This window comes from Chenopodium album, chromosome 26 (assembly GCF_948465745.1).
Source record: "Chenopodium album chromosome 26, dcCheAlbu1.1, whole genome shotgun sequence".
Classification (NCBI taxonomy): domain Eukaryota; kingdom Viridiplantae; phylum Streptophyta; class Magnoliopsida; order Caryophyllales; family Amaranthaceae; genus Chenopodium; species Chenopodium album.
Genome location: NC_137859.1, coordinates 25,067,551 through 25,139,639, shown reverse-complemented (window position 1 = coordinate 25,139,639; position 72,089 = coordinate 25,067,551).

Below are 72,089 nucleotides of genomic sequence, written 5' to 3'. Positions count from 1 at the left end.
GAAAGTCAAATGCATTCAACAAATCTAATCGAGTCAAATGAAAGTCAAACACTTTCAACAAATATTTTAGAATCAATTGAAAGTCAAATACATTCAACAAAGCTTTTTGAATCAAATGAAAGTCAATTGCATTCCACAATGCTAATTGGGTCAAATGAAAGTCAAACACATTCAACAAAGCTAATTGAGTCAAATGAAAGTCAAACACATATAAACAAAGCTTTTTGAATCAAATGAAAGTCAAATGCATTTAACAAAGCTAATTGAATGAAATGAAAGTCAAACACTTTCGAACAAAGTTTTTTGAATCAAATAAAATTCAAATGCATTCCACAATGCTAATTGAGTCAAATAAAAGTCAAACACTTTCAACAAAACTAATTGAGACTAATGAAAGTCAAACACATTCAAACAAAGCTTTTTGAATCAAATGAAAGTCAAATGCATTCAACAAAGCTAATTGAGTATAATGAAAGTTAAACACTTTCAACAAAGCTTTTAAAATCAAATGAAAGTCAAATACATTCAAACAAAGCTTTTTGAATGAAATGAAAGTCAATTGTATTCCACAATTCTAATTGAGTCAAAAGAAAGTCAAACACATTAAACAAACCTAATTGAGTCAAATGAAAGTCAAACACATTCAAATAAAGCTTTGTGAATCAAATGAAAGTCAAATGCATACAAAAAAGCTAATTGAGTCAAAAAAGTCAAACACTTTCAACAAAGCTTTTAGAATCAAATGAAAGTCAAACTCATTCAAACAATGCTTTTTGAATCAAATGAAAGTCAATTGCATTCCACAATGCTAATTGAGTCAAATGAAAGTCAAACACATTCAACAAAGCTAATTGAGTCAAATGAAGTCAAACACATTCAAACAAAGCTTTTTGAATCAAATGAAAGTTAAATGCATTCAACAAAGCTAATTGAATCAAATGAAAGTAAAACACTTTCAAACAAAGTTTTATGAATCAAATTAAAGTCAAATACATTCAAACAAAGATTTTTGAATCAAATGAAAGTCAATTGTATTCCACAATGATAATTGAGTCAAATGAAAGTCAAACACATTCAACAAAGCTAATTAAGTGAAATGAAAGTCAAGTGCATTAAACAAAGTTAATTGAGTATAATGAAAGTTAAACACATTCAACAAAGCTTTTAAAATAAATTGAAAGTCAAATACATTCAAACAAAGCTTTTTGAAACAAATCAAAGTCAATTGCAATCCACAATGCTAATTAAGTCAAGTGAAAGTCAAACACATTCAACAAACCAAATTGAGTCAAATGAAAGTCAAACACTTTCAAACAAAGATTTTTGAATCATATGAAAGTCAAACACATTTAAACAAAGCTAATTGAGTATAATGAAAGTTTAACACTTTCAACAAAGCTTTTAAAATCAATTGAAAGTCAAATACATTCAAACAAATCTTTTTGAATCAAATGAAAGTCAATTGTATTCCACAATGCTATTTGAGTCAAATGAGAGTCAAACACATTCAACATACCTAATTGAGTCAAATGAAAGTTAAACACATTCAAACAAAGCTTTTTGAATCATATGAATGTCAAATGCATTCAACCAAGCGAATTGAGTCAAATGAAAGTCAAACACTTTCAACAAAGCTTTTAGAATCAAATGAAAGTCAAATACATTCAAACAAAGCTTTTTGAATCAAATGAAAGTCAAATGCATTTATATAAAGCTAATTGAGTCAAATAAAAGCCAAAAACATTCAAACTAAGCTTTTTGTATCAAGAGAAAGTGAAATGCATTCAACAAAGCTAATTGAGTCAAATGAAAGTCAAACACTTTTAACAAAGCTTTTAGAATCAAATGAAAGTCAAATGCATTCAACAAAGGTAATTGAATCAAATGAAAGTCAAACACTTTCAACAAAGCCTTTAAAATCAAATGAAAGTCAAATACATTCAAACAAAGCTTTTAGAATCAAATGAAAGTGAAATGCATTCAACAAAGCTAATTGAGTCAAATGAAAGTCAAACACATTGAACAAAGCTAATTGAGTCAAATGAAAGTCAAACAAAGCATTTTGAATCAAATTAAAGTCAAATGCATTCAACAAAGCTAATTGAGTCAAATGAAAGTCAAAAACATTCAAACAAAGCTTTTTGAATCAAATGAAAGTGAAATGCATTCAACAAAGCTAATTGAGTCAAATGAAAGTCAAACACATTTAAACAAAGCTTCTTGAATCAAATGAACGTTAAATGCATTCAACAAAGCTAATTGAGTCAAATGAAAGTCAAACACATTCAAACAAAGCATTTTGAATCAAATGAAATTCAAATGCATTCAACAAAGCTAATTGAGTCAAATAAAAGTCAAACACTTTCAACAAAACTAATTGAGACTAATGAAAGTCAAACACATTCAAACAAAGCTTTTTGAATCAAATGAAAGTCAAAGGCATTTAATAAAGCTAATTGAGTATAATGAAAGTTTAACACTTTCAACAATCCTAATTATGTCAAATGAAAGTCAAACAAAGCATTTTGAATCAAATGAAAGTCAAATGCATTCAACAAAGCTAATTGAGTCAAATGAAAGTCAAAAACATTCCAACGAAGCTTTTTGAATCAAATGAAAGTGAAATGCATTCAACAAAGCTAATTGAGTCAAATGAAAGTTAAACACACTTAAACAAAGCTTTATGAGTCAAATGAACGCCAAATGCATTCAACAAAGCTAATTGAGTCAAATGAAAGTCAAACACTTTCAACAAAGCTTTTGGATTTAAATGAAAGTCAAATACATTCAAACAAACCTTTTGGAATCAAATGAAAGCCAATTGCATTCCACAATGCTAATTGAGTCAAATGAATGTCAAACACATTCAACAAAGCTAATTGAGTCAAATGAAAGTCAAACACATTCTAACAAAGCTTTTTGAATCAAATGAAAGTCAAATGCATTCAACAAAGCTAATTGAGTTAAATAAAAGTCAAACACTTTCGACAAAGCTTTTAGAATCAAATGAAAGTGAAATGCATTCAACAAAGCTAATTGAGTCAAATGAAAGTTAAACACACTTAAACAAAGCTTTTTGAGTCAAATGAACGCCAAATGCATTCAACAAAGCTAATTGAGTCAAATGAAAGTCAAACACTTTCAACAAAGCTTTTAGAATCAAATGAAAGTCAAATTCATCCAAACAAAGCTTTTTGAATCAAATGAAAGTCAATTGCATTCCACAATGCTAATTGAGTCAAATGAAAGTCAAACACATTCAACAAAGCTAATTAAGTCAAATGAAAGTCAAACACATTCAAACAAAGCTTTTTGAATCAAATGAAAGTTAAATGCATTCAACAAAGCTAATTGAGTCAAATAAAAGACAAACACTTTCGACAAAGCTTTTAAAATCAAATGAAAGTCAAATTCATTCAAACAAAGCTTTTTGAATCAAATGAAAGTCAAACACATTCAACAAAGCTAATTGAGTCAAATGAAAGTCAAACACATTTAAACAAAGCTTTTAGAATCAAATGAAAGTCAAATGCATTCAACAAATCTAATCGAGTCAAATGAAAGTCAAACACTTTCAACAAATATTTTAGAATCAATTGAAAGTCAAATACATTCAACAAAGCTTTTTGAATCAAATGAAAGTCAATTGCATTCCACAATGCTAATTGGGTCAAATGAAAGTCAAACACATTCAACAAAGCTAATTGAGTCAAATGAAAGTCAAACACATATAAACAAAGCTTTTTGAATCAAATGAAAGTCAAATGCATTTAACAAAGCTAATTGAATGAAATGAAAGTCAAACACTTTCAAACAAAGTTTTTTGAATCAAATGAAATTCAAATGCATTCCACAATGCTAATTGAGTCAAATAAAAGTCAAACACTTTCAACAAAACTAATTGAGACTAATGAAAGTCAAACACATTCAAACAAAGCTTTTTGAATCAAATGAAAGTCAAATGCATTCAACAAAGCTAATTGAGTATAATGAAAGTTAAACACTTTCAACAAAGCTTTTAAAATCAAATGAAAGTCAAATACATTCAAACAAAGCTTTTTGAATGAAATGAAAGTCAATTGTATTCCACAATTCTAATTGAGTCAAAAGAAAGTCAAACACATTAAACAAACCTAATTGAGTCAAATGAAAGTCAAACACATTCAAATAAAGCTTTGTGAATCAAATGAAAGTCAAATGCATACAAAAAAGCTAATTGTGTCAAAAAAGTCAATCACTTTCAACAAAGCTTTTAGAATCAAATGAAAGTCAAACTCATTCAAACAAAGCTTTTTGAATCAAATGAAAGTCAATTGCATTCCACAATGCTAATTGAGTCAAATGAAAGTCAAACACATTCAACAAAGCTAATTGAGTCAAATGAAAGTCAAACACATTCAAACAAAGCTTTTTGAATCAAATAAAAGTTAAATGCATTCAACAAAGCTAATTGAATCAAATGAAAGTAAAACACTTTCAAACAAAGTTTTATGAATCAAATTAAAGTCAAATACATTCAAACAAAGATTTTTGAATCAAATGAAAGTCAATTGTATTCCACAATGATAATTGAGTCAAATGAAAGTCAAACACATTCAACAAAGCTAATTAAGTCAAATGAAAGTCAAGTGCATTAAACAAAGTTAATTGAGTATAATGAAAGTTAAACACATTCAACAAAGCTTTTAAAATAAATTGAAAGTCAAATACATTCAAACAAAGCTTTTTGAAACAAATCAAAGTCAATTGCAATCCACAATGCTAATTAAGTCAAGTGAAAGTCAAACACATTCAACAAACCAAATTGAGTCAAATGAAAGTCAAACACTTTCAAACAAAGATTTTTGAATCATATGAAAGTCAAACACATTTAAACAAAGCTAATTGAGTATAATGAAAGTTTAACACTTTCAACAAAGCTTTTAAAATCAATTGAAAGTCAAATACATTCAAACAAATCTTTTTGAATCAAATGAAAGTCAATTGTATTCCACAATGCTATTTGAGTCAAATGAAAGTCAAACACATTCAACATACCTAATTGAGTCAAATGAAAGTTAAACACATTCAAACAAAGCTTTTTGAATCATATGAATGTCAAATGCATTCAACCAAGCGAATTGAGTCAAATGAAAGACAAACACTTTCAACAAAGCTTTTAGAATCAAATGAAAGTCAAATACATTCAAACAAAGCTTTTTGAATCAAATGAAAGTCAAATGCATTTATATAAAGCTAATTGAGTCAAATAAAAGCCAAAAACATTCAAACTAAGCTTTTTGTATCAAGAGAAAGTGAAATGCATTCAACAAAGCTAATTGAGTCAAATGAAAGTCAAACACTTTTAACAAAGCTTTTAGAATCAAATGAAAGTCAAATGCATTCAACAAAGGTAATTGAATCAAATGAAAGTCAAACACTTTCAACAAAGCCTTTAAAATCAAATGAAAGTCAAATACATTCAAACAAAGCTTTTAGAATCAAATGAAAGTGAAATGCATTCAACAAAGCTAATTGAGTCAAATGAAAGTCAAACACATTGAACAAAGCTAATTGAGTCAAATGAAAGTCAAACAAAGCATTTTGAATCAAATTAAAGTCAAATGCATTCAACAAAGCTAATTGAGTCAAATGAAAGTCAAAAACATTCAAACAAAGCTTTTTGAATCAAATGAAAGTGAAATGCATTCAACAAAGCTAATTGAGTCAAATGAAAGTCAAACACATTTAAACAAAGCTTCTTGAATCAAATGAACGTTAAATGCATTCAACAAAGCTAATTGAGTCAAATGAAATTCAAACACTTTCAACAAAGCTTTTAGATTCAAATGAAAGTCAAATACATTCAAACAAACCTTTTTGAATCAAATGAAAGTCAATTCCATTCCATAATGCTAATTGAGTCAAATAAAAGTCAAGCACATTTAACAAAGCTAATTGAGTCAAATGAAAGTTAAACACATTTAACCAAAGCTTTTTGAATCAAATGAAAGTCAAATGCATTCAATAAAGCTAATTGAGTCAAATAAAAGTCAAACACTTTCAACAAAGCTTTTAGAATCAAATGAAAGTTAAATTCATTCAAACAAAGCTTTGTGAATCAAATAAAAGTCAAACACATTCAACAAAGCTAATTGAGTCAAATGAAAGTCAAACACATTTAAACAATGCCTTTTGAATCAAATGAACGTCAAATGCATTCAACAAAGCTAATAGAGTCAAATGAGAGTCAAACACTTTCACCAAAGCTTTTAGATTCAAATGAAAGTCAAATACATTCAAACAAACCTTTTTGAATCAATTGAAAGTCAATTGCATTCCACAATGCTAATTGAGTCAAATGAAAGTCAAACACATTCAACAAAGCTAATTGAGTCAAATGAAAGTCAACCACTTTCAACAAAGCTAATTGAGTCAAATAAAAGTCAAACACTTTCAACAAAGCTTTTAGAATCAAATGAAAGTCAAATTCATTCAAACAAAGCTTTTTGAATCAAATGAAAGTCAAACACATTCAACAAAGCTACTTGAGTCAAATGAAAGTCAAACACATTTAAACAAAGCTTTTTGAATAAAATGAAAGTCAAATGCATTCAACAAAGCTCATCGAGTCAAATGAAAGTCAAACACTTTCAACAAAGCTTTTAGAATCAAATGAAAGTCAAATACATTCAACAAAGCTTTTTGAATCAAATGAAAGTCAATTGCATTCCACAATGCTAATTGGGTCAAATGAAAGTCAAAACACATTCAACAAAGCTAATTGAGTTAAATGAAAGTCAAACACATATAAACAAAGCTTTTTGAATCAAATGAAAGGAAAATGCATTTAACAAAGCTAATTAAGTCAAATGAAAGTCAAAGATTTTCAACAAAGAGTTTATAATCAAATGAAAGTCAGTTGCATTGCACAATGCTAATTGAGTCAAATGAAAGTGAAACACATTCAACAAAGCTTTTAGAATCAAATGAAAGTGAAATACATTAAAACAAAGCTTTTTGAATCAAATGTAAGTCAATTGTATTCCACAAATCTAATTGAGTCAAATGAAAGTCAAACACTTTCAACAAAGCTTTGAGAATCAAACGAAAGTCAAATACATTCAAACAAATCTTTTTGAATCAAATGAAAGTCAATTGCATTCCACAATGCTAATTGAGTCAAATTAAAATCAAACACATTCAACAAAACTAATTGAGTCAAATGAAAGTCAAACACATTTAAACAAAGCTTTGTGAACCAAATGAAAGTCAAATACATTTAATAAAGCTAATTGAGTCAAATGAAAGTCAAACACTTTAAAACAAAGCTTTTTGAATCAAATGAATGTCAATTGCATTCCACAATGCTAATTGAGTCAAATGAGAGTCAAACACATTTAACAAAGCTAATTGAGTTAAATGAAAGTCAAACACATTTAACAAAGCTAATTGAGTCAAATGAAAGTCAAAACACATTCAAACAAAGCATTTTGAATCAAATTAAATTCAAATGCATACAACTAAGCTATTTGAGTTAAAAAAAAGTCAAACACTTTCAACAAAGCTTTTAGAATCAAATGAAAGTCAAATTCATTCAAACAAAGCTTTTTAAATCAAATGAAAGTCAATTGCATTGCACAATGCTAATTGAGTTAAATGAAAGTCAAACACGTTCAACAAACTTAATTGAGTCAAATAAAAGTCAAACACATTAAAACAAACCTTTGTGAATCAAATGAAAGTCAAATGCATACAACAAAGCTAATTGAGTTAAAAAAAAGTCAAACACTTTCAACAAAGCTTTTAGAATCAAATGAAAGTCAAATTCATTCAAACTAAGCTTTTTAAATCAAATGAAATTCAAATGCATTCAACAAAGCTAATTGAGTCAAGTGAAAGTCAAACACTTTCAACACAGCTTTTAGAATCAAATGAAAGTCAAATACATTCAAACAAAGCTTTTTGAATCAAATGAAAGTCAATTGCATTCCACAATGGTAATTGAGTCAAATGAAAGTCTAACACATTCAATAAAGCTAATTGAGTCAAATGAAAGTCAAACACATTCAAACAAAGCTTTTTGAATCAAATGAAAGTCAAATGCATTCCACAAAGCTAATTGAGTCAAATGAAAGTCAAACACATTCAACAAAGCTAATTGAGTCAAATGAAAGTTAACCACTTTCAACAAAGCTAATTGAGTCAAATAAAAGTCAAACACTTTCAACAAAGCTTTTAGAATCAAATGAAAGTAAAACACATTCAAACAAAGCTTTTTGAATCAAATGAAAGAGAATGCATTCAACAAAGCTAATTGAGTCAAATGAAAGTCAAAAACATTCCAACAAAACTTTTTGAATCAAATGAAAGTGAAATGCATTCAACAAAGCTAATTGAGTCAAATGAAAGTTAAACACACCTAAACAAAGCTTTTTGAGTCAAATGAACGCCAAATGCATTCAACAAAGCTAATTGAGTCAAATGAAAGTCAAACACTTTCAACAAAGCTTTTAGAATCAAATGAAAGTCAAATTCATCCAAACAAAGCTTTTTAAATCAAATGAAAGTCAATTGCATTCCACAATGCTAATTGAGTCAAATGAAAGTCAAACACATTCAACAAAGCTAATTGAGTCAAATGAAAGTCAAACACCTTCAAACAAAGATTTTTGAATCGAATGAAAGTCAAATGCATTCAACAAAGCTAATTGAGTCAAATAAAAGTCAAACACTTTCGACAAAGCTTTTAGAATCAAATGAAAGTCAAATTCATTCAAACAAAGCTTTTTGAATCAAATGAAAGTCAAACACATTCAACAAAGCTAATTGAGTCAAATGAAAGTCAAACACATTTAAACAAAGCTTTTAGAATCAAATGAAAGTCAAATGCATTCAACAAATCTAATCGAGTCAAATGAAAGTCAAACACTTTCAACAAATATTTTAGAATCAATTGAAAGTCAATACATTCAACAAAGCTTTTTGAATCAAATGAAAGTCAATTGCATTCCACAATGCTAATTGGGTCAAATGAAAGTCAAACACATTCAACAAAGCTAATTGAGTCAAATGAAAGTCAAACACATATAAACAAAGCTTTTTGAATCAAATGAAAGTCAAATGCATTTAACAAAGCTAATCAAATGAAATGAAAGTCAAACACTTTCAAACAAAGTTTTTTGAATCAAATGAAAGTCAAATGCATTCCACAATGCTAATTGAGTCAAATAAAAGTCAAACACTTTCAACAAAACTAATTGAGACTAATGAAAGTCAAACACATTCAAACAAAGCTTTTTGAATCAAACGAAAGTCAAATGCATTCAACAAAGCTAATTGAGTCAAATGAAAGTCAAAAACATTCAAACAAAGCTTTTTGAATCAAATGAAAGTGAAATGCATTCAACAAAGCTAATTGAGTCAAATGAAAGTCAAACACATTTAAACAAAACTTCTTGAATCAAATGAACGTTAAATTCATTCAACAAAGCTAATTGAGTCAAATGAAAGTCAAACACTTTCAACAAAGCTTTTAGATTCAAATGAAAGTCAAATTCATTCAAACAAACCTTTTTGAATCAAATGAAAGTCAATTGCATTCCATAATGCTAATTGAGTCAAATAAAAGTCAAGCACATTCAACAAAGCTAATTGAGTCAAATGAAAGTCAAACACATTTAAACAAAGCTTTTTGAATCAAATGAAAGTCAAATGCATTCAATAAAGCTAATTGAGTCAAATAAAAGTCAAACACTTTCAACAAAGCTTTTAGAATCAAATGAAAGTTAAATTCATTCAAACAAAGCTTTGTGAATCAAATAAAAGTCAAACACATTCAACAAAACTAATTGAGACTAATGAAAGTCAAACACATTCAAACAAAGCTTTTTGAATCAAACGAAAGTCAAATGCATTCAACAAAGCTAATTGAGTATAATGAAAGTTAAACACTTTCAACAAAGCTTTTAAAATCAAATGAAAGTCAAATACATTCAAACAAAGCTTTTTGAATGAAATGAAAGTCAATTGTATTCCACAATTCTAAATGAGTCAAAAGAAAGTCAAACACATTAAACAAACCTAATTGAGTCAAATGAAAGTCAAACACATTCAAATAAAGCTTTGTGAATCAAATGAAAGTCAAATGCATACAAAAAAGCTAATTGAGTCAAAAAAGTCAAACACTTTCAACAAAGCTTTTAGAATCAAATGAAAGTCAAACTCATTCAAACAAAGCTTTTTGAATCAAATGAAAGTCAATTGCATTCCACAATGCTAATTGAGTCAAATGAAAGTCAAACACATTCAACAAAGCTAATTGAGTCAAATGAAAGTCAAACTCATTCAAACAAAGCTTTTTGAATCAAATGAAAGTTAAATGCATTCAACAAAGCTAATTGAATCAAATGAAAGTCAAACACTTTCAAACAAAGTTTTATGAATCAAATAAAAGTCAAATACATTCAAACAAAGATTTTTGAATCAAATGAAAGTCCATTGTATTCCACAATGATAATTGAGTCAAATGAAAGTCAAACACATTCAACAAAGCTAATTAAGTCAAATGAAAGTCAAGTGCATTAAACAAAGTTAATTGAGTATAATGAAAGTTAAACACATTCAACAAAGCTTTTAAAATAAATTGAAAGTCAAATACATTCAAACAATGCTTTTTGAAACAAATCAAAGTCAATTGCATTCCACAATGCTAATTGAGTCAAGTGAAAGTCAAACACATTGAACAAACCTAATTGAGTCAAATGGAAGTCAAACACATTCAAACAAAGATTTTTGAATCATATGAAAGTCAAACACATTTAAACAAAGCTAATTGAGTATAATGAAAGTTTAACACTTTCAACAAAGCTTTTAAAATCAATTGAAAGTCAAATACATTCAAACAAATCTTTTTGAATCAAATGAAAGTCAATTGTATTCCACAATGCTATTTGAGTCAAATGAGAGTCAAACACATTCAACATACCTAATTGAGTCAAATGAAAGTTAAACACATTCAAACAAAGCTTTTTGAATCATATGAATGTCAAATGCATTCAACCAAGCGAATTGAGTCAAATGAAAGTCAAACACTTTCAACAAAGCTTTTAGAATCAAATGAAAGTCAAATACATTCAAACAAAGCTTTTTGAATCAAATGAAAGTCAAATGCATTTATATAAAGCTAATTGAGTCAAATAAAAGCCAAAAACATTCAAACTAAGCTTTTTGTATCAAGAGAAAGTGAAATGCATTCAACAAAGCTAATTGAGTCAAATGAAAGTCAAACACTTTTAACAAAGCTTTTAGAATCAAAAGAAAGTCAAATGCATTCAACAAAAGTAATTGAATCAAATGAAAGTCAAACACTTTCAACAAAGCCTTTAAAATCAAATGAAAGTCAAATACATTCAAACAAAGCTTTTAGAATTAAATGAAAGTGAAATGCATTCAACAAAGCTAATTGAGTCAAATGAAAGTCAAACACATTGAACAAAGCTAATTTAGTCAAATGAAAGTCAAACAAAGCATTTTGAATCAAATTAAAGTCAAATGCATTCAACAAAGCTAATTGAGTCAAATGAAAGTCAAAAACATTCAAACAAAGCTTTTTGAATCAAATGAAAGTGAAATGCATTCAACAAAGCTAATTGAGTCAAATGAAAGTCAAACACATTTAAACAAAGCTTCTTGAATCAAATGAACGTTAAATGTATTCAACAAAGCTAATTGAGTCAAATGAAAGTCAAACACTTTCAACAAAGCTTTTAGATTCAAATGAAAGTCAAATTCATTCAAACAAACCTTTTTGAATCAAATGAAAGTCAATTGCATTCCATAATGCTAATTGAGTCAAATAAAAGTCAAGCACATTCAACAAAGCTAATTGAGTCAAATGAAAGTCAAACACATTTAAACAAAGCTTTTTGAATCAAATAAAAGTCAAATGCATTCAATAAAGCTAATTGAGTCAAATAAAAGTCAAACACTTTCAACAAAGCTTTTAGAATCAAATGAAAGTTAAATTCATTCAAACAAAGCTTTGTGAATCAAATAAAAGTCAAACACATTCAACAAAGCTAATTGAGTCAAATGAAAGTCAAACACATTTAAACAATGCCTTTTGAATCAAATGAACGTCAAATGCATTCAACAAAGCTAATAGAGTCAAATGAGAGTCAAACACTTTCACCAAAGCTTTTAGATTCAAATGAAAGTCAAATACATTCAAACAAACCTTTTTGAATCAATTGAAAGTCAATTGCATTCCACAATGCTAATTGAGTCAAATGAAAGTCAAACACATTCAACAAAGCTAATTGAGTCAAATGAAAGTCAACCACTTTCAACAAAGCTAATTGAGTCAAATAAAAGTCAAACACTTTCAACAAAGCTTTTAGAATCAAATGAAAGTCAAATTCATTCAAACAAAGCTTTTTGAATCAAATGAAAGTCAAACACATTCAACAAAGCTAATTGAGTCAAATGAAAGTCAAACACATTTAAACAAAGCTTTTAGAATCAAATGAAAGTCAAATGCATTCAACAAATCTAATCGAGTCAAATGAAAGTCAAACACTTTCAACAAATATTTTAGAATCAATTGAAAGTCAAATACATTCAACAAAGCTTTTTGAATCAAATGAAAGTCAATTGCATTCCACAATGCTAATTGGGTCAAATGAAAGTCAAACACATTCAACAAAGCTAATTGAGTCAAATGAAAGTCAAACACATATAAACAAAGCTTTTTGAATCAAATGAAAGTCAAATGCATTTAACAAAGCTAATTAAATGAAATGAAAGTCAAACACTTTCAAACAAAGTTTTTTGAATCAAATGAAAGTCAAATGCATTCCACAATGCTAATTGAGTCAAATAAAAGTCAAACACTTTCAACAAAACTAATTGAGACTAATGAAAGTCAAACACATTCAAACAAAGCTTTTTGAATCAAACGAAAGTCAAATGCATTCAACAAAGCTAATTGAGTATAATGAAAGTTAAACACTTTCAACAAAGCTTTTAAAATCAAATGAAAGTCAAATACATTCAAACAAAGCTTTTTGAATGAAATGAAAGTCAATTGTATTCCACAATTCTAATTGAGTCAAAAGAAAGTCAAACACATTAAACAAACCTAATTGAGTCAAATGAAAGTCAAACACATTCAAATAAAGCTTTGTGAATCAAATGAAAGTCAAATGCATACAAAAAAGCTAATTGAGTCAAAAAAGTCAAACACTTTCAACAAAGCTTTTAGAATCAAATGAAAGTCAAACTCATTCAAACAAAGCTTTTTGAATCAAATGAAAGTCAATTGCATTCCACAATGCTAATTGAGTCAAATGAAAGTCAAACACATTCAACAAAGCTAATTGAGTCAAATGAAAGTCAAACTCATTCAAACAAAGCTTTTTGAATCAAATGAAAGTTAAATGCATTCAACAAAGCTAATTGAATCAAATGAAAGTCAAACACTTTCAAACAAAGTTTTATGAATCAAATGAAAGTCAAATACATTCAAACAAAGATTTTTGAATCAAATGAAAGTCCATTGTATTCCACAATGATAATTGAGTCAAATGAAAGTCAAACACATTCAACAAAGCTAATTAAGTCAAATGAAAGTCAAGTGCATTAAACAAAGTTAATTGAGTATAATGAAAGGTAAACACATTCAACAAAGCTTTTAAAATAATTTGAAAGTCAAATACATTCAAACAATGCTTTTTGAAACAAATCAAAGTCAATTGCATTCCACAATGCTAATTGAGTCAAGTGAAAGTCAAACACATTCAACAAACCTAATTGAGTCAAATGGAAGTCAAACACATTCAAACAAAGTTTTTTGAATCATATGAAAGTCAAACACATTTAAACAAAGCTAATTGAGTATAATGAAAGTTTAACACTTTCAACAAAGCTTTTAAAATCAATTGAAAGTCAAATACATTCAAACAAATCTTTTTGAATCAAATGAAAGTCAATTGTATTCCACAATGCTATTTGAGTCAAATGAGAGTCAAACACATTCAACATACCTAATTGAGTCAAATGAAAGTTAAACACATTCAAACAAAGCTTTTTGAATCATATGAATGTCAAATGCATTCAACCAAGCGAATTGAGTCAAATGAAAGTCAAACACTTTCAACAAAGCTTTTAGAATCAAATGAAAGTCAAATACATTCAAACAAAGCTTTTTGAATCAAATGAAACTCAAATGCATTTATATAAAGCTAATTGAGTCAAATAAAAGCCAAAAACATTCAAACTAAGCTTTTTGTATCAAGAGAAAGTGAAATGCATTCAACAAAGCTAATTGAGTCAAATGAAAGTCAAACACTTTTAACAAAGCTTTTAGAATCAAATGAAAGTCAAATGCATTCAACAAAAGTAATTGAATCAAATGAAAGTCAAACACTTTCAACAAAGCCTTTAAAATCAAATGAAAGTCAAATACATTCAAACAAAGCTTTTAGAATCAAATGAAAGTGAAATGCATTCAACAAAGCTAATTGAGTCAAATGAAAGTCAAACACATTGAACAAAGCTAATTGAGTCAAATGAAAGTCAAACAAAGCATTTTGAATCAAATTAAAGTCAAATGCATTCAACAAAGCTAATTGAGTCAAATGAAAGTCAAAAACATTCAAACAAAGCTTTTTGAATCAAATGAAAGTGAAATGCATTCAACAAAGCTAATTGAGTCAAATGAAAGTCAAACACATTTAAACAAAGCTTCTTGAATCAAATGAACGTTAAATGCATTCAACAAAGCTAATTGAGTCAAATGAAAGTCAAACACTTTCAACAAAGCTTTTAGATTCAAATGAAAGTCAAATTCATTCAAACAAACCTTTTTGAATCAAATGAAAGTCAATTGCATTCCATAATGCTAATTGAGTCAAATAAAAGTCAAGCACATTCAACAAAGCTAATTGAGTCAAATGAAAGTCAAACACATTTAAACAAAGCTTTTTGAATCAAATGAAAGTCAAATGCATTCAATAAAGCTAATTGAGTCAAATAAAAGTCAAACACTTTCAACAAAGCTTTTAGAATCAAATGAAAGTTAAATTCATTCAAACAAAGCTTTGTGAATCAAATAAAAGTCAAACACATTCAACAAAGCTAATTGAGTCAAATGAAAGTCAAACACATTTAAACAATGCCTTTTGAATCAAATGAACGTCAAATGCATTCAACAAAGCTAATAGAGTCAAATGAGAGTCAAACACTTTCACCAAAGCTTTTAGATTCAAATGAAAGTCAAATACATTCAAACAAACCTTTTTGAATCAATTGAAAGTCAATTGCATTCCACAATGCTAATTGAGTCAAATGAAAGTCAAACACATTCAACAAAGCTAATTGAGTCAAATGAAAGTCAACCACTTTCAACAAAGCTAATTGAGTCAAATAAAAGTCAAACACTTTCAACAAAGCTTTTAGAATCAAATGAAAGTCAAATTCATTCAAACAAAGCTTTTTGAATAAAATGAAAGTCAAACACATTCAACAAAGCTACTTGAGTCAAATGAAAGTCAAACACATTTAAACAAAGCTTTTTGAATAAAATGAAAGTCAAATGCATTCAACAAAGCTAATCGAGTCAAATGAAAGTCAAACACTTTCAACAAAGCTTTTAGAATCAAATGAAAGTCAAATACATTCAACTAAGCTTTTTGAATCAAATGAAAGTCAATTGCATTCCACAATGCTAATTGGGTCAAATGAAAGTCAAAACACATTCAACAAAGCTAATTGAGTCAAATGAAAGTCAAACACATATAAACAAAGCTTTTTGAATCAAATGAAAGTAAAATGCATTTAACAAAGCTAATTGAGTCAAATGAAAGTCAAAGATTTTCAACAAAGTGTTTATAATCAAATGAAAGTCAATTGCATTGCACAATGCTAATTGAGTCAAATGAAAGTGAAACACATTCAACAAAGCTTTTAGAATCAAATGAAAGTGAAATACATTAAAACAAAGCTTTTTGAATCAAATGTAAGTCAATTGTATTCCACAAATCTAATTGAGTCAAATGAAAGTCAAACACTTTCAACAAAGCTTTGAGAATCAAACGAAAGTCAAATACATTCAAACAAATCTTTTTGAATCAAATGAAAGTCAATTGCATTCCACAATGCTAATTGAGTCAAATTAAAATCAAACACATTCAACAAAACTAATTGAGTCAAATGAAAGTCAAACACATTTAAACAAAGCTTTGTGAACCAAATGAAAGTCAAATACATTTAATAAAGCTAATTGAGTCAAATGAAAGTCAAACACTTTAAAACAAAGCTTTTTGAATCAAATGAATGTCAATTGCATTCCACAATGCTAATTGAGTCAAATGAGAGTCAAACACATTTAACAAAGCTAATTGAGTTAAATGAAAGTCAAACACATTTAACAAAGCTAATTGAGTCAAATGAAAGTCAAACACATTCAAACAAAGCATTTTGAATCAAATTAAATTCAAATGCATATAACAAAGCTATTTGAGTTAAAAAAAAGTCAAACACTTTCAACAAAGCTTTTAGAATCAAATGAAAGTCAAATTCATTCAAACAAAGCTTTTTGAATCAAATGAAAGTCAATTGCATTCCACAATGCTAATTGAGTTAAATGAAAGTCAAACACGTTCAACAAACCTAATTGAGTCAAATAAAAGTCAAACACATTAAAACAAACCTTTGTGAATCAAATGAAAGTCAAATGCATACAACAAAGCTAATTGAGTTAAAAAAAAGTCAAACACTTTCAACAAAGCTTTTAGAATCAAATGAAAGTCAAATTCATTCAAACTAAGCTTTTTAAATCAAATGAAATTCAAATGCATTCAACAAAGCTAATTGAGTCAAGTGAAAGTCAAACACTTTCAACAAAGCTTTTAGAATCAAATGAAAGTCAAATACATTCAAACAAAGCTTTTTGAATCAAATGAAAGTCAATTGCATTCCACAATGGTAATTGAGTCAAATGAAAGTCTAACACATTCAATAAAGCTAATTGAGTCAAATGAAAGTCAAACACATTTAAACAAAGCCTTTTGAATCAAATGAAAGTCAAATGCATTCGACAAAGCTAATTGAGTCAAATGAAAGTCAAACACATTCAACAAAGCTAATTGAGTCAAATGAAAGTCAACCACTTTCAACAAAGCTAATTGAGTCAAATAGAAATCAAACACTTTCAACAAAGCTTTTAGAATCAAATGAAAGGCAAATTCATTCAAACAAAGCTTTTTGAATCAAATGAAAGTCAAACACATTGAACAAAGCTAATTGAGTCAAATGAAAGTCAAACACTTTCAACAAAGCTTTTAGAATCAAATGAAAGTCAAATGCGTTAAACAAAGCTAATTGAGTATAATGAAAGTTAAACACTTTCAACAAAGCTTTTTGAATCAAATGAAAGTCAATTGCATTCCACAATGCTAATTGAGTCAAATGAAAGTCAAACACATTCAACAAACCTAATTGAGTCAAATGAAAGTCATACACATTCAAACAAAGCTTTTAGAATCATACGAAAGTCAAATGCATTCAACCAAGCATTTAAAATTAAATGAAAGTCAAAGACTTTCAACAAAGCTTTTAGAATCAAATGAAAGTCAAAAAATTTCAAACAAAGTTTTTTTATTCAAATGCAACTCAATTTTCATCCACAATGCTAATTGAGTAAAATGTAAGTCAAACACATTCAACAATGCTTTTAGAATCAAATGAAAGTCAAATACATTAAAACTAAGCTTTTTGAATCAAATGAAAGTCAATTGCATTCCACGATGCTAATTGAGTCAAATGAAAGTCAAACACATTTAAACAAAGCTTTTTGAACCAAATGAAAGTCAAATGCATTTAATAAAGCTAATTGAGTCAAATGAAAGTCAAACACTTTAAAACAAAGCTTTTTGAATCAAATGAATGTCAATTGCATTCCACAATGTTAATTGAGTCAAATGAAAGTCAAAGACATTCAACAAAGCTAATTGATTTAAATGAAAGTCAAACACATTCAACAAAGCTAATTGAGTCAAATGAAAGTCAAACACATTCAAACAAAGCATTTTGAATCAAATAAAATTCAAATGCATACAACAAAGCTAATTGAGTTAAAAAAAAGTCAAACACTTTCAACAAAGCTTTTAGAATCAAATGAAAGTCAAATTCATTCAAACAAAGCTTTTTGAATCAAATGAAAGTCAATTCCATTCCACAATGCTAATTGAGTCAAATGAAAGTCAAACACGTTCAACAAACCTAATTGAGTCAAATAAAAGTCAAACACATTAAAACAAAGCTTTGTGAATCAAATGAAAGTCAAATGCATACAACAAAGCTAATTGAGTTAAAAAAAAAGTCAAAAACATTCAACAAAGCTTTTAGAATCAAAGGAAAGTCAAATTCATTCAAACAAAGCTTTTTGAATCAAATGAAATTCAAATGCATTCAACAAAGCTAATTGAGTCAAATGAAAGTCAAACACTTTCAACAAAGCTTTTAGAATCAAATGAAAGTCAAATACATTCAAACAAAGCTTTTTGAATCAAATGAAAGTCAATTGCATTCCACAATGGTAATTGAGTCAAATGAAAGTCAAACACATTCAAACAAAGCTTTTTGAATCAAATGAAAGTAAAATGCATTCAACAAAGCTAATTGAGTCAAATGATAGTCAAACACATTCAACAAAGCTAATTGAGTCAAATGAAAGTCAACCACTTTCAACAAAGCTAATTGAGTCAAATAAAAGTCAAACACTTTCAACAAAGCTTTTAGAATCAAATGAAAGTCAAACACATTTAACAAAGCTAATTGAGTCAAATGAAAGTCAAACACATTTAAACAAAGCTTTTGGAATCAAATGAAAGTCAAATGCATTCAACAAAGCTAATCGAGTCAAATGAAAGTCAAACACTTTTAACAAAGCCTTTAGAATCAAATGAAAGTCAAATTCATTCAAACAAAGCTTTTTGAATCAAATGAAATTCAAACACATTCAACAAAGCTAATTGAGTCAAATGAAAGTCAAACACATATAAACAAAGCTTTTTGAATCAAATGAAAGTCAAATACATTGAACAAAGCTAATTGAGTCAAATGAAAGTCAAAGACTTTCAACAAAGCGTTTATAATCAAATGAAAGTCAAATAAATTCAAACAAAGTTTTTTTAATCAAATGCAAGTCAATTGCATTGCACAATGCTAATTGAGTCAAATGATAGTGAAACACATTCAACAAGGCTTTGAGAATCAAACGAAAGTCAAATACATTCAAACAAATCTTTTTGAATCAAATGAAAGTCAATTGCATTCCACAATGCTAATTGAGTCAAATGAAAGTCAAACACATTTAAACAAAGCTTTTTGAACCAAATGAAAGTCAAATGCATTTAATAAAGCTAATTGAGTCAAATGAAAGTCAAACCCTTTCAAACAAAGCTTTTTGAATCAAATGAATGTCAATTGCATTCCACAATGCTAATTGAGTCAAATAAAGTCAAACACATTCAACAAAGCTAATTGAGACAAATGAAAGTCAAACACATTCAACAAAGCTAATTGAGACAAATGAAAGTCAAACACATTAAACAAAGCTAATTGAGTCAAATGAAAGTCAAACACATTCAAACAAATCATTTTGAATCAAATGAAAGTCAAATGCATTTAATAAAGCTAATTGAGTCAAATGAAAGTCGAACCCTTTCAAACAAAGCTTTTTGAATCAAATGAATGTCAATTGCATTCCACAATGCTAATTGAGTCAAATGAAAGTCAAACGCATTCAACAAACCTAATTGAGACAAATGAAAGTCAAACACATTCAACAAAGCTAATTGAGTCAAATGAAAGTCAAACACATTCAAACAAAGCATTTTGAATCAAATGAAAGTCAAATGCATTTAATAAAGCTAATTGAGTCAAATGAAAGTCAAATACATTCAAACAAAGCTTTTTGAATCAAATGAAAATGAATTGCATTTAAGAAAGCTAATTGAGTCAAATGAAAGTCAAACAAAGCATTTTGAATCAAATTAAAGCCAAATGCATTCAACAAAGCTAATTGAGTCAAATGAAAGTCAAACAAAGCATTTTGAATCAAATGAAAGTCAAATGCATTCAACAAAGCTAATTGAGTCAAATGAAAGTCAAACACTTTCAAACAAAGTTTTTTGAATCAAATGAAAGTCAAATGCATTCAACAAAGCTAATTAAGTCAAATGAAAGTCAAAAACATTAAACAAAGCTAATTGAGTCAAATGAAAGTCAACCACTTTCAACAAAGCTAATTGAGTCAAATAAAAGTCAAAAGCTTTCAACAAAGCTTTTAGAATCAAATGAAAGGCAAATTCATTCAAACAAAGCTTTTTGAATCAAATGAAAGTCAAACACATTGAACAAAGCGAATCGAGTCAAATGAAAGTCAAACACATTTAAACAAAGCTTTTTGAATCAAATGAAAGTCAAATACATTCAACAAAGCTAATCGAGTCAAATGAAAGTCAAACACTTTTAACAAAGCTTTTAGAATCAAATGAAAGTCAAATACATTCAAACAAATCTTTTTGAATCAAATGAAAGTCAATTGTATTCCACAATGCTATTTGAGTCAAATGAGAGTCAAACACATTCAACATACCTAATTGAGTCAAATGAAAGTTAAACACATTCAAACAAAGCTTTTTGAATCATATGAATGTCAAATGCATTCAACCAAGCGATTGAGTCAAATGAAAGTCAAACACTTTCAACAAAGCTTTTAGAATCAAATGAAAGTCAAATACATTCAAACAAAGCTTTTTGAATCAAATGAAAGTCAAATGCATTTATATAAAGCTAATTGAGTTAAATAAAAGCCAAAAACATTCAAACTAAGCTTTTTGTATGAAGAGAAAGTGAAATGCATTCAACAAAGCTAATTGAGTCAAATGAAAGTCAGACACTTTTAACAAAGCTTTTAGAATCAAATGAAAGTCAAATGCATTCAACAAAAGTAATTGAATCAAATGAAAGTCAAACACTTTCAACAAAGCCTTTAAAATCAAATGAAAGTCAAATACATTCAAACAAAGCTTTTAGAATCAAATGAAAGTGAAATGCATTCAACAAAGCTAAATGAGTCAAATGAAAGTCAAAAACATTGAACAAAGCTAATTGAGTCAAATGAAAGTCAAACAAAGCATTTTGAATCAAATTAAAGTTAAATGCATTCAACAAAGCTAATTGAGTCAAATGAAAGTCAAAAACATTCAAACAAAGCTTTTTGAATCAAATGAAAGTGAAATGCATTCAACAAAGCTAATTGAGTCAAATGAAAGTCAAACACATTTAAACAAAGCTTCTTGAATCAAATGAACGTTAAATGCATTCAACAAAGCTAATTGAGTCAAATGAAAGTCAAACACTTTCAACAAAGCTTTTAGATTCAAATGAAAGTCAAATTCATTCAAACAAACCTTTTTGAATCAAATGAAAGTCAATTGCATTCCATAATGCTAATTGAGTCAAATAAAAGTCAAGCACATTCAACAAAGCTAATTGAGTCAAATGAAAGTCAAACACATTTAAACAAAGCTTTTTGAATCAAATGAAAGTCAAATGCATTCAATAAAGCTAATTGAGTCAAATAAAAGTCAAACACTTTCAACAAAGCTTTTAGAATCAAATGAAAGTTAAATTCATTCAAACAAAGCTTTGTGAATCAAATAAAAGTCAAACACATTCAACAAAGCTAATTGAGTCAAATGAAAGTCAAACACATTTAAACAATGCCTTTTGAATCAAATGAACGTCAAATGCATTCAACAAAGCTAATCGAGTCAAATGAAAGTCAAACACTTTCAACAAAGCTTTTAGAATCAAATGAAAGTCAAATACATTCAACTAAGCTTTTTGAATCAAATGAAAGTCAATTGCATTCCACAATGCTAATTGGGTCAAATGAAAGTCAAAACACATTCAACAAAGCTAATTGAGTCAAAAGAAAGTCAAACACATATAAACAAAGCTTTTTGAATCAAATGAAAGTAAAATGCATTTAACAAAGCTAATTGAGTCAAATGAAAGTCAAAGATTTTCAACAAAGTGTTTATAATCAAATGAAAGTCAATTGCATTGCACAATGCTAATTGAGTCAAATGAAAGTGAAACAAATTCAACAAAGCTTTTAGAATCAAATGAAAGTGAAATACATTAAAACAAAGCTTTTTGAATCAAATGTAAGTCAATTGTATTCCACAAATCTAATTGACTCAAATGAAAGTCAAACACTTTCAACAAAGCTTTGAGAATCAAACGAAAGTCAAATACATTCAAACAAATCTTTTTGAATCAAATGAAAGTCAATTGCATTCCACAATGCTAGTTGAGTCAAATTAAAATCAAACACATTCAACAAAACTAATTGAGTCAAATGAAAGTCAAACACATTTAAACAAAGCTTTGTGAACCAAATGAAAGTCAAATACATTTAATAAAGTTAATTGAGTCAAATGAAAGTCAAACACTTTAAAACAAAGCTTTTTGAATCAAATGAATGTCAATTGCATTCCACAATGCTAATTGAGTCAAATGAGAGTCAAACACATTTAACAAAGCTAATTGAGTTAAATGAAAGTCAAACACATTTAACAAAGCTAATTGAGTCAAATGAAAGTCAAACACATTCAAACAAAGCATTTTGAATCAAATTAAATTCAAATGCATACAACAAAGCTATTTGAGTTAAAAAAAAGTCAAACACTTTCAACAAAGCTTTTAGAATCAAATGATAGTCAAATTCATTCAAACAAAGCTTTTTGAATCAAATGAAAGTCAATTGCATTCCACAATGCTAATTGAGTTAAATGAAAGTCAAACACGTTCAACAAACCTAATTGAGTCAAATAAAAGTCAAACACATTAAAACAAACATTTGTGAATCAAATGAAAGTCAAATGCATACAACAAAGCTAATTGAGTTAAAAAAAAGTCAAACACTTTCAACAAAGCTTTTAGAATCAAATGAAAGTCAAATTCATTCAAACTAAGCTTTTTAAATCAAATGAAATTCAAATGCATTCAACAAAGCTAATTGAGTCAAGTGAAAGTCAAACACTTTCAACAAAGCTTTTAGAATCAAATGAAAGTCAAATACATTCAAACAAAGCTTTTTGAATCAAATGAAAGTCAATTGCATTCCACAATGGTAATTGAGTCAAATGAAAGTCTAACACATTCAATAAAGCTAATTGAGTCAAATGAAAGTCAAACACATTCAAACAAAGCTTTTTGAATCAAATGAAAGTCAAATGCATTCGACTAAGCTAATTGAGTCAAATGAAAGTCAAACACATTCAACAAAGCTAATTGAGTCAAATGAAAGTCAACCACTTTCAACAAAGCTAATTGAGTCAAATAAAAGTCAAACACTTTCAACAAAGCTTTTAGAATCAAAAGAAAGGCAAATTCATTCAAACAAAGCTTTTTGAATCAAATGAAAGTCAAACACATTGAACAAAGCTAATTGAGTAAAATGAAAGTCAAACACTTTCAACAAAGCTTTTAGAATCAAATGAAAGTCAAATGCGTTAAACAAAGCTAATTGAGTATAATGAAAGTTAAACACTTTCAACAAAGCTTTTTGAATCAAATGAAAGTCAATTGCATTCCACAATGCTAATTGAGTCAAATGAAAGTCAAACACATTCAACAAACCTAATTGAGTCAAATGAAAGTCAAACACATTCAAACAAAGCTTTTTGAATCATATGAAAGTCAAATGCATTCAACCAAGCATTTAAAAACAAATGAAAGTCAAAGACTTTCAACAAAGCTTTTAGAATCAAATGAAAGTCAAAAAATTTCAAACAAAGTTTTTTTATTCAAATGCAACTCAATTTTCATCCACAATGCTAATTGAGTAAAATGTAAGTCAAACACATTCAACAATGCTTTTAGAATCAAATGAAAGTCAAATACATTAAAACTAAGCTTTTTGAATCAAATGAAAGTCAATTGCATTCCACGATGCTAATTGAGTCAAATGAAAGTCAAACACATTTAAACAAAGCTTTTTGAACCAAATGAAAGTCAAATGCATTTAATAAAGCTAAATGAGTCAAATGAAAGTCAAACACTTTAAAACAAAGCTTTTTGAATCAAATGAATGTCAATTGCATTCCACAATGTTAATTGAGTCAAATGAAAGTCAAAGACATTCAACAAAGCTAATTGATTTAAATGAAAGTCAAACACATTCAACAAAGCTAATTGAGTCAAATGAAAGTCAAACACATTCAAACAAAGCATTTTGAATCAAATAAAATTCAAATGCATACAACAAAGCTAATTGAGTTAAAAAAAAGTCAAACACTTTCAACAAAGCTTTTAGAATCAAATGAAAGTCAAATTCATTCAAACAAAGCTTTTTAAATCAAATAAAAGTCAATTCCATTCCACAATGCTAATTGAGTCAAATGAAAGTCAAACACGTTCAACAAACCTAATTGAGTCAAATAAAAGTCAAACACATTAAAACAAAGCTTTGTGAATCAAATGAAAGTCAAATGCATACAACAAAGCTAATTGAGTTAAAAAAAAGTCAAAAACATTCAACAAAGCTTTTAGAATCAAAGGAAAGTCAAATTCATTCAAACAAAGCTTTTTGAATCAAATGAAATTCAAATGCATTCAACAAAGCTAATTGAGTCAAATGAAAGTCAAACACTTTCAACAAAGCTTTTAGAATCAAATGAAAGTCAAATACATTCAAACAAAGCTTTTTGAATCAAATGAAAGTCAATTGCATTCCACAATGGTAATTGAGTCAAATGAAAGTCAAACACATTCAAACAAAGCTTTTTGAATCAAATGAAAGTAAAATGCATTCAACAAAGCTAATTGAGTCAAATGATAGTCAAACACATTCAACAAAGCTAATTGAGTCAAATGAAAGTCAACCACTTTCAACAAAGCTAATTGAGTCAAATAAAAGTCAAACACTTTCAACAAAGCTTTTAGAATCAAATGAAAGTCAAACACATTTAACAAAGCTTTTTGAATCAAATGAAAGTCAAATGCATTGAACAAAGCTAATTGAGTCAAATGAAAGTCAAAGACTTTCAACAAAGCGTTTATAATCAAATGAAAGTCAAATAAATTCAAACAAAGTTTTTTTAATCAAATGCAAGTCAATTGCATTGCACAATGCTAATTGAGTCAAATGATAGTGAAACACATTCAACAAAGCTTTGAGAATCAAACGAAAGTCAAATACATTCAAACAAATCTTTTTGAATCAAATGAAAGTCAATTGCATTCCACAACGCTAATTGAGTCAAATGAAAGTCAAACACATTTAAACAAAGCTTTTTGAACCAAATGAAAGTCAAATGCATTTAATAAAGCTAATTGAGTCAAATGAAAGTCAAACCCTTTCAAACAAAGCTTTTTGAATCAAATGAATGTCAATTGCATTCCACAATGCTAATTGAGTCAAATAAAGTCAAACACATTCAACAAAGCTAATTGAGACAAATGAAAGTCAAACACATTCAACAAAGCTAATTGAGACAAATGAAAGTCAAACACATTAAACAAAGCTAATTGAGTCAAATGAAAGTCAAACACATTCAAACAAAGCATTTTGAATCAAATGAAAGTCAAATGCATTTAATAAAGCTAATTGAGTCAAATGAAAGTCAAACCCTTTCAAACAAAGCTTTTTGAATCAAATGAATGTCAATAGCATTCCACAATGCTAATTGAGTCAAATGAAAGTCAAACACATTCAACAAACCTAATTGAGACAAATGAAAGTCAAACACATTCAACAAAGCTAATTGAGTCAAATGAAAGTCAAACACATTCAAACAAAGCATTTTGAATCAAATGAATGTCAAATGCATTTAATAAAGCTAATTGAGTCAAATGAAAGTCAAATACATTCAAACAAAGCTTTTTGAATCAAATGAAAACGAATTGCATTTAAGAAAGCTAATTGAGTCAAATGAAAGTCAAACAAAGCATTTTGAATCAAATTAAAGTCAAATGCATTCAACAAAGCTAATTGAGTCAAATGAAAGTCAAACAAAGCATTTTGAATCAAATGAAAATCAAATGCATTCAACAAAGCTAATTGAGTCAAATGAAAGTCAAACACTTTCAAACAAAGTTTTTTGAATCAAATGAAAGTCAAATGCATTCAACAAAGCTAATTAAGTCAAATGAAAGTCAAAAACATTAAACAAAGCTAATTGAGTCAAATGAAAGTCAACCACTTTCAACAAAGCTAATTGAGTCAAATAAAATTCAAAAGCTTTCAACAAAGCTTTTAGAATCAAATGAAAGGCAAATTCATTCAAACAAAGCTTTTTGAATCAAATGAAAGTCAAACACATTGAACAAAGCTAATCGAGTCAAATGAAAGTCAAACACATTTAAACAAAGCTTTTTGAATCAAATGAAAGTCAAATACATTCAACAAAGCTAATCGAGTCAAATGAAAGTCAAACACTTTTAACAAAGCTTTTAGAATCAAATGAAAGTCAAATACATTCAACAACGCTTTTTGAATCAAATGAAAGTCAATTGCATTCCACAATGCTAATTGGGTTAAATGAAAAACAAACACATTCAACAAAGCTAATTGAGTCAAATGAAAGTCAAACACTTTCAACAAAGCTTTTAGAATCAAATGAAAGTCAAATGCATTAAACAAAGCTAATTGAGTATAATGAAAGTTAAACACTTTTAACAAAGCTTTTAGAATCAAATGAAAGTCAAATTCATTCAAACCAAGCTTTTTGAATCAAATGAAATTCAAACACATTCAACAAAGCTAATTGAGTCAAATGAAAGTCAAACACATATAAACAAAGCTTTTTGAATCAAATGAAAGTCAAATGCATTCAACAAAGCTAATTGACTCAAATGAAAGTCAAAGACTTTCAACAAAGCGTTTATAATCAAATGAAAGTCAAATAAATTCAAACAATGTTTTTTTAATCAAATGCAAGTCAATTGCATTGCACAATGCTAATTGAGTCAAATGAAAGTGAAACACATTCAACAAAGCTTTTAGAATCAAATGAAAGTCAAATACATTAAAACAAAGCTTTTTGAATCAAATGAACGTCAATTGTATTCCACAATGCTAATTGAGTAAATTGAAAGTCAAACACATTCAACAAAGTTAATTGAGTCAAATGAAAGTCAAACACATTCAAACAAAGCTATTTTCATCTATAAAAGTCAAATACATTCAACAAAGCTAATTGAGTCAAATGAAAGTCACACACTTTCAACAAAGCTTTGAGAATCAAACGAAAGTCAAATACATTCAAACAAATCTTTTTGAATCAAATGAAAGTCAATTGCATTCCACAATGCTAATTGAGTCAAATGAAAGTCAAACACATTTAAACAAAGCTTTTTGAACCAAATGAAAGTCAAATGCATTTAATAAAGCTAATTGAGTCAAATGAAAGTCAAACCCTTTCAAACAAAGCTTTTTGAATAAAATGAATGTCAATTGCATTCCACAATGTTAATTGAGTCAAATGCAAGTCAAACACATTCAACAAAGCTAATTGAGACAAATGAAAGTCAAACACATTCAACAAAGCTAATTGAGACAAATGAAAGTCAAACACATTCAACAAAGCTAATTGAGTCAAATGAAAGTCAAACACATTCAAACAAAGCATTTTGAATCAAATGATAGTCAAATGCATTTAATAAAGCTAATTGAGTCAAATGAAAGTCAAACCCTTTCAAACAAAGCTTTTTGAATCAAATGAATGTCAATTGCATTCCACAATGCTAATTGAGTCAAATGAAAGTCAAACACATTCAACAAACCTAATTGAGACAAATGAAAGTCAAACACATTCAACAAAGCTAATTGAGTCAAATGAAAGTCAAACACATTCAAACAAAGCATTTGGAATCAAATGAAAGTCAAATGCATTTAATAAAGCTAATTGAGTCAAATGAAAGTCAAATACATTCAAACAAAGCTTTTTGAATTAAATGAAAATGAATTGCATTTAACAAAGCTAATTGAGTCAAATGAAAGTCAAACAAAGCATTTTGAATCAAATGAAAGTCAAATGCATTCAACAAAGCTAATTGAGTCAAATGAAAGTCAAACAAAGCATTTTGAATCAAATGAAAGTCAAATGCATTCAACAAAGCTAATTGAGTCAAATGAAAGTCAAACACTTTCAAACAAAGTTTTTTGAATCAAATGAAAGTCAAATGCATTCAACAAAGCTAATTGAGTCAAATGAAAGTAAAAAACATTCAACAAAGCTAATTGAGTCAAATGAAAGTCAAATACATTCAACAAAGCTAATCGAGTCAAATGAAAGTCAAACACTTTTAACAAAGCTTTTAGAATCAAATGAAAGTCAAATACATTCAACAACGCTTTTTGAATCAAATGAAAGTCAATTGCATTCCACAATGCTAATTGGGTTAAATGAAAAACAAACACATTCAACAAAGCTAATTGAGTCAAATGAAAGTCAAACACTTTCAACAAAGCTTTTAGAATCAAATGAAAGTCAAATGCATTAAACAAAGCTAATTGAGTATAATGAAAGTTAAACACTTTTAACAAAGCCTTTAGAATCAAATGAAAGTCAAATTCATTCAAACAAAGCTTTTTGAATCAAATGAAATTCAAACACATTCAACAAAGCTAATTGAGTCAAATGAAAGTCAAACACATATAAACAAAGCTTTTTGAATCAAATGAAAGTCAAATGCATTCAACAAAGCTAATTGACTCAAATGAAAGTCAAAGACTTTCAACAAAGCGTTTATAATCAAATGAAAGTCAAATAAATTCAAACAAAGTTTTTTTAATCAAATGCAAGTCAATTGCATTGCACAATGCTAATTGAGTCAAATGATAGTGAAACACATTCAACAAAGCTTTGAGAATCAAACGAAAGTCAAATACATTCAAACAAATCTTTTTGAATCAAATGAAAGTCAATTGCATTCCACAACGCTAATTGAGTCAAATGAAAGTCAAACACATTTAAACAAAGCTTTTTGAACCAAATGAAAGTCAAATGCATTTAATAAAGCTAATTGAGTCAAATGAAAGTCAAACCCTTTCAAACAAAGCTTTTTGAATCAAATGAATGTCAATTGCATTCCACAATGCTAATTGAGTCAAATGAAAGTCAAACACATTCAACAAACCTAATTGAGACAAATGAAAGTCAAACACATTCAACAAAGCTAATTGAATCAAATGAAAGTCAAACACATTCAAACAAAGCATTTTGAATCAAATGAAAGTCAAATGCATTTAATAAAGCTAATTGAGTCAAATGAAAGTCAAATACATTCAAACAAAGCTTTTTGAATTAAATGAAAATGAATTTCATTTAACAAAGCTAATTGAGTCAAATGAAAGTCAAACAAAGCATTTTGAATCAAATGAAAGTCAAATTCATTCAACAAAGCTAATTGAGTCAAATGAAAGTCAAACAAAGCATTTTGAATCAAATGAAAGTCAAATGCATTCAACAAAGCTAATTGAGTCAAATGAAAGTCAAACACTTTCAAACAAAGTTTTTTGAATCAAATGAAAGTCAAATGCATTCAACAAAGCTAATTGAGTCAAATGAAAGTCAAAAACATTCAACAAAGCTAATTGAGTCAAATGAAAGTCAACCACTTTCAACAAAGCTAATTGAGTCAAATAAAAGTCAAAAGCTTTCAACAAAGCTTTTAGAATCAAATGAAAGGCAAATTCATTCAAACAAAGCTTTTTGAATCAAATGAAAGTCAAACACATTGAACAAAGCTAATTGAGTCAAATGAAAGTCAACACATTTAAACAAAGCTTTTTGAATCAAATGAAAGTCAAATACATTCAACAAAGCTAATCGAGTCAAATGAAAGTCAAACACTTTTAACAAAGCTTTTAGAATCAAATGAAAGTCAAATACATTCAACAAAGCTTTTTGAATCAAATGAAAGTCAATTGCATTCCACAATGCTAATTGGGTTAAATGAAAAACAAACACATTCAACAAAGCTAATTGAGTCAAATGAAAGTCAAACACTTTCAACAAAGCTTTTAGAATCAAATGAAAGTCAAATGTATTAAACAAAGCTAATTGAGTATAATAAAAGTTAAACACTTTCAACAAAGCTTTTAGAATCAAATGAAAGTCAAATTCATTAAAACAAAGCTTTTTCAATCAAATGAAATTCAAACACATTCAACAAAGCTAATTAAGTCAAATGAAAGTCAAACACATATAAACAAAGCTTTTTGAATCAAATGAAAGTCAAATGTATTCAACAAAGCTAATTGAGTCAAATGAAAGTCAAAGACTTTCAACAAAGCGTTTATAATCAAATGAAAGTCAAATAAATTCAAACAAAGTTTTTTTAATCAAATGCAAGTCAATTGCATTGCAAAATGCTAATTGAGTCAAATGAAAGTGAAACACATTCAGCAAAGCTTTTAGAATCAAATGAAAGTCAAATACATTAAAACAAAGCTTTTTGAATCAAATAAACGTCAATTGTAATCCACAATGCTAATTGAGTCAAATGAAAGTCAAACACATTCAACAAAGTTAATTGAGTCAAATGAAAGTCAAACACATTCAAACAAAGCTATTTTCATCTAATGAAAGTCAAATACATTCAACAAAGCTAATTGAGTCAAATGAAAGTCACACACTTTCAACAAAGCTTTGAGAATCAAACAAAAGTTAAATACATTCAAACAAATCTTTTTGAATCAAATGAAAGTCAATTGCATTCCACAATGCTAATTGAGTCAAATGAAAGTCAAACACATTTAAACAAAGCTCTTTGAACCAAATGAAAGTCAAATGCATTTAATAAAGCTAATTGAGTCAAATGAAAGTCAAACCCTTTCAAACAAAGCTTTTTGAATCAAATGAATGTCAATTGCATTCCACAATGCTATTTGAGTCAAATGAAAGTCAATAACATTCAACAAAGCTAATTGAGACAAATGAAAGTCAAACACATTCAACAAAGCTAATTGAGTCAAATGAAAGTCAAACGCATTCAAACAAAGCATTTTGAATCAAATGAAAGTCAAATGCATTTAATAAAGTTAATTGAGTCAAATGAAAGTCAAACCCTTTCAAACAAAGCTTTTTGAATCAAATGAATGTCAATTGCATTCCACAATCCTAATTGAGTCAAATGAAAGTCAAACACATTCAACAAACCTAATTGAGACAAATGAAAGTCAAACACATTCAACAAAGCTAATTGAGTCAAATGAAAGTCAAACACATTCAAACAAAGCATTTTGAATCAAATGAAAGTCAAATGCATTTAATAAAGCTAATTGAGTCAAATGAAAGTCAAATACATTCAAACAAAGCTTTTTGAATTAAATGAAAATGAATTGCATTTAACAAAGCTAATTGAGTCAAATGAAAGTCAAACAAAGCATTTTGAATCAAATGAAAGTCAAATGCATTCAACAAAGCTAATTGAGTCAAATGAAAGTCAAACAAAGCATTTTGAATCAAATAAAAGTCAAATGCATTCAACAAAGCTAATTGAGTCAAATGAAAGTCAAACACTTTCAAACAAAGTTTTTTGAATCAAATGAAAGTCAAATGCATTCAATAAAGCTAATTGAGTCAAATGAAAGTCAAAAACATTCAACAAAGCTAATTGAGTCAAATGAAAGTCAACCACTTTCAACAAAGCTAATTGAGTCAAATAAAAGTCAAAAGCTTTCAACAAAGCTTTTAGTATCAAATGAAAGGCAAATTCATTCAAACAAAGCTTTTTGAATCAAATGAAAGTCAAACACATTGAACAAAGCTAATTGAGTCAAATGAAAGTCAAACACATTTAAACAAAGCTTTTTGAATCAAATGAAAGTCAAATGCATTCAACAAAGCTAATCGAGTCAAATGAAAGTCAAACACTTTTAACAAAGCTTTTAGAATCAAATGAAAGTCAAATACATTCAACAAAACTTTTTGAATCAAATGAAAGTCAACTGCATTCCACAATGCTAATTGGGTTAAATGAAAAACAAACACATTCAACAAAGCTAATTGAGTCAAATGAAAGTCAAACACTTTCAACAAAGCTTTTAGAATCAAATGAAAGTCAAATGCATTAAACAAAGCTAATTGAGTATAATGAAAGTTAAACACTTTCAACAAAGCTTTTAGAATCAAATGAAAGTCAAATTCATTCAAACAAAGCTTTTTGAATCAAAAGAAATTCAAACACATTCAACAAAGCTAATTGAGTCAAATGAAAGTCAAACACATATAAACAAAGCTTTTTGAATCAAATGAAAATCAAATGCATTCAACAAAGCTAATTGAGTCAAATGAAAGTCAAAGACGTTCAACAAAGCGTTTATAATCAAATGAAAGTCAAATAAATTCAAACAAAGTTTTTTTAATCAAATGCAAGTCAATTGCATTGCACAATGCTAATTGAGTCAAATGAAAGTGAAACACATTCAACAAAGCTTTTAGAATCAAATGAAAGTCAAATACATTAAAACAAAGCTTTTTGAATCAAATGAACGTCAATTGTATTCCACAATGCTAATTGAGTCAAATGAAAGTCAAACACATTCAACAAAGTTAATTGAGTCAAATGAAAGTCAAACACATTCAAACAAAGCTATTTTCATCTAATGAAAGTCAAATACATTCAATAAAGCTAATTGAGTCAAATGAAAGTCACACACTTTCAACAAAGCTTTGAGAATCAAACGAAAGTTAAATACATTCAAACAAATATTTTCGAATCAAATGAAAGTCAATTGCATTCCACAATGCTAATTGAGTCAAATGAAAGTCAAACACATTTAAACAAAGCTCTTTGAACCAAATGAAAGTCAAATGCATTTAATAAAGCTAATTGAGTCAAATGAAACTCAAACCCTTTCAAACAAAGCTTTTTGAATCAAATGAATGTCAATTGCATTTCACAATGCTAATTGAGTAAAATGAAAGTCAAACACATTCAACAAAGCTAATTGAGACAAATGAAAGTCAAACACATTCAACAAACCTAATTGAGACAAATGAAAGTCAAACACATTCAACAAAAGCTAATTGAGTCAAATGAAAGTCAAACGCATTCAAACAAAGCATTTTGAATCAAATGAAAGTCAAATGCATTTAATAAAGCTAATTGAGTCAAATGAAAGTCAAATACATTCAAACAAAGCTTTTTGAATCAAATGAAAATGAATTGCATTTAACAAAGCTAATTGAGTCAAATGAAAGTCAAACAAAGCATTTTGAATCAAATGAAAGTGAAATGCATTCAACAAAGCTAATTGAGTAAATGAAAGTCAAACAAAGAATTATGAATCAAATGAAAGTCAAATGCATTCAACAAAGCTAATTGAGTCAAATGAAAGTCAAAAACATAAAAACAAAGCTTTTTGAATCATATGAAAGTGAAATGCATTCAACAAAGCTAATTGAGTCAAATGAAAGTTAAACACTTTCAAACAAAGTTTTTTGAATCAAATGAAAGTCAAATGCATTCAACAAAGCTAATTGAGTCAAATGAAAGTCAAACACATTCAACAAAGCTAATTGAGTTAAATGAAAGTCAACCACTTTCAACAAAGCTAATTGAGTCAAATAAAAGTCAAAAGCTTTCAACAAAGCTTTTAGTATCAAATGAAAGGCAAATTCATTCAAACAAAGCTTTTTGAATCAAATGAAAGTCAAACACATTGAACAAAGCTAATTGAGTCAAATGAAAGTCAAACACATTTAAACAAAGCTTTTTGAATCAAATGAAAGTCAAATGCATTCAACAAAGCTAATCGAGTCAAATGAAAGTCAAACACTTTTAACAAAGCTTTTAGAATCAAATGAAAGTCAAATACATTCAACAAAACTTTTTGAATCAAATGAAAGTCAACTGCATTCCACAATGCTAATTGGGTTAAATGAAAAACAAACACATTCAACAAAGCTAATTGAGTCAAATGAAAGTCAAACACTTTCAACAAAGCTTTTAGAATCAAATGAAAGTCAAATGCATTAAACAAAGCTAATTGAGTATAATGAAAGTTAAACACTTTCAACAAAGCTTTTAGAATCAAATGAAAGTCAAATTCATTCAAACAAAGCTTTTTGAATCAAAAGAAATTCAAACACATTCAACAAAGCTAATTAAGTCAAATGAAAGTCAAACACATATAAACAAAGCTTTTTGAATCAAATGAAAGTCAAATGCATTCAACAAAGCTAATTGAGTCAAATGAAAGTCAAAGACTTTCAACAAAGCGTTTATAATCAAATGAAAGTCAAATAAATTCAAACAAAGTTTTTTTAATCAAATGCAAGTCAATTGCATTGCACAATGCTAATTGAGTCAAATGAAAGTGAAACACAATCAACAAAGCTTTTAGAATCAAATGAAAGTCAAATACATTAAAACAAAGCTTTTTGCATCAAATGAACGTCAATTGTATTCCACAATGCTAATTGAGTCAAATGAAAGTCAAACACATTCAACAAAGTTAATTGAGTCAAATGAAAGTCAAACACATTCAAACAAAGCTATTTTCATCTAATGAAAGTCAAATACATTCAACAAAGCTAATTGAGTCAAATGAAAGTCACACACTTTCAACAAAGCTTTGAGAATCAAATGAAAGTCAAATACATTCAAACAAATCTTTTTGAATCAAATGAAAGTCAATTGCATTTCACAATGCTAATTGAGTCAAATGAAAGTCAAACACATTTAAACAAAGCTTTTTGAACCAAATGAAAGTCAAATGCATTTAATAAAGCTAATTGAGTCAAATGAAAGTCAAACCCTTTCAAACAAAGCTTTTTGAATCAAATGAATGTCAATTGCATTCCACAATGCTAATTGAGTCAATTGAAAGTCAAACACATTCAACAAAGCTAATTGAGACAAATGAAAGTCAAACACATTCAACAAAGCTAATTGAGACAAATGAAAGTCAAACACATTCAACAAAGCTAATTGAGTCAAATGAAAGTCAAACACATTCAAACAAAGCATTTTGAATCAAATGAAAGTCAAATGCATTTAATAAAGCTAATTGAGTCAAATGAAAGTCAAACCTATTCAAACAAAGCTTTTTGAATCAAATGAATGTCAATTGCATTCCACAATGCTAATTGAGTCAAATGAAAGTCAAACACATTCAACAAACCTAATTGAGACAAATGAAAGTCAAACACATTCAACAAAGCTAATTGAGTCAAATGAAAGTCAAACACATTCAAACAAAGCATTTTGAATCAAATGAAAGTCAAATGCATTTAATAAAGCTAATTGAGTCAAATGAAAGTCAAATACATTCAAACAAAGCTTTTTGAATCAAATGAAAATGAATTGCATTTAACAAAGCTAATTGAGTCAAATGAAAGTCAAACAAAGCATTTTGAATCAAATGAAAGTCAAATGCATTCAACAAAGCTAATTGAGTCAAATGAAAGTCAAACAAAGCATTTTGAATCAAATGAAATTCAAATGCATTCAACAAAGCTAATTGAGTCAAATGAAAGTCAAAAACATTAAAACAAAGCTTTTTGAATCATATGAAAGTGAAATGCATTCAACAAAACTAATTGAGTCAAATGAAAGTCAAACACTTTCAAACAAAATTTTTTGAATCAAATGAAAGTCAAATTCATTCAACAAAGCTAATTGAGTCAAATGAAAGTCAAACACATTCAACTAAGCTAATTGAGTCAAATGAAAGTCAACCACTTTCAACAAAGATAATTGAGTCAAATAAAAGTCAAAAGCTTTCAACAAAGCTTTTAGAATCAAATGAAAGGCAAATGCATTCAAACAAAGCTTTTTGAATCAAATGAAAGTCAAACACATTGAACAAAGCTAATTGAGTCAAATGAAAGTCAAACACATTTAAACAAAGCTTTTTGAATGAAATGAAAGTCAAAAGCATTCAACAAAGCTAATCGAGTCAAATGAAAGTCAAACACTTTTAACAAAGCTTTTAGAATCAAATGAAAGTCAAATACATTCAACAAAGCTTTTTGAATCAAATGAAAGTCAATTGCATTCCACAATGCTAATTGGGTTAAATAAAAAACAAACACATTCAACAAAGCTAATTAAGTCAAATGAAAGTCAAACACTTTCAACAAAGCTTTTAGAATCAAATGAAAGTCAAATGCATTAAACAAAGCTAATTTAGTATAATGAAAGTTAAACACTTTCAACAAAGCTTTTAGAATCAAATGAAAGTCAAATTCATTCAAACAAAGCTTTTTGAATCAAATGAAATTCAAACACATTCAACAAAGCTAATTGAGTCAAATGAAAGTCAAACACATATAAACAATGCTTTTTGAATCAAATGAAAGTCAAATGCATTCAACAAAGCTAATTGAGTCAAATGAAAGTCAAAGACTTTCAACAAAGCGTTTATAATCAAATGAAAGTCAAATAAATTCAAACAAAGCTTTTTTAATTAAATGCAAGTCAATTGCATTGCACAATGCTAATTGAGGCAAATGAAAGTGAAACACATTCAACAAAGCTTTTAGAATCAAATGAAAGTCAAATACATGAAAACAAAGCTTTTTGAATCAAATGAACGTCAATTGTATTCCACAATGCTAATTGAGTCAAATGAAAGTCAAACACATTCAACAAAGCTAATTGAGACAAATGAAAGTCAAACACATTCAACAAAGCTAATTGAGACAAATGAAAGTCAAACACATTCAACAAAGCTAATTGAGTCAAATGAAAGTCAAACACATTCAAACAAAGCATTTTGAATCAAATGAAAGTCAAATGCATTTAATAAAGCTAATTAAGTCAAATGAAAGTCAAATACATTCAAACAAAGCTTTTTGAATCAAATGAAAATGAAATGCATTCAACAAAGCTAATTGAGTCAAATGAAAGTCAAACAAAGCATTTTGAATCAAATGAAAGTCAAATGCATAAAACAAAGCTAATTGTGTCAAATGAAAGTCAAAAACATTAAAACAAAGCTTTTTGAATCATATGAAAGTTAAATGCATTCAACAAAGCTAATTGAGTCAAATGAAAGTCAAACACATTTAAATCAAGCTTTTTGAATCAAATGAACGTCAAATGCATTCAAACAAAGCTTTTTGAATCAAATGAAAGTCAAATGCATTCAACAAAGCTAATTGAGTCAAATGAAAGTTAAAGACTTTAAACAAAGCGTTTATAATCAAAATCAAAGTCAAATAAATTTAAACAAAGTTTTTTTAATCAAATGCAAGTCAATTGCGTTGCACAATGCTAATTGAGTCAAATGAAAGTGAAACACATTCAACAAAGCTTTTAGAATCAAATGAAAGTCAAATACATTAAAACAAAGCTTTTTGAATCAAATGAAAGTCAATTGTATTCCACAATGCTAATTGAGTCAAATGAAAGTAAAACACATTCAACAAAACTAATTGAGTCAAATGAAAGTCAAACACATTTAAACAAAGCTTTGTGAACCAAATGAAAGTCAAATACATTTAATAATGCTAATTGAGTCAAATAAAAGTCAAATACATTTAATAAAGCTAATTGAGTCTAATGAAAGTCAAATACTTTAAAACAAAGCTTTTTGAATCAAATGAATGTCAATTGCATTCCACAATGCTAATTGAGTCAAATGAAAGTCAAACACATTCAACAAAGGTAATTGAGTTAAATGAAAGTCAAACACATTCAACAAAGCTAATTGAGTCAAATGAAAGTCAAACACATTCAAACAAAGCATTTTTAATCAAATGAAATTCAAATGCATACAACAAAGCTAATTGAGTTAAAAAAAAGTCAAACACTTTCAACAAAGCTTTTAGAATCAAATGAAAGTCAAATTCATTCAAACAAAGCTTTTTGAATCAAATGAAAGTCAATTGCATTCCACAATGCTAATTGAGTCAAATGAAAGTCAAACACATTCAACAAACCTAATTGAGTCAAATGAAAGTCAAACACATTCAAACAAAATTTTTTGACTCATATGAAAGTCAAATGCATTCAACCAAGCATTTAAAATCAAATGAAAGTCAAAGACTTTCAACAAAGCTTTTAGAATCAAATGAAAGTCAAAAAATTTCAAACAAAGTTTTTTTAATCAAATGCAAGTCAATTTTCATCCACAATCATATTGAGTAAAATGTAAGTCAAACACATTCAACAATGCTTTTAGAATCAAATGAAAGTCAAATACATTAAAACTAAGGTTTTTGAATCAAATGAAAGTCAATTGTATTCCACGATGCTAATTTAGTCAAATGAAAGTCAAACACATTCAACAAAGTTAATTGAGTCAAATGAAAGTCAAACACATTCAAACAAAGCTATTTTCATCTAATGAAAGTCAAATACATTCAACAAAGCTAATTGAGTCAAATGAAAGTCACACACTTTCAACAAAGCTTTGAGAATCAAACGAAAGTCAAATACATTCAAACAAATCTTTTTGAATCAAATGAAAGTCAATTGCATTCCACAATGCTAATTGAGTCAAATGAAAATCAAACACATTCAACAAAACTAATTGAGTCAAATGAAAGTCAAACACATTTAAACAAAGCTTTGTGAACCAAATGAAAGTCAAATACATTTAATAAAGCTAATTGAGTTTAATGAAAGTCAAACACTTTAAAACAAAGCTTTTTGAAACAAATGAATGTCAATTGCATTCCACAATGCTAATTGAGTCAAATGAAAGTCAAACACATTCAACAAACCTAATTGAGTCAAATGAAAGTCAAACACATTCAAACAAAGCTTTTTGAATCATATGAAAGTCAAATGCATTCAACCAAGCATTTAAAATCAAATGAAAGTCAAAGACTTTCAACAAAGCTTTTAGAATCAAATGAAAGTCAAAAAATTTCAAACAAAGTTTTTTTAATCAAATGCAAGTCAATTTTCATCCACAATGCTAATTGAGTAAAATGTAAGTCAAACACATTCAACAATGCTTTTAGAATCAAATGAAAGTCAAATACATTAAAACTAAGGTTTTTGAATCAAATGAAAGTCAATTGTATTCCACGATGCTAATTGAGTCAAATGAAAGTCAAACACATTCAACAAAGTTAATTGAGTCAAATGAAAGTCAAACACATTCAAACAAAGCTATTTTCATCTAATGAAAGTCAAATACATTCAACAAAGTTAATTGAGTCAAATGAAAGTCACACACTTTCAACAAAGCTTTGAGAGTCAAATGAAAGTCAATTGCATTCCACAATGCTAATTGAGTCAAATGAAAATCAAACACATTCAACAAAACTAATTGAGTCAAATGAAAGTCAAACACTTTCAACAAAGCTTTTAGAATCAAATGAAAGTCAAATGCATTAAACAAAGCTAATTGAGTATAATGAAAGTTAAACACTTTCAACAAAGCTTTTAGAATCAAATGAAAGTCAAATTCATTCAAACAAAGCTTTTTGAATCAAATGAAATTCAAACACATTCAACAAAGCTAATTGAGTCAAATGAAAGTCAAACACATATGAACAATGCTTTTTGAATTAAATGAAAGTCAAATGCATTCAACAAAGCTAATTGAGTCAAATGAAAGTCAAAGACTTTCAACAAAACGTTTATAATCAAATGAAAGTCAAATAAATTCAAACAAAGCTTTTTTAATCAAATGCAAGTCAATTGCATTGCACAATGCTAATTGAGTCAAATGAAAGTCAAATGCAATCAACAAAGCTAATTGAGTCAAATGAAAGTCAAACACATTCAACAAAGCTAATTGAGTCAAATGAAAGTCAACCACTTTCAACAAAGCTAATTGAGTCAAATAAAAGTCAAACACTTTCAACAAAGCTTTTAGAATCAAATGAAAGGCAAATTCATTCAAACAAAGCTTTTTGAATCAAATGAAAGTCAAACACATTTAACAAAGCTAATTGAGTTAAATGAAAGTGAAACACATTTAAACAAAGATTTTTGAATCAAATGAAAGTCAAATGCATTCAACAAAGCTATTCGAGTCAAATGAAAGTCAAACACTTTTAACAAAGCTTTTAGAATCAAATGAAAGTCAAATACATTCAACAAAGCTTTTTGAATGAAATGAAAGTCAATTGCATTCCACAATGCTAATTGGGTTAAATGAAAGTCAAACAAATTCAACAAAGCTAATTGAGTCAAATGAAAGTCAAACACTTTCAACAAAGCTTTTAGAATCAAATGAAAGTCAAATGCATTAAACAAAGCTAATTGAGTATAATGAAAGTTAAACACTTTCAACAAAGCTTTTAAAATAAATTAAAATTCAAATACATTCAAACAAAGCTTTTTGAATCAAATGAAAGTCAATTGCATTCAACAATGCTAATTGAGTCAAATGAAAGTCAAACACTTTCAACAAAGCTTTTAGAATAAAATGAAAGTCAAATACATTCAAACAAAGCTTTTTGAATCAAATGAAAGTCAATTGCATTCCACAATGGTAATTGAGTCAAATGAAAGTCTAACACATTCAATAAAGCTAATTGAGTCAAATGATAGTCAAACACATTCAAACAAAGCTTTTTGAATCAAATGAAAGTCAAATGCATTCAACAAAGCTAATTGAGTCAAATGAAAGTCAAACACATTCAACAAAGCTAATTGAGTCAAATGAAAGTCAACCACTTTCAACAAAGCTAATTGAGTCAAATAAAAGTCAAACACTTTCAACAAAGCTTTTAGAATCAAATGAAAGGCAAATTCATTCAAACAAAGCTTTTTGAATCAAATGAAAGTCAAACACATTTAACAAAGCTAATTGAGTTAAATGAAAGTCAAACACATTTAAACAAAGATTTTTGAATCAAATGAAAGTCAAATACATTCAACAAAGCTATTCGAGTCAAATGAAAGTCAAACACTTTTAGCAAAGCTTTTAGAATCAAATGAAAGTCAAATACATTCAACAAAGCTTTTTGAATGAAATGAAAGTCAATTGCATTCCACAATGCTAATTGGGTTAAATGAAAGTCAAACACATTCAACAAAGCTAATTGAGTCAAATGAAAGTCAAACACTTTCAACAAAGCTTTTAGAATCAAATGAAAGTTAAATGCATTAAACAAAGCTAATTGAGTATAATGAAAGTTAAACACTTTCAACAAAGCTTTTAAAATAAATTGAAATTCAAATACATTCAAACAAAGCTTTTTGAATCAAATGAAAGTCAATTGCATTCAACAATGCTAATTGAGTCAAATGAAAGTCAAACACTTTCAACAAAGCTTTTAGAATAAAATGAAAGTCAAATACATTCAAACAAAGCTTTTTGAATCAAATGAAAGTCAATTGCATTCCACAATGGTAATTGAGTCAAATGAAAGTCTAACACATTCAATAAAGCTAATTGAGTCAAATGATAGTCAAACACATTCAAACAAAGCTTTTTGAATCAAATGAAAGTCAAATGCATTCAACAAAGCTAATTGAGTCAAATGAAAGTCAAACACATTCAACAAAGCTAATTGAGTCAAATGAAAGTCAACCACTTTCAACAAAGCTAATTGAGTCAAATAAAAGTCAAACACATTCAACAAAGCTTTTAGAATCAAATGAAAGGCAAATTCATTCAAACAAAGCATTTTGAATCAAATGAAAGTCAAACACATTTAACAAAGCTAATTGAGTTAAATAAAAGTCAAACACATTTAAACAAAGATTTTTGAATCAAATGAAAGTCAAATGCATTCAACAAAGCTATTCGAGTCAAATAAAAGTCAAACACTTTTAGCAAAGCTTTTAGAATCAAATGAAAGTCAAATACATTCAAAAAAGCTTTTTGAATCAAATGAAAGTCAATTGCATTCCACAATGCTAATTGGGTTAAATGAAAGTCAAACACATTCAACAAAGCTAATTGAGTCAAATGAAAGTCAAACACTTTCAACAAAGCTTTTAGAATCAAATGAAAGTCAAATGCATTAAACAAAGCTAATTGAGTATAATGAAAGTTAAACACTTTCAATAAAGCTTTTAAAATAAATTGAAATTCAAATACATTCAAACAAAGCTTTTTGAATCAAATGAAAGTCAATTGCATTCAACAATGCTAATTGAGTCAAATGAAAGTCAAACACTTTCAACAAAGCTTTTAGAATCAAATGAAAGTCAAATACATTCAAACAAAGCTTTTTGAATCAAATGAAAGTCAATTGCATTCCACAATGGTAATTGAGTCAAATGAAAGTCTAACACATTCAATAAAGCTAATTGAGTCAAATGATAGTCAAACACATTCAAACAAAGCTTTTTGAATCAAATGAAAGTCAAATGCATTCAACAAAGCTAATTGAGTCAAATGAAAGTCAAACACATTCAACAAAGCTAATTGAGTCAAATGAATGTCAACCACTTTCAACAAAGCTAATTGAGTCAAATAAAAGTCAAACACTTTCAACAAAGCTTTTAGAATCAAATGAAAGGCAAATTCATTCAAACAAAGCTTTTTGAATCAAATGAAAGTCAAACACATTTAACAAAGCTAATTGAGTTAAATGAAAGTCAAACACATTTAAACAAAGATTTTTGAATCAAATGAAAGTCAAATGCATTCAACAAAGCTATTCGAGTCAAATGAAAGTCAAACACTTTTAACAAAGCTTTTAGAATCAAATGAAAGTCAAATACATTCAACAAAGCTTTTTGAATGAAATGAAAGTCAATTGCATTCCACAATGCTAATTGGGTTAAATGAACGTCAAACAAATTCAACAAAGCTAATTGAGTCAAATGAAAGTCAAACACTTTCAACAAAGCTTTTAGAATCAAATGAAAGTCAAATGCATTAAACAAAGCTAATTGAGTATAATGAAAGTTAAACACTTTCAACAAAGCTTTTAAAATAAATTGAAATTCAAATACATTCAAACAAAGCTTTTTGAATCAAATGAAAGTCAATTGCATTCAACAATGCTAATTGAGTCAAATGAAAGTCAAACACTTTCAACAAAGCTTTTAGAATAAAATGAAAGTCAAATACATTCAAACAGAGCTTTTTGAATCAAATGAAAGTCAATTGCATTCCACAATGGTAATTGAGTCAAATGAAAGTCTAACACATTCAATAAAGCTAATTGAGTCAAATGATAGTCAAACACATTCAAACAAAGCTTTTTGAATCAAATGAAAGTCAAATGCATTCAACAAAGCTAATTGAGTCAAATGAAAGTCAAACACATTCAACAAATCTAATTGAGTCAAATGAAAGTCAACCACTTTCAACAAAGCTAATTGAGTCAAATAAAAGTCAAACACTTTCAACAAAGCTTTTAGAATCAAATGAAAGGCAAATTCATTCAAACAAAGCTTTTTGAATCAAATGAAAGTCAAACACATTTAACAAAGCTAATTGAGTTAAATGAAAGTCAAACACATTTAAACAAAGATTTTTGAATCAAATGAAAGTCAAATGCATTCAACAAAGCTATTCGAGTCAAATGAAAGTCAAACACTTTTAACAAAGCTTTTAGAATCAAATGAAAGTCAAATACATTCAACAAAGCTTTTTGAATGAAATGAAAGTCAATTGCATTCCACAATGCTAATTGGGTTAAATGAAAGTCAAACAAATTCAACAAAGCTAATTGAGTCAAATGAAAGTCAAACACTTTCAACAAAGCTTTTAGAATCAAATGAAAGTCAAATGCATTAAACAAAGCTAATTGAGTATAATGAAAGTTAAACACTTTCAACAAAGCTTTTAAAATAAATTGAAATTCAAATACATTCAAACAAAGCTTTTTGAATCAAATGAAAGTCAATTGCATTCAACAATGCTAATTGAGTCAAATGAAAGTCAAACACTTTCAACAAAGCTTTTAGAATAAAATGAAAGTCAAATACATTCAAACAAAGCTTTTTGAATCAAATGAAAGTCAATTGCATTCCACAATGGTAATTGAGTCAAATGAAAGTCTAACACATTCAATAAAGCTAATTGAGTCAAATGATAGTCAAACACATTCAAACAAAGCTTTTTGAATCAAATGAAAGTCAAATGCATTCAACAAAGCTAATTGAGTCAAATGAAAGTCAAACACATTCAACAAAGCTAATTGAGTCAAATGAAAGTCAACCACTTTCAACAAAGCTAATTGAGTCAAATAAAAGTCAAACACTTTCAACAAAGCTTTTAGAATCAAATGAAAGGCAAATTCATTCAAACAAAGCTTTTTGAATCAAATGAAAGTCAAACACATTTAACAAAGCTAATTGAGTTAAATGAAAGTCAAACACATTTAAACAAAGATTTTTGAATCAAATGAAAGTCAAATGCATTCAACAAAGCTATTCGAGTCAAATGAAAGTCAAACACTTTTAGCAAAGCTTTTAGAATCAAATGAAAGTCAAATACATTCAACAAAGCTTTTTGAATCAAATGAAAGTCAATTGCATTCCACAATGCTAATTGGGTTAAATGAAAGTCAAACACATTCAACAAAGCTAATTGAGTCAAATGAAAGTCAAACACTTTTAACAAAGCTTTTAGAATCAAATGAAAGTCAAATGCATTCAACAAAGCTAATTGAGTATAATGAAAGTTAAACACTTTCAATAAAGCTTTTAAAATAAATTGAAATTCAAATACATTCAAACAAAGCTTTTTGAATCAAATGAAAGTCAATTGCATTCAACAATGCTAATTGAGTCAAATGAAAGTCAAACACTTTCAACAAAGCTTTTAGAATCAAATGAAAGTCAAATACATTCAAACAAAGCTTTTTGAATCAAATGAAAGTCAATTGCATTCCACAATGGTAATTGAGTCAAATGAAAGTCTAACACATTCAATAAAGCTAATTGAGTCAAATGATAGTCAAACACATTCAAACAAAGCTTTTTGAATCAAATGAAAGTCAAATGCATTCAACAAAGCTAATTGAGTCAAATGAAAGTCAAACACATTCAACAAAGCTAATTGAGTCAAATGAATGTCAACCACTTTCAACAAAGCTAATTGAGTCAAATAAAAGTCAAACACTTTCAACAAAGCTTTTAGAATCAAATGAAAGGCAAATTCATTCAAACAAAGCTTTTTGAATCAAATGAAAGTCAAACACATTTAACAAAGCTAATTGAGTTAAATGAAAGTCAAACACATTTAAACAAAGATTTTTGAATCAAATGAAAGTCAAATGCATTCAACAAAGCTATTCGAGTCAAATGAAAGTCAAACACTTTTAACAAAGCTTTTAGAATCAAATGAAAGTCAAATACATTCAACAAAGCTTTTTGAATGAAATGAAAGTCAATTGCATTCCACAATGCTAATTGGGTTAAATGAACGTCAAACAAATTCAACAAAGCTAATTGAGTCAAATGAAAGTCAAACACTTTCAACAAAGCTTTTAGAATCAAATGAAAGTCAAATGCATTAAACAAAGCTAATTGAGTATAATGAAAGTTAAACACTTTCAACAAAGCTTTTAAAATAAATTGAAATTCAAATACATTCAAACAAAGCTTTTTGAATCAAATGAAAGTCAATTGCATTCAACAATGCTAATTGAGTCAAATGAAAGTCAAACACTTTCAACAAAGCTTTTAGAATAAAATGAAAGTCAAATACATTCAAACAGAGCTTTTTGAATCAAATGAAAGTCAATTGCATTCCACAATGGTAATTGAGTCAAATGAAAGTCTAACACATTCAATAAAGCTAATTGAGTCAAATGATAGTCAAACACATTCAAACAAAGCTTTTTGAATCAAATGAAAGTCAAATGCATTCAACAAAGCTAATTGAGTCAAATGAAAGTCAAACACATTCAACAAATCTAATTGAGTCAAATGAAAGTCAACCACTTTCAACAAAGCTAATTGAGTCAAATAAAAGTCAAACACTTTCAACAAAGCTTTTAGAATCAAATGAAAGGCAAATTCATTCAAACAAAGCTTTTTGAATCAAATGAAAGTCAAACACATTTAACAAAGCTAATTGAGTTAAATGAAAGTCAAACACATTTAAACAAAGATTTTTGAATCAAATGAAAGTCAAATGCATTCAACAAAGCTATTCGAGTCAAATGAAAGTCAAACACTTTTAACAAAGCTTTTAGAATCAAATGAAAGTCAAATACATTCAACAAAGCTTTTTGAATGAAATGAAAGTCAATTGCATTCCACAATGCTAATTGGGTTAAATGAAAGTCAAACAAATTCAACAAAGCTAATTGAGTCAAATGAAAGTCAAACACTTTCAACAAAGCTTTTAGAATCAAATGAAAGTCAAATGCATTAAACAAAGCTAATTGAGTATAATGAAAGTTAAACACTTTCAACAAAGCTTTTAAAATAAATTGAAATTCAAATACATTCAAACAAAGCTTTTTGAATCAAATGAAAGTCAATTGCATTCAACAATGCTAATTGAGTCAAATGAAAGTCAAACACTTTCAACAAAGCTTTTAGAATAAAATGAAAGTCAAATACATTCAAACAAAGCTTTTTGAATCAAATGAAAGTCAATTGCATTCCACAATGGTAATTGAGTCAAATGAAAGTCTAACACATTCAATAAAGCTAATTGAGTCAAATGATAGTCAAACACATTCAAACAAAGCTTTTTGAATCAAATGAAAGTCAAATGCATTCAACAAAGCTAATTGAGTCAAATGAAAGTCAAACACATTCAACAAAGCTAATTGAGTCAAATGAAAGTCAACCACTTTCAACAAAGCTAATTGAGTCAAATAAAAGTCAAACACTTTCAACAAAGCTTTTAGAATCAAATGAAAGGCAAATTCATTCAAACAAAGCTTTTTGAATCAAATGAAAGTCAAACACATTTAACAAAGCTAATTGAGTTAAATAAAAGTCAAACACATTTAAACAAAGATTTTTGAATCAAATGAAAGTCAAATGCATTCAACAAAGCTATTCGAGTCAAATGAAAGTCAAACACTTTTAGCAAAGCTTTTAGAATCAAATGAAAGTCAAATACATTCAACAAAGCTTTTTGAATCAAATGAAAGTCAATTGCATTCCACAATGCTAATTGGGTTAAATGAAAGTCAAACACATTCAACAAAGCTAATTGAGTCAAATGAAAGTCAAACACTTTCAACAAAGCTTTTAGAATCAAATGAAAGTCAAATGCATTAAACAAAGCTAATTGAGTATAATGAAAGTTAAACACTTTCAACAAAGCTTTTAAAATAAATTGAAATTCAAATACATTCAAACAAAGCTTTTTGAATCAAATGAAAGTCAATTGCATTCAACAATGCTAATTGAGTCAAATGAAAGTCAAACACTTTCAACAAAGCTTTTAGAATCAAATGAAAGTCAAATACATTCAAACAAAGCTTTTTGAATCAAATGAAAGTCAATTGCATTCCACAATGGTAATTGAGTCAAATGAAAGTCTAACACATTCAATAAAGCTAATTGAGTCAAATGATAGTCAAACACATTCAAACAAAGCTTTTTGAATCAAATGAAAGTCAAATGCATTCAACAAAGCTAATTGAGTCAAATGAAAGTCAAACACATTCAACAAAGCTAATTGAGTCAAATGAAAGTCAACCACTTTCAACAAAGCTAATTGAGTCAAATAAAAGTCAAACACTTTCAACAAAGCTTTTAGAATCTAATGAAAGGCAAATTCATTCAAACAAAGCTTTTTGAATCAAATGAAAGTCAAACACATTTAACAAAGCTAATTGAGTTAAATGAAAGTCAAACACATTTAAACAAAGATTTTTGAATCAAATTGAAATTCAAATGCATTCAAACAAAGCTTTTTGAATCAAATGAAAGTCAATTGCATTCAACAATGCTAATTGAGTCAAATGAAAGTCAAACACTTTCAACAAAGCTTTTAGAATAAAATAAAAGTCAAATACATTCAAACAAAGCTTTTTGAATCAAATGAAAGTATATTGCATTCCACAATGGTAATTGAGTCAAATGAAAGTCTAACACATTCAATAAAGCTAATTGAGTCAAATGATAGTCAAACACATTCAAACAAAGCTTTTTGAATCAAATGAAAGTCAAATGCATTCAACAAAGCTAATTGAGTCAAATGAAAGTCAAATACATTCAACAAAGCTAATTGAGTCAAATGAAAGTCAACCACTTTCAACAAAGCTAATTGAGTCAAATAAAAGTCAAACACTTTCAACAAAGCTTTTAGAATCAAATGAAAGGCAAATTCATTCAAACAAAGCTTTTTGAATCAAATGAAAGTCAAACACATTTAACAAAGCTAATTGAGTTAAATGAAAGTCAAACACATTTAAACAAAGATTTTTGATTCAAATGAAAGTCAAATGCATTCAACAAAGCTATTCGAGTCAAATGAAAGTCAAACACTTTTAACAAAGCTTTTAGAATCAAATGAAAGTCAAATACATTCAACAAAGCTTTTTGAATCAAATGAAAGTCAATTGCATTCCACAATGCTAATTGGGTTAAATGAAAGTCAAACACATTCACCATAGCTAATTGAGTCAAATGAAAGTCAAACACTTTCAACAAAGCTTTTAGAATCAAATGAAAGTCAAATGCATTAAACAAAGCTAATTGAGTATAATGAAAGTTAAACACTTTCAACAAAGCTTTTAAAATAAATTGAAATTCAAATACATTCAAACAAAGCTTTTTGAATCAAATGAAAGTCAATTGCATTCAACAATGCTAATTGATTCAAATGAAAGTCAAACACTTTCAACAAAGCTTTTAGAATCAAATGAAAGTCAAATACATTCAAACAAAGCTTTTTGAATCAAATGAAAGTCAATTGCATTCCACAATGGTAATTGAGTCAAATGAAAGTCTAACACATTCAATAAAGCTAATTGAATCAAATGATAGTCAAACACATTCAAACAAAGCTTTTTGAATCAAATGAAAGTCAAATGCATTCAACAAAGCTAATTGAGTCAAATGAAAGTCAAACACATTCAACAAAGCTAATTGAGTCAAATGAATGTCAACCACTTTCAACAAAGCTAATTGAGTCAAATAAAAGTCAAACACTTTCAACAAAGCTTTTAGAATCAAATGAAAGGCAAATTCATTCAAACAAAGCTTTTTGAATCAAATGAAAGTCAAACACATTTAACAAAGCTAATTGAGTTAAATGAAAGTCAAACACATTTCAACAAAGATTTTTGAATCAAATGAAAGTCAAATGCATTCAACAAAGCTAATCGAGTCAAATGAAAGTCAAACACTTTTAACAAAGCTTTTAGAATCAAATGAAAGTCAAATACATTCAACAAAGCTTTTTGAATCAAATGAAAGTCAATTGCATTCCACAATGCTAATTGGGTTAAATGAAAGTCAAACACATTCAACAAAGCTAATTGAGTCAAATGAAAGTCAAACACTTTCAACAAAGCTTTTAGAATCAAATGAAAGTCAAATGCATTAAACAAAGCTAATTGAGTATAATGAAAGTTAAACACTTTCAACAAAGCTTTTAAAATAAATTGAAATTCAAATACATTCAAACAAAGCTTTTTGAATCAAATGAAAGTCAATTGCATTCCACAATGCTAATTGAGTCAAATGAAAGTCAAACACATTCAACAAACCTAATTGAGTCAAATGAAAGTCAAACACATTCAAACAAAGCTTTTTGAATCATATGAAAGTCAAATGCATTCAACCAAGCATTTAAAATCAATTGAAAGTCAAAGACTTTCAACAAAGCTTTTAGAATCAAATGAAAGTCAAAAAATTTCAAACAAAGTTTTTTTAATCAAATGCAAGTCAATTTTCATCCACAATGCTAATTGAGTAAAATGTAAGTCAAACACATTCAACAATGCTTTTAGAATCAAATGAAAGTCAAATACATTAAAACTAAGGTTTTTGAATCAAATGAAAGTCAATTGTATTCCACGATGCTAATTGAGTCAAATGAAAGTCAAACACATTCAACAAAGTTAATTGAGTCAAATGAAAGTCAAACACATTCAAACAAATCTATTTTCATCTAATGAAAGTCAAATACATTCAACAAAGCTAATTGAGTCAAATGAAAGTCACACACTTTCAACAAAGCTTTGAGAATCAAACGAAAGTCAAATACATTCAAACAAATCTTTTAGAATCAAATGAAAGTCAATTGCATTCCGCAATGCTAATTGAGTCAAATGAAAATCAAACACATTGAACAAAACTAATTGAGTCAAATGAAAGTCAAACACATTTAAACAAAGCTTTGTGAACCAAATGAAAGTCAAATACATTTAATAAAGCTAATTGAGTTTAATGAAAGTCAAACACTTTAAAACAAAGCTTTTTGAAACAAATGAATGTCAATTGCATTCCACAATGCTAATTGAGTCAAATGAAAGTCAAACACATTCAACAAAGCTAATTGAGTTAAATGAAAGTCAAACACATTCAACAAAGCTAATTGAGTCAAATGAAAGTCAAACACATTCAAGCATAGCATTTTGAATCAAATGAAATTCAAATGCATACAACAAAGCTAATTGAGTTAAAAAAAGTCAAACACTTTCAACAAAGCTTTAAGAATCAAATGAAAGTCAAATTCATTCAAACAAAGCTTTTTGAATCAAATGAAAGTTAATTGCATTCCACAATGCTAATTGAGTCAAATGAAAGTCAAACACGTTCAACAAACCTAATTGAGTCAAATAAAAGTCAAACACATTAAAACAAAGCTTTGTGAATCAAATGAAAGTCAAATGCATACAACAAAGCTAATTGAGTTAAAAAAAGTCAAACACATTCAACAAAGCTTTTAGAATCAAATGAAATTCAAATTCATTCAAACAAAGCTTTTTGAATCAAATGAAATTCAAATGTATTCAACAAAGCTAATTGAGTCAAATGAAAGTCAAACACTTTCAACAAAGCTTTTTGAATCAAATGAAAGTCAAATACATTCAAACAAAGCTTTTGAATCAAATGAAAGTCAATTGCATTCCACAATGGTAATTGAGTCAAATGAAAGTCTAACACATTCAACAAAGCTAATTGAGTCAAATGAAAGTCAACCACTTTCAACAAAGCTAATTGAGTCAAATAAAAGTCAAACACTTTCTACAAAGCTTTTAGAATCAAATGAAAGGCAAATTCATTCAAACAAAGCTTTTTGAATCAAATGAAAGTCAAACACATTTAACAAAGCTAATTGAGTTAAATGAAAGTCAAACACATTTAAACAAAGATTTTTGAATCAAATGAAAGTCAAATGCATTCAACAAAGCTATTCAAGTCAAATGAAAGTCAAACACTTTTAACAAAGCTTTTAGAATCAAATGAAAGTCAAATACATTCAACAAAGCTTTTTGAATCAAATGAAAGTCAATTGCATTCAACAATGCTAATTGGGTTATATGAAAGTCAAACACTTTCAACAAAGCTTTTAGAATCATATAAAAGTCAAATACATTCAAACAAAGCTTTTTGAATCAAATGAAAGTCAATTGCATTCCACAATGGTAACTGAGTCAAATGAAAGTCTAACACATTCAATAAAGCTAATTGAGTCAAATGATAGTCAATCACATTCAAACAAAGCTTTTTGAATCAAATGAAAGTCAAATGCATTCAACAAAGCTAATTGAGTCAAATGAAAGTCAAACACATTCAACAAAGCTAATTGAGTCAAATAAAAGTCAAACACTTTCAACAAAGCTTTTAGAATCAAATGAAAGGCAAATTCATTCAAACAAAGCTTTTTGAATCAAATGAAAGTCAAACACATTTAACAAAGCTAATTGAGTTAAATGAAAGTCAAACACATTTAAACAAAGATTTTTGAATCAAATGAAAGTCAAATGCATTCAACAAAGCTATTCGAGTCAAATGAAAGTCAAACACTTTTAACAAAGCTTTTAGAATCAAAAGAAAGTCAAATACATTCAACAAAGCTTTTTGAATCAAATGAAAGTCAATTGCATTCCACAATGCTAATTGGGTTAAATGAAAGTCAAACACATTCAACAAAGCTAATTGAGTCAAATGAAAGTCAAACACTTTCAACAAAGCTTTTAGAATCAAATGAAAGTCAAATGCATTAAACAAAGCTAATTGAGTATAATGAAAGTTAAACACTTTCAACAAAGCTTTTAAAATAAATTGAAATTCAAATACATTCAAACAAAGCTTTTTGAATCAAATGAAAGTCAATTGCATTCAACAATGCTAATTGAGTCAAATGAAAGTCAAACACTTTCAACAAAGCTTTTAGAATAAAATGAAAGTCAAATACATTCAAACAAAGCTTTTTGAATCAAATGAAAGTCAATTGCATTCCACAATGGTAATTGAGTCAAATGAAAGTCTAACACATTCAATAAAGCTAATTGAGTCAAATGATAGTCAAACACATTCAAACAAAGCTTTTTGAATCAAATGAAAGTCAAATGCATTCAACAAAGCTAATTAAGTCAAATGAAATTCAAACACATTCAACAAAGGTAATTGAGTCAAATGAAAGTCAACCACTTTCAACAAAGCTAATTGAGTCAAATAAAAGTCAAACAGTTTCAACAAAGCTTTTAGAATCAAATGAAAGGCAAATTCATTCAAACAAAGCTTTTTGAATCAAATGAAAGTCAAACACATTTAACAAAGCTAATTGAGTTAAATGAAAGTCAAACACATTTAAACAAAGATTTTTGAATCAAATGAAAGTCAAATGCATTCAACAAAGCTTTTCGAGTCAAATGAAAGTCAAACACTTTTAACAAAGCTTTTAGAATCAAATGAAAGTCAAATACATTCAACAAAGCTTTTTGAATCAAATGAAAGTCAATTGCATTCCACAATGCTAATTGGGTTAAATGAAAGTCAAACACATTCAACAAAGCTAATTGAGTCAAATGAAAGTCAAACACTTTCAACAAAGCTTTTAGAATCAAATGAAAGTCAAATGCATTAAACAAAGCTAATTGAGTATAATGAAAGTTAAACACTTTCAACAAAGCTTTTAAAATAAATTGAAATTCAAATACATTCAAACAAAGCTTTTTGAATCAAATGAAAGTCAATTGCATTCAACAATGCTAATTGAGTCAAATGAAAGTCAAACACTTTCAACAAAGCTTTTAGAATCAAATGAAACTCAAATACATTCAAACAAAGCTTTTTGAATCAAATGAAAGTCAATTGCATTCCACAATTGTAATTGAGTCAAATGAAAGTCTAACACATTCAATAAAGCTAATTGAGTCAAATGATAGACAAACACATTCAAACAAAGCTTTTTGAATCAAATGAAAGTCAAATGCATTCAACAAAGCTAATTGAGTCAAATGAAAGTCAAACACATTCAACAAAGCTAATTGAGTCAAATGAATGTCAACCACTTTCAACAAAGCTAATTGAGTCAAATAAAAGTCAAACACTTTCAAAAAAGCTTTTAGAATCAAATGACAGGCAAATTCATTCAAACAAAGCTTTTTGAATCAAATGAAAGTCAAACATATTTAACAAAGCTAATTGAGTTAAATGAAAGTCAAACACATTTAAACAAAGATTTTTGAATCAAATGAAAGTCAAATGCATTCAACAAAGCTAATCGAGTCAAATGAAAGTCAAACACTTTTAACAAAGCTTTTAGAATCAAATGAAAGTCAAATACATTCACCAAAGCTTTTTGAATCAAATGAAAGTCAATTGCATTCCACAATGCTAATTGGGTTAAATGAAAGTCAAACAAATTCAACAAAGCTAATTGAGTCAAATGAAAGTCAAACACTTTCAACAAAGCTTTTAGAATCAAATGAAAGTCAAATGCATTAAACAAAGCTAATTGAGTATAATGAAAGTTAAACACTTTCAACAAAGCTTTTAAAATAAATTGAAATTCAAATACATTCAAACAAAGCTTTTTGAATCAAATAAAAGTCAATTGCATTCCACAATGCTAATTGAGTCAAATGAAAGTCAAACACATTCAACAAACTTAATTGAGTCAAATGAAAGTCAAACACATTCAAACAAAGCTTTTTGAATCATATGAAAATCAAATGCATTCAACCAAGCATTTAAAATCAATTGAAAGTCAAAGACTTTCAACAAAGCTTTTAGAATCAAATGAAAGTCAAAAAATTTCAAACAAAATTTCATCCACAATGCTAATTGAGTAAAATGTAAGTCAAACACATTCAACAATGCTTTTAGAATCAAATGAAAGTCAAATACATTAAAACTAAGGTTTTTGAATCAAATGAAAGTCAATTGTATTCCACGATGCTAATTGAGTCAAATGAAAGTCAAACACATTCAACAAAGTTAATTGAGTCAAATGAAAGTCAAACACATTCAAACAAATCTATTTTCATCTAATGAAAGTCAAATACATTCAACAAAGCTAATTGAGTCAAATGAAAGTCACACACTTTCAACAAAGCTTTGAGAATCAAACGAAAGTCAAATACATTCAAACAAATCTTTTAGAATCAAATGAAAGTCAATTGCATTCCGCAATGCTAATTGAGTCAAATGAAAATCAAACACATTCAACAAAACTAATTGAGTCAAATGAAAGTCAAACACATTTAAACAAAGCTTTGTGAACCAAATGAAAGTCAAATACATTTAATAAAGCTAATTGAGTTTAATGAAAGTCAAACACTTTAAAACAAAGCTTTTTGAAACAAATGAATGTCAATTGCATTCCACAATGCTAATTGAGTCAAATGAAAGTCAAACACATTCAACAAAGCTAATTGAGTTAAATGAAAGTCAAACACATTCAACAAAGCTAATTGAGTCAAATGAAAGTCAAACACATTCAAACATAGCATTTTGAATCAAATGAAATTCAAATGCATACAACAAAGCTAATTGAGTTAAAAAAAGTCAAACACTTTCAACAAAGCTTTAAGAATCAAATGAAAGTCAAATTCATTCAAACAAAGCTTTTTGAATCAAATGAAAGTTAATTGCATTCAACAATGCTAATTGAGTCAAATGAAAGTCAAACACGTTCAACAAACCTAATTGAGTCAAATAAAAGTCAAACACATTAAAACAAAGCTTTGTGAATCAAATGAAAGTCAAATGCATGCAACAAAGCTAATTGAGTTAAAAAAAGTCAAACACATTCAACAAAGCTTTTAGAATCAAATGAAATTCAAATTCATTCAAACAAAGCTTTTTGAATCAAATGAAATTCAAATGTATTCAACAAAGCTAATTGAGTCAAATGAAAGTCAAACACTTTCAACAAAGCTTTTTGAATCAAATGAAAGTCAAATACATTCAAACAAAGCTTTTGAATCAAATGAAAGTCAATTGCATTCCACAATGGTAATTGAGACAAATGAAAGTCTAACACATTCAATAAAGCTAATTGAGTCAAATGATAGTCAAACACATTCAAACAAAGCTTTTTGAATCAAATGAAAGTCAAATGCATTCAACAAAGCTAATTGAGTCAACTGAAAGTCAAACACATTCAACAAAGCTAATTGAGTCAAATGAAAGTCAACCACTTTCAACAAAGCTAATTGAGTCAAATAAAAGTCAAACACTTTCAACAAAGCTTTTAGAATCAAATGAAAGGCAAATTCATTCAAACAAAGCTTTTTGAATCAAATGAAAGTCGAACACATTTAACAAAGCTAATTGAGTTAAATGAAAGTGAAACACATTTAAACAAAGATTTTTGAATCAAATGAAAGTCAAATGCATTCAACAAAGCTATTCAAGTCAAATGAAAGTCAAACACTTTTAACAAAGCTTTTAGAATCAAATGAAAGTCAAATACATTCAACAAAGCTTTTTGAATCAAATGAAAGTCAATTGCATTCCACAATGCTAATTGGGTTATATGAAAGTCAAACACTTTCAACAAAGCTTTTAGAATCAAATAAAAGTCAAATACATTCAAACAAAGCTTTTTGAATCAAATGAAAGTCAATTGCATTCCACAATGGTAATTGAGTCAAATGAAAGTCTAACACATTCAATAAAGCTAATTGAGTCAAATGATAGTCAAACACATTCAAACAAAGCTTTTTGAATCAAATGTAAGTCAAATGCATTCAACAAAGCTAATTGAGTCAAATGAAAGTCAAACACATTCAACAAAGCTAATTGAGTCAAATGAAAGTCAACCACTTTCAACAAAGCTAATTGAGTCAAATAAAAGTCAAACACTTTCAACAAAGCTTTTAGAATCAAATGAAAGGCAAATTCATTCAAACAAAGCTTTTTGAATCAAATGAAAGTCAAACACATTTAAACAAAGATTTTTGAATCAAATGAAAGTCAAATGCATTCAACAAAGCTAATCGAGTCAAATGAAAGTCAAACACTTTTAACAAAGCTTTTAGAATCAAATGAAAGTCAAATACATTAAACAAAGCTTTTTGAATCAAATGAAAGTCAATTGCATTCCACAATGCTAATTGGGTTAAATGAAAGTTAAACACATTCAACAAAGCTAATTGAGTCAAATGAAAGTCAAACACTTTCAACAAAGCTTTTAGAATCAAATGAAAGTCAAATGCATTAAACAAAGCTAATTGAGTATAATGAAAGTTAAACACTTTCAACAAAGCTTTTAAAATAAATTGAAATTCAAATACATTCAAACAAAGCTTTTTGAATCAAATGAAAGTCAATTGCATTCCACAATGCTAATTGAGTCAAATGAAAGTCTAACACATTCAACAAACCTAATTGAGTCAAATGAAAGTCAAACACATTCAAACAAAGCTTTTTGAATCATATGAAAGTCAAATGCATTGAACCAAGCATTTAAAATCAAATGAAAGTCAAAGACTTTCAACAAAGCTTTTAGAATCAAATGAAAGTCAAAAAATTTCAAACAAAGTTTTTTTAATCAAATGCAAGTCAATTTTCATCCACAATGCTAATTGAGTAAAATGTAAGTCAAACACATTCAACAATGCTTTTAGAATCAAATGAAAGTCAAATACATTAAAACTAAGGTTTTTGAATCAAATGAAAGTCAATTGTATTCCACGATGCTAATTGAGTCAAATGAAAGTCAAACACATTCAACAAAGTTAATTGAGTCAAATGAAAGTAAAACACTTTCAAACAAAGCTATTTTCATCTAATGAAAGTCAAATACATTCAACAAAGCTAATTGAGTCAAATGAAAGTCACACACTTTCAACAAAGCTTTGAGAATCAAACGAAAGTCAAATACATTTAAACAAATCTTTTTGAATCAAATGAAAGTTAATTGCATTCCACAATGCTAATTGAGTCAAATGAAAGTCAAACACGTTCAACAAACCTAATTGAGTCAAAAAAAAGTCAAACACATTAAAACAAAGCTTTGTGAATCAAATGAAAGTCAAATGCATACAACAAAGCTAATTGAGTTAAAAAAAAGTCAAACACATTCAACAAAGCTTTTAGAATCAAATGAAATTCAAATTCATTCAAACAAAGAATTTTGAATCAAATGAAATTCAAATGTATTCAACAAAGCTAATTGAGTCAAATGAAAGTCAAACACTTTCAACAATGCTTTTAGAATCAAATGAAAGTCAAATACATTCAAACAAAGCTTTTTGAATCAAATGAAAGTCAATTGCATTCCACAATGGTAATTGAGTCAAATGAAAGACTAACACATTCAATAAAGTTAATTGAGTCAAATGATAGTCAAACACATTCAAACAAAGCTTTTTGAATCAAATGAAAGTCAAATGCATTCAACAAAGCTAATTGAGTCAAATGAAAGTCAAACACATTCAACAAAGCTAATTGAGTCAAATGAAAGTCAACCACTTTCAACAAAGCTAATTGAGTCAAATAAAAGTCAAACACTTTCAACAAAGCTTTTAGAATCAAATGAAAGGCAAATTCATTCAAACAAAGCTTTTTGAATCAAATGAAAGTCAAACACATTTAACAAAGCTAATTGAGTTAAATGAAAGTCAAACACATTTAAACAAAGATTTTTGAATCAAATGAAAGTCAAATGCATTCAACAAAGCTATTCGAGTCAAATGAAAGTCAAACACTTTTAACAAAGCTTTTAGAATCAAATGAAAGTCAAATACATTCAACAAAGCTTTTTGAATCAAATGAAAGTCAATTGCATTCCACAATGCTAATTGGGTTAAATGAAAGTCAAACACAATCAACAAAGCTAATTGAGTCAAATGAAAGTCAAACACTTTCAACAAAGCTTTTAGAATCAAATGAAAGTCAAATGCATTAAACAAAGCTAATTGAGTATAATGAAAGTTAAACACTTTCAACAAAGCTTTTAAAATAAATTGAAATTCAAATACATTCAAACAAAGCTTTTTGAATCAAATGAAAGTCAATTGCATTCAACAATGCTAATTGAGTCAAATGAAAGTCAAACACTTTCAACAAAGCTTTTAGAATCAAATGAAAGTCAAATACATTCAAACAAAGCTTTTTGAATCAAATGAAAGTCAATTGCATTCCACAATGGTAATTGAGTCAAATGAAAGTCTAACACATTCAATAAAGCTAATTGAGTCAATTGATAGTCAAACACATTCAAACAAAGCTTTTTGAATCAAATGAAAGTCAAATGCATTCAACAAAGCTAATTGAGTCAACTGAAAGTCAAACACATTCAACAAAGCTAACTGAGTCAAATAAAAGTCAACCACTTTCAACAAAGCTAATTGAGTCAAATAAAAGTCAAACACTTTCAACAAAGCTTTTAGAATCAAATGAAAGGCAAATTCATTCAAACAAAGCTTTTTGAATCAAATGAAATTCAAACACATTTAACAAAGCTAATTGAGTTAAATGAAAGTCAAACACATTTAAACAAAGATTTTTGAATCAAATGAAAGTCAAATGCATTCAACAAAGCTATTCGAGTCAAATGAAAGTCAAACACTTTTAACAAAGCTTTTAGAATCAAATGAAAGTCAAATACATTCAACAAAGCTTTTTGAATCAAATGAAAGTCAATTGCATTCCACAATGCTAATTGGGTTAAATGAAAAACAAACACATTCAACAAAGCTAATTGAGTCAAATGAAAGTCAAACACTTTCAACAAAGCTTTTAGAATCAAATGAAAGTTAAATGCATTAAACAAAGCTAATTGAGTATAATGAAAGTTAAACACTTTCAACAAAGCTTTTAAAATAAATTGAAATTCAAATACATTCAAACAAAGCTTTTTGAATCAAATGAAAGTCAATTGCATTCCACAATGCTAATTGAGTCAAATGAAAGTCAAACACATTCAACAAACCTAATTGAGTCAAATGAAAGTGAAACACATTCAAACAAAGCTTTTTGAATCATATGAAAGTCAAATGCATTCAACCAAGCATTTAAAATCAAATGAAAGTCAATGACTTTCAACAAAGCTTTTAGAATCAAATGAAAGTCAAAAAATTTCAAACAAAGTTTTTTTAATCAAATGCAAGTCAATTTTCATCCACAATGCTAATTGAGTAAAATGTAAGTCAAACACATTCAATAATGCTTTTAGAATCAAATGAAAGTCAAATACATTAAAACTAAGGTTTTTGAATCAAATGAAAGTCAATTGCATTCCACGATGCTAATTGAGTCAAATGAAAGTCAAACACATTTAAACAAAGCTTTTTGAACCAAATGAAAGTCAAATGCATTTAATAAAGCTAATTGAGTCAAATGAAAGTCAAACACTTTCAAACAAAGCTTTTTTAATCAAATGAATGTCAATTACATTCCACAATGCTAATTGAATCAAATGAAAGTCAAACACATTCAACAAAGCTAATTGAGACAAATGAAAGTCAAACACATTCAACAAAGCTAATTGAGACAAATGAAAGTCAAACACATTCAACAAAGCTAATTGAGTCAAATGAAAGTCAAACACATTCAAACAAAGCATTTTGAATCAAATGAAAGTCAAACACATTCAACAAATCTAACTGAGTCAAATGAAAGTCAAACACATTCAAACAAAGCTTTGTGAATCAAATGAAAGTCAAATGCATACAAAAAAGCTAATTGAGTCAAATAAAAGTCAAACACTTTCAACAAAACTAATTGAGACTAATGAAAGTCAAACACATTCAAACAAAGCTTTTTGAATCAAATGAAAGTCAAATGCATTCAACAAAGCTAATTGAGTATAATGAAAGTTAAACACTTTCAACAAAGCTTTTAAAATCAAATGAAAGTCAAATACATTCAAACAAAGCTCTTTGAATGAAATGAAAGTTAATTGTATTCCACAATTCTAATTGAGTCAAATGAAAGTCAAACACATTCAACAAACCTAATTGAGACAAATGAAAGTCAAACACATTCAAACAAAGCTTTGTGAATCAAATAAAAGTCAAATGCATTTCACAATGCTAATTGAGTCAAATAAAAGTTAAACACATTCAACAAATCTAACTGAGTCAAATGAAAGTCAAACACATTCAAACAAAGCATTTTGAATCAAATGAAATTCAAATGCATTCAACAAAGCTAATTGAGTCAAATAAAAGTCAAACACTTTCAACAAAACTAATTGAGACTAATGAAAGTCAAACACATTCAAACAAAGCTTTTTGAATCAAATGAAAGTCAAATGCATTCAACAAAGCTAATTGAGTATAATGAAAGTTAAACACTTTCAACAAAGCTTTTAAAATCAAATGAAAGTCAAATACATTCAAACAAAGCTCTTTGAATGAAATGAAAGTTAATTGTATTCCACAATTCTAATTGAGTCAAATTAAAGTCAAGCACATTCAACAAAGCTAATTGAGTCAAATGAAAGTCAAACACATTCAACAAAGCTAATTGAGTCAAATGAAAGTCAACCACTTTCAACAAAGCTTATTGGGAAAAATAAAAGTCAAACACTTTCAACAAAGATTTTAGAAACAAATGAATGTCAAATTCATTCAAACAACGCTTTTTGAATCAAATGAAAGTCAAACACATTCAATAAAGCTAATTGAGTCCAATGAAAGTCAAACACATTTAAACAAAGCTTTTTGAATCAAATGAAAGTCAAATGCATTCAACAAAGCTAATTGAGTCAAATAAAAGTCAAACACATTCAACAAACCTAATTGAGTCAAATGAAAGTCAAACACATTCAAACAAAGCTTTGTGAATCAAATGAAAGTCAAATGCATACAACAAAGCTAATTGAAGTAAAAAAGTCAAACACTTTCAACAAAACTTTTAGAATAAAATGAAAGTCAAATTCATCCAAACAAAGCTTTTTGAATCAAATGAAAGTCAATTGCATTCCACAATGCTAATTGAGTCAAATGAAAGTCAAACACATTCAACAAAGCTATTTGAGTCAAATGAAAGTCAAACACATTCAAAAAAGATTTTTGAATCAAATGAAAGTCAAATGTATTCAACAAAGCTAATTGAGTCAAATAAAAGTCAAAAACTTTCGACAAAGCTTTTAGAATCAAATGAAAGTCAAATTCATTCAAACAAAGCTTTTTGAATCAAATGAAAGTCAAACACATTCAACAAAGCTAATTGAGACAAATGAAAGTCAAACACATTTAAACAAAGCTTTTAGAATCAAATGAAAGTCAAATGCATTCAACAAATCTAATCGAGTCAAATGAAAGTCAAACACATTCAACAAAGCTTTTAGAATCAATTGAAAGTCAAATACATTCAACAAAGCTTTTTGAATCAAATGAAAGTCAGTTGCGTTCCACAATGCTAATTGGGTCAAATGAAAGTCAAACACATTCAACAAAGCTTTTTGAATGAAATGAAAGTCAGTTGCGTTCCACAATGCTAATTGAGTCAAATGAAAGTCAAACACATATAAACAGAGCTTTTTGAATCAAATGAAAGTCAAATGCATTTAACAAAGCTAATTCAATCAAATAAAAGTCAAATGAGTCAAATGAAAGTCAAACACATTCAACAAACCTAATTGAGACAAATGAAAGTCAAACACATTCAAACAAAGCTTTGTGAATCAAATGAAAGTCAAATGCATACAAAAAAGCTAATTGAGTCAAAAAAAGGCAAACACTTTCAACAAAGCTTTTAGAATCAAATGAAAGTCAAACACATTCAAACAAAGCTTTTTGAATCAAATGAAAGTCAATTGCATTCCACAATGCTAATTGAGTCAAATGAAAGTCAAACACATTCAACAAACCTAATTGAGTCATATGAAAGTCAAACACATTCAAACAAAGCTGTTTGAATCAAATGAAAGTCAAATGCATTCAACAAAGCTAATTGAGTCAAATAAAAGTCAAACACTTTCGACAAAGCTTTTAGAATCAAATGAAAGTCAAATTCATTCAAACAAAGCTTTTTGGATCAAATGAAAGTCATACACATTCAACAAAGCTAATTGAGTTAAATTAAAGTCAAACACATTCAACAAAGCTAACTGAGTCAAATGAAAGTCAAACACATTCAAACAAAGCATTTTGAATCAAATGAAAGTCAAATGCATTTAATAAAGCTAATTGAGTTTAATGAAAGTAAAAAAAATTCAAACCAAGCTTTTTGAATCAAATGAAAGTCAAATGCATTCAACATAGCTAATTGAGTCAAATGAAAGTCAAACACATTCAACAATGCTAATTAAGTCAAATGAAAGTCAAACAAAGCATTTTGAATCAAATGAAAGTCAAATGCATTCAACAAAGCTAATTGAGTCAAATGAAAGTCAAAAACATTCCAACAAAGCTTTTTGAATCAAATGAAAGTGAAATGCATTCAAGAAAGCTAATTGAGTCAAATGAAAGTTAAACACACTTAAACAAAGCTTTTTGAGTCAAATGAACGCCAAATGCATTCAACAAAGCTAATTGAGTCAAATGAAAGTCAAACACTTTCAACAAAGCTTTTAGATTCAAATGAAAGTCAAATACATTTAAACAAACCTTTTGGAATCAAATGACAGTCAATTGCATTGCACAATGCTAATTTAGTCAAATGAAAGACAAACACATTCAACAAAGCTAATTTAGTCAAATGAAAGTCAAACACATTCAACAAAGATAATTAAGTCAAATGAAAGTCAACCACTTTCAACAAAGCTTATTGAGTCAAATAAAAGTCATACACTTTCAACAAAGCTTTTAGAATCAAATGAAAGTCAAATTCATTCAAACAAAGCTTTTTGAATCAAATGAAAGTCAAACACATTCAACAAAGCTTATTGAGTCAAATGAAAGTCAAACACTTTTAAAAAACCTTTTTGAATCAAATGAAAGTTAAATGCATTCAACAAAGCTAATCGAGTCAAATGAAAGTCAAACACTTTCAACAAAGCTAATCGAGTCAAATGAAAGTCAAACACTTTCAACAAAGCTTTTAGAATCAAATGAAAGTCAAATACATTCAAAAAAGCTTTTTGAATCAAATGAAAGTCACTTGCATTCACAATGCTAATTTGGTCAAATGAAAGTCAAACACATTTAACAAAGCTAATTGAGTCAAATGAAATTAATACACATATAAACAAAGCTTTTTGAATCAAATGAATGTCAAATACATTCATAAAAGCTAATTGAGTCAAATGAAAGTGAAACACTTTCAACAAAGCTTTTATAATCAAATAAAAGTCAAATACATTCAAACAAAGCTTTTTGAATCAAATGAAAGTCAATTGCATTCCACGTTGCTAATTGAGTTAAATGAAAGTCAAACACATTCAACAAAGCTAATTGAGTTAAATGAAAGTCAAACACATTCAAACAAAGCTTTTTGAATCAAATGAAAGTTAAATGCATTCAACAAAGCTAATTGAGTACAATGAAAGTCAAACACATTTAAAAAAGCTTTTTGAATCAAATGAAAGTTAAATGCATTCAACAAAGCTAATCGAGTCAAATGAAAGTCAAACACATTCCACAAAGCTAATTGAGTCAAATGAAAGTAAAACACATTCAAACAATGCTTTTTGAATCAAATGAAAGTCAAATGCATTCAACAAAACTAATTGAGTCAAATGAAATTCAAAAACATTTAAACAAAGCTTTTTGAATCAAATGAAAGTGAAATGCATTCAACAAAGCAAATTAATTCAAATGAAAGTCAAACACTTTTAACAAAGCTTTTAGACTCAAATGAAAGTCCAATTCATTCAACCAAGCTAATTGAGTCAAATAAAATTCAAACACTTTCAACAAAGCTTTTAGAATCCCAATGAAAATCAAATTCATTCAAACAAAGCTTTTTGAATCAAATGAAAGTTAAACACATTCAACAAAGCTAATTGAGTCAAATAAAAGTCAAACACATTCAAACAAAGCTTTTTGAATCAAATGAAAGTCAAATGCATTCAACAAAGCTAATTAAGTCAAATGAAAGTCAAACACTTTCAACGAAGCTTTTAGAAGCAAATGAAAGTCAAATACATTCAACAAAGCTTTTTGAATCAAATGAATGTCAATTGCATTCCACAATGCTAATTGGGTCAACAGAAAGTCAAACACAATCAACAAAGCTAATTGAGTCAAACGAAAGTCAAACAGATTTAAACAACGCTTTTTGAATCAAATGAAAGTCAAATACATTCAACAAAGCTAATCGAGTCAAATGAAAGTTAAACACTTTCAACAAAGCTTTTAGAATCAAATGAAAGTGAAATATATTCAAACAAAGATTTTGAATCAACTGACAGTGAAACACATTCAACAAAGCTAATTGAGTCAAATGAAAGTCAAACACATTTAAACAAAGCTTTTTGAATCAAATGAAAGTCATATGCATTCAACAAAGCTAATTGATTCAAATGAAAGTCAAACACAATCAACAAAGCTAATTGAGTCAAATGAAAGTCAAACACACTTAAACAAAGCTTTTTGAGTCAAATGAACGCCAAATGCATTCAAAAAAGCTAATTAAGTCAAATGAAAGTCAAACACTTTCAACAAAGCTTTTAGACTCAAATGAAAGTCTAATTCATTCAAACAAAGCTTTTTCAATCAAATGAAAGTCAAACACATTCAACAAACCTAATTGAGACAAATGAAAGTCAAACACATTCAAACAAAGCTTTGTGAATCAAATGAAAGTCAAATGCATACAAAAAAGCTAATTGAGTCAAAAAAAGGCAAACACTTTCAACAAAGCTTTTAGAATCAAATGAAAGTCAAACACATTCAAACAAAGCTTTTTGAATCAAATGAAAGTCAATTGCATTCCACAATGCTAATTGAGTCAAATGAAAGTCAAACACATTCAACAAACCTAATTGAGTCATATGAAAGTCAAACACATTCAAACAAAGCTGTTTGAATCAAATGAAAGTCAAATGCATTCAACAAAGCTAATTGAGTCAAATAAAAGTCAAACACTTTCGACAAAGCTTTTAGAATCAAATGAAAGTCAAATTCATTCAAACAAAGCTTTTTGGATCAAATGAAAGTCATACACATTCAACAAAGCTAATTGAGTTAAATTAAAGTCAAACACATTCAACAAAGCTAACTGAGTCAAATGAAAGTCAAACACATTCAAACAAAGCATTTTGAATCAAATGAAAGTCAAATGCATTTAATAAAGCTAATTGAGTTTAATGAAAGTAAAAAAAATTCAAACCAAGCTTTTTGAATCAAATGAAAGTCAAATGCATTCAACATAGCTAATTGAGTCAAATGAAAGTCAAACACATTCAACAATGCTAATTAAGTCAAATGAAAGTCAAACAAAGCATTTTGAATCAAATGAAAGTCAAATGCATTCAACAAAGCTAATTGAGTCAAATGAAAGTCAAAAACATTCCAACAAAGCTTTTTGAATCAAATGAAAGTGAAATGCATTCAAGAAAGCTAATTGAGTCAAATGAAAGTTAAACACACTTAAACAAAGCTTTTTGAGTCAAATGAACGCCAAATGCATTCAACAAAGCTAATTGAGTCAAATGAAAGTCAAACACTTTCAACAAAGCTTTTAGATTCAAATGAAAGTCAAATACATTTAAACAAACCTTTTGGAATCAAATGACAGTCAATTGCATTGCACAATGCTAATTTAGTCAAATGAAAGACAAACACATTCAACAAAGCTAATTTAGTCAAATGAAAGTCAAACACATTCAACAAAGATAATTAAGTCAAATGAAAGTCAACCACTTTCAACAAAGCTTATTGAGTCAAATAAAAGTCATACACTTTCAACAAAGCTTTTAGAATCAAATGAAAGTCAAATTCATTCAAACAAAGCTTTTTGAATCAAATGAAAGTCATATGCATTCAACAAAGCTAATTGATTCAAATGAAAGTCAAACACAATCAACAAAGCTAATTGAGTCAAATGAAAGTCAAACACACTTAAACAAAGCTTTTTGAGTCAAATGAACGCCAAATGCATTCAAAAAAGCTAATTAAGTCAAATGAAAGTCAAACACTTTCAACAAAGCTTTTAGACTCAAATGAAAGTCTAATTCATTCAAACAAAGCTTTTTCAATCAAATGAAAGTCAAACACATTCAACAAACCTAATTGAGACAAATGAAAGTCAAACACATTCAAACAAAGCTTTGTGAATCAAATGAAAGTCAAATGCATACAAAAAAGCTAATTGAGTCAAAAAAAGGCAAACACTTTCAACAAAGCTTTTAGAATCAAATGAAAGTCAAACACATTCAAACAAAGCTTTTTGAATCAAATGAAAGTCAATTGCATTCCACAATGCTAATTGAGTCAAATGAAAGTCAAACACATTCAACAAACCTAATTGAGTCATATGAAAGTCAAACACATTCAAACAAAGCTGTTTGAATCAAATGAAAGTCAAATGCATTCAACAAAGCTAATTGAGTCAAATAAAAGTCAAACACTTTCGACAAAGCTTTTAGAATCAAATGAAAGTCAAATTCATTCAAACAAAGCTTTTTGGATCAAATGAAAGTCATACACATTCAACAAAGCTAATTGAGTTAAATTAAAGTCAAACACATTCAACAAAGCTAACTGAGTCAAATGAAAGTCAAACACATTCAAACAAAGCATTTTGAATCAAATGAAAGTCAAATGCATTTAATAAAGCTAATTGAGTTTAATGAAAGTAAAAAAAATTCAAACCAAGCTTTTTGAATCAAATGAAAGTCAAATGCATTCAACATAGCTAATTGAGTCAAATGAAAGTCAAACACATTCAACAATGCTAATTAAGTCAAATGAAAGTCAAACAAAGCATTTTGAATCAAATGAAAGTCAAATGCATTCAACAAAGCTAATTGAGTCAAATGAAAGTCAAAAACATTCCAACAAAGCTTTTTGAATCAAATGAAAGTGAAATGCATTCAAGAAAGCTAATTGAGTCAAATGAAAGTTAAACACACTTAAACAAAGCTTTTTGAGTCAAATGAACGCCAAATGCATTCAACAAAGCTAATTGAGTCAAATGAAAGTCAAACACTTTCAACAAAGCTTTTAGATTCAAATGAAAGTCAAATACATTTAAACAAACCTTTTGGAATCAAATGACAGTCAATTGCATTGCACAATGCTAATTTAGTCAAATGAAAGACAAACACATTCAACAAAGCTAATTTAGTCAAATGAAAGTCAAACACATTCAACAAAGATAATTAAGTCAAATGAAAGTCAACCACTTTCAACAAAGCTTATTGAGTCAAATAAAAGTCATACACTTTCAACAAAGCTTTTAGAATCAAATGAAAGTCAAATTCATTCAAACAAAGCTTTTTGAATCAAATGAAAGTCAAACACATTCAACAAAGCTTATTGAGTCAAATGAAAGTCAAACACATTTAAAAAACCTTTTTGAATCAAATGAAAGTTAAATGCATTCAACAAAGCTAATCGAGTCAAATGAAAGTCAAACACTTTCAACAAAGCTAATCGAGTCAAATGAAAGTCAAACACTTTCAACAAAGCTTTTAGAATCAAATGAAAGTCAAATACATTCAAAAAAGCTTTTTGAATCAAATGAAAGTCACTTGCATTCACAATGCTAATTTGGTCAAATGAAAGTCAAACACATTTAACAAAGCTAATTGAGTCAAATGAAATTAATACACATATAAACAAAGCTTTTTGAATCAAATGAATGTCAAATACATTCATAAAAGCTAATTGAGTCAAATGAAAGTGAAACACTTTCAACAAAGCTTTTATAATCAAATAAAAGTCAAATACATTCAAACAAAGCTTTTTGAATCAAATGAAAGTCAATTGCATTCCACGTTGCTAATTGAGTTAAATGAAAGTCAAACACATTCAACAAAGCTAATTGAGTTAAATGAAAGTCAAACACATTCAAACAAAGCTTTTTGAATCAAATGAAAGTTAAATGCATTCAACAAAGCTAATTGAGTACAATGAAAGTCAAACACATTTAAAAAAGCTTTTTGAATCAAATGAAAGTTAAATGCATTCAACAAAGCTAATCGAGTCAAATGAAAGTCAAACACATTCCACAAAGCTAATTGAGTCAAATGAAAGTAAAACACATTCAAACAATGCTTTTTGAATCAAATGAAAGTCAAATGCATTCAACAAAACTAATTGAGTCAAATGAAATTCAAAAACATTTAAACAAAGCTTTTTGAATCAAATGAAAGTGAAATGCATTCAACAAAGCAAATTAATTCAAATGAAAGTCAAACACTTTTAACAAAGCTTTTAGACTCAAATGAAAGTCCAATTCATTCAACCAAGCTAATTGAGTCAAATAAAATTCAAACACTTTCAACAAAGCTTTTAGAATCCCAATGAAAATCAAATTCATTCAAACAAAGCTTTTTGAATCAAATGAAAGTTAAACACATTCAACAAAGCTAATTGAGTCAAATAAAAGTCAAACACATTCAAACAAAGCTTTTTGAATCAAATGAAAGTCAAATGCATTCAACAAAGCTAATTAAGTCAAATGAAAGTCAAACACTTTCAACGAAGCTTTTAGAAGCAAATGAAAGTCAAATACATTCAACAAAGCTTTTTGAATCAAATGAATGTCAATTGCATTCCACAATGCTAATTGGGTCAACAGAAAGTCAAACACAATCAACAAAGCTAATTGAGTCAAACGAAAGTCAAACAGATTTAAACAACGCTTTTTGAATCAAATGAAAGTCAAATACATTCAACAAAGCTAATCGAGTCAAATGAAAGTTAAACACTTTCAACAAAGCTTTTAGAATCAAATGAAAGTGAAATATATTCAAACAAAGATTTTGAATCAACTGACAGTGAAACACATTCAACAAAGCTAATTGAGTCAAATGAAAGTCAAACACATTTAAACAAAGCTTTTTGAATCAAATGAAAGTCATATGCATTCAACAAAGCTAATTGATTCAAATGAAAGTCAAACACAATCAACAAAGCTAATTGAGTCAAATGAAAGTCAAACACACTTAAACAAAGCTTTTTGAGTCAAATGAACGCCAAATGCATTCAAAAAAGCTAATTAAGTCAAATGAAAGTCAAACACTTTCAACAAAGCTTTTAGACTCAAATGAAAGTCTAATTCATTCAAACAAAGCTTTTTCAATCAAATGACAGTGAAACACATTCAACAAAGCTAATTGAGTCAAATGAAAGTCAAACACATTTAAACAAAGCTTTTTGAATCAAATGAAAGTCATATGCATTCAACAAAGCTAATTGATTCAAATGAAAGTCAAACACTTTCAACAAAGCTTTTAGAATCAAATGAAAGTCAAACACATTCAACAAAGCTAATTAAGTAAAATGAAAGTCAAACAATTTCGACAAAGCTTTTAGAATCAAATGAAAGTTAAATACATTCAAACAAAGCTTTTTGAAACAAATGAAAGTCAATTACATTCCACAATGCTAACTGAGTCAAATGAAAGTCAAACACATTCAACAAACCTAATTGAGTCAAATGAAAGTCAAACACATTCAAACAAAGCTTTGTGAATCAAATGAAAGTCAAATGCATACAACAAAGCTAATTGAGTTAAAAAAGTCAAACACTTTCAACAAAACTTTTAGAATAAAATGAAAGTCAAATTCATCCAAACAAAGCTTTTTGAATCAAATGAAAGTCAATTGCATTCCACAATGCTAATTGAGTCAAATGAAAGTCAAACACATTCAACAAAGCTATTTGAGTCAAATGAAAGTCAAACACATTCAAACAAAGATTTTTGAATCAAATGAAAGTCAAATGTATTAAACAAAGCTAATTGAGTCAAATAAAAGTCAAAAACTTTCGACAAAGCTTTTAGAATCAAATGAAAGTCAAATTCATTCAAACAAAGCTTTTTGAATCAAATGAAAGTCAAACACATTCAACAAAGCTAATTGAGTCAAATGAAAGTCAAACACATTTAAACAAAGCTTTTAGAATCAAATGAAAGTCAAATGCATTCAACAAATCTAATCGAGTCAAATGAAAGTCAAACACATTCAACAAAGCTTTTAGAATCAATTGAAAGTCAAATACATTCAACAAAGCTTTTTGAATCAAATGAAAGTCAGTTGCGTTCCACAATGCTAATTGGGTCAAATGAAAGTCAAACACATTCAACAAAGCTTTTTGAATCAAATGAAAGTCAGTTGCGTTCCACAATGCTAATTGAGTCAAATGAAAGTCAAACACATATAAACAGAGCTTTTTGAATCAAATGAAAGTCAAATGCATTTAACAAAGCTAATTGAATCAAATAAAAGTCAAATGCATTTCACAATGCTAATTGAGTCAAATAAAAGTCAAACACATTCAACAAATCTAACTAAGTCAAATGAAAGTCAAACACATTCAAACAAAGCATTTTGAATCAAATGAAATTCAAATGCATTCAACAAAGCTAATTGAGTCAAATAAAAGTCAAACACTTTCAACAAAACTAATTGAGACTAATGAAAGTCAAACACATTCAAACAAGGCTTTTTGAATCAAATGAAAGTCAAATGCATTCAACAAAGCTAATTGAGTATAATGAAAGTTAAACACTTTCAACAAAGCTTTTAAAATCAAATGAAAGTCAAATACATTCAAACAAATCTCTTTGAATGAAATGAAAGTTAATTGTATTCCACAATTCTAATTGAGTCAAATGAAAGTCAAACACATTCAACAAACCTAATTGAGACAAATGAAAGTCAAACACATTCAAACAAAGCATTTTGAATCAAATGAAATTCAAATGCATTCAACAAAGCTAATTGAGTCAAATAAAAGTCAAACACTTTCAACAAAACTAATTGAGACTAATGAAAGTCAAACACATTCAAACAAGGCTTTTTGAATCAAATGAAAGTCAAATGCATTCAACAAAGCTAATTGAGTATAATGAAAGTTAAACACTTTCAACAAAGCTTTTAAAATCAAATGAAAGTCAAATACATTCAAACAAATCTCTTTGAATGAAATGAAAGTTAATTGTATTCCACAATTCTAATTGAGTCAAATGAAAGTCAAACACATTCAACAAACCTAATTGAGACAAATGAAAGTCAAACACATTCAAACAAAGCTTTGTGAATCAAATGAAAGTCAAATGCATACAAAAAAGCTAATTGAGTCAAAAAAAGGCAAACACTTTCAACAAAGCTTTTAGAATCAAATGAAAGTCAAACACATTCAAACAAAGCTTTTTGAATCAAATGAAAGTCAATTGCATTCCACAATGCTAATTGAGTCAAATGAAAGTCAAACACATTCAACAAACCTAATTGAGTCAAATGAAAGTCAAACACATTCAAACAAAGCTGTTTGAATCAAATGAAATTCAAATGCATTCAACAAAGCTAATTGAGTCAAATAAAAGTCAAACACTTTCGACAAAGCTTTTAGAATCAAATGAAAGTCAAATTCATTCAAACAAAGCTTTTTGGATCAAATGAAAGTCATACACATTCAACAAAGCTAATTGAGTTAAATTAAAGTCAAACACATTCAACAAAGCTAACTGAGTCAATTGAAAGTCATACACATTCAAACAAAGCATTTTGAATCAAATGAAAGTCAAATGCATTTAATAAAGCTAATTGAGTTTAATGAAAGTAAAAAAAATTCAAACCAAGCTTTTTGAATCAAATGAAAGTCAAATGCATTCAACATAGCTAATTGAGTCAAATGAAAGTCAAACACATTCAACAATGCTAATTAAGTCAAATGAAAGTCAAACAAAGCATTTTGAATCAAATGAAAGTCAAATGCATTCAACAAAGCTAATTGAGTCAAATGAAAGTCAA